The following is a 70,820-nucleotide window of genomic DNA, read 5'->3' on the forward strand; positions in this document are numbered from 1 at the left end:
AGCATGGGGATGAGCACAGCATAGAAGATGGAGGCCACCTTATCCAGGCTCCTGTGGCTAGGAGGAGGTTGTAGGTACATGAAGAATCCTGTCCCAAAGTACATGGAAACAGCCACCAAATGGGAGGCACAGGTGTGGAAGGCTCTGGCCCTGCTCTGTGCTGAGCACATCCTCAGCACAGTGCGGATGATAGAGATGTAGGAGAGCAAAATGACCACACTTGCACACACCGCATTGATGGTGATGAAGCCAAAGATGACCATCTCACTGCTGTGAGTGTCACAGCACACAAGCTTCAGCACAGGAACTTCGTCGCAGAAGAAGTGGTCAATGCTGTTGGGACCACAGAAGGAACCTCCAAACACGCACCATGTGTAGATGATGGCACTGAGGAAGGCAAATAGGTAGGATGATGCTATCAGTTGCCAGTAAACGTGGCTGGAGATGATGGTCACATAAAGCAGGGGCTGGCAGATAGCAATGTGCCAGTCGTAGGCCATGGCCAGCAGGTGACACTCAATAGCTGCAAAGAAAGCAAAGGTGAGGAACTGCGTCATGCAGCCAGTGAAAGAAATGGTTTTGTCCTCTGATAACAGGTCTGCCAGCATCCTGGGGGAGATGACTGTGGAATAGCAGATGTCAGTGAAGGCAAAATGGGTGAGGAAGAAGTACATGGGGGTGTGGAGGCTGGGAGAAACCCGAACCAAGATGATAATCCCAACATTCCCCACCTGAGTGACAATGTAAATCAATAGAAACAAGACAAAAAGAGGGGTCTGCAGACATGGGCTGTCTGTAATTCCCAAGAGAATGAATTCAATCTGGGTGTGATTTCCTCTCATGACCAGGTGGTCCCTGCTGAGGCAAAAGGAAGAGAAACATCAAACTGATCAAAAATGGAGATTCAGATCTGGACCACATCTATCTCCATTCAATGACCACTATACCTGCCACACATTAGATTATTCTAATATATTTTCTAACCAAAATTATATCATATATTATGTTTTTCAGATGAGGTAATCAGAAAAGAACAGGTAGTTCATTGAAGCAGTAAATGGCATTTTTATTTTTCTATGCTGGGACAATTAACACTGGCTTTAGTCAAGCAGGTGTGTTTTCAGGTTTCAGCAAAGAATCAGATCTTTATTCACTTTCAGTTTGAAGGAAATTTGTGTCAGAAGACACCTCAGAGGATCCTCATAGGATTGCATGTAAACGTGAAGCAAGAGAATTTCTCAGTCTCAGTGAAAGCCCAGCTTACACATGCATGACTTCCAGACACTTTTCTTTGGCTTTTGATTGTCATTCCAGTCACCAAATCACATTTAACAAACTATTTGAGATCATTAACAACAAATAACATTGACTTTGTTAAACTCATGATTTATACCTTCCTGAGCTCCAGCATGATAAAGCATCCTAAACCTATGGGCATTCAGTTTCTTGCTTTAAAAAACAGTTGCTGTTATAACAAGCTGATTCTAAAGGCTGATTTGTTAGTGACTATATTCTGCCGACAGTCTGAACTGTTGCATTTCTGTATAACAGAATAAGATTCATCCTCATTTAACTCTTGAATAAATCAATGTATCTGGCTTAAGCTGCCTTTGTAAAAGAAACACAACCTGCATCAGACGTTGCTCCATATTATTATAAAGAAAACCCACATTGGTAAGGTTGCTTTCTGACACAGCTTTACCACAGATTACAAGAGGACATGCTGAAGCAAGCCCACTGCCTAAGTGCAGGTGAGGCTCTGCTTTGTGTTGGTGTTACCTCCTGTGACTTCCTTCTGCCACCGAGTGATGGGTGCCAAGGATTTATCCCCAACGCAGCAGAGAACTTCTATGTGTCGGCATCAGCTCTGTTGCACCTGATGTGAAGGGAGGTGAGCTCCTGCCAGACTCCAAGAGCCCAGCTCGTGGTGTTGGTGCTGTAAATACAGTTGCATGTGCTCTCCTGGGAGGAAGCCTCCAGGGTGCTCATGCTTTCCCAGAGGAAAAGAAAGAGAAGGAAAAGCAAAGGGTATGAAATCAGCTCTGAAAGGCATTGTGGTGCTTGAGCATCTGAGAGTCATGGAGTGGGTGAGCCATGCCTGAGCACAGCTGCACAGCAGCAGTAATGAGTAGCTCATAGGATGCTTCCAACATACTAGTGGACCATGCAAATGTTTTGGTCTGAACATACTGACACAATGAAAATGGGTTTAGAGACATTCCAGATCTTGCACACGGTCCTCAAATGGGACATGAAGAAGTGACTCCATCTCTGAAGCTGCTGATGTCCCTCTGTGGAGGGACAGTTTTCCAGCCCAAATGGGGTTACCCACATGTAGTGCCTGGATGTCCAACAGCTGAGCTGGTGCCTCTGGACTTCCACTGTATTCAAGGGTGAAAAACAGGCATTTTGAGGCAGGGAAGAATTGTCCCAGGCTGAACTAATAGGCCTTTATCCCCCTGACCAGCCTCAGCTGGGGCTCCATCCCCACTCTCTTCCTGTTGTTTCCCCCATCTCTATTTAAACTCAGAACAGGCAGATTGAGCTTTACTAGAGGAGTTCTGGTTTCCAGTTTAGTAGGAGTTCAGCACACCTATGCAATCTTTTGGTGGTCACCTAGGATTTCTCATATATCTTCCTCGCAATTTTTTCACCTGATCCTGAACAAGGGATTGACTTGACCTGACTTGGCTTGGTCTTGAATCTGCCTCCTCATCACCAGCTTTCCTGATGCTATGGAGCTGTGGTTGAACTTGGCCCAGTTCTCTGTTCCTGCCCTGCTTCTCTTGCTCAGGTACCGTGAGATGGTCCCTGCACACCAGGGTGTTCTCTCTTGGTTCCGTTTAGACAGATAAAGGAGACAAACCCCTGTGGCAGACCCCAGGCTCCTGCAGAGTAGAACCCATCACCCTCTGCACCTGACAGCCCAGCCAGTGCTCACTGCTCTGACAGTCATTTTCCATCCAGAACATGTCCCTACAGGAACAAATTAGGAGGAAGTTTTTCAGTGATGAAAAGTAGAGTAACAAGTTGATCCTTACATTCAAGCATTGTTATCTTTTCCTTAGTGCCTTTTCCTTTACCAAGTATAACATTAGACTTTCAGTCTTCAGCAGATCGGCAATACTTTGGTTTGGAAGTATCTTTCGGGCGATGTTTATCTGCTGGTTTTGTGACAGAGGACACCAGAGCTTCAGTGACACCAGGGACTTTGGTTTCCCCAACCTCTTCCTTAGGCTTGCAGGCTTGGTTTGGAACCATTTCTAGGTCTTGCTTTCTTCCTATGACTGGTTTGTGCAACAAGACCACAGATAATCTGATTTATCTACACTCTTTTATTGCCCTTAGTGGTTATTTTTTTTTCCCTGTGTCCTGGTCTTTTCTGATCTACACTTGACATTAGAACCTGGCTCCTTGCTAGCCCTGTCAAAAATATCTTTCAAAACTGTCAGCATCTCCAGGTGATAGCTTAAAATCTGCATTGTGACATCTTTCAAACTGCAAACTCCAGCACCTCACTGCACACCATGGGGCAGGATGAAGGATGCTGGGGCTCTGCAGGAAACAATGTACATTCTCATATGGATGCTGATGGCTTCTGCCCCTGGTGGTACTCTGGTGATGGAGGCACTGGGCAAGGGCTGAAATCCCTCCCTGCTCTGCATGGAGCTGCCTCCAAACTGGGATTCAGCTTTCACTTCTTTGGGATCAGTGCTTAAATCCTTCTTGTGTCCATCATAGCGGAGAGGAGAGCCTCTGCCCTCCATGTGCTGCAGGGTGGCCACAGGGGCTGTGTGAGCAGTGCGAGGATTTGGGACCAGGACTGATGCAAAGCAAGGAGGGACCATCTCCTCACATCTCCCCTGTATCCATCACTACACATTCATACACATACGCCATGCCCTGTGGAGAACTGACTCAGTCCCATTCATCTCCCACTGTCAGCCAGGCTGTGGCTGTGGGGCTGGTATTGAACAGGGAGATGAGGAGGTGAGAGATGCAGAGTTGACAACAGGAGGACGGTGGAGGGGGGTCATCCGCAGCATCGCACCGTGTCCTGCAGCTCCTGTGAATGGTTTTACTGCTGGAGAGAGAGAGAAAGGGGAGGATGTGGCTCTGGAAGGGGTTGGAACCCCAAATGATGCCCAGATTGTGTGGGTTTGCTCCCAGTGTGCACTGCCAGGGGATCTGGCCGATCTCTGGTGGGAATCCGTGTGACATGCACTTTCCTTTCATGTTTGGCTGTAGAAGGAGGTTCCCCATGACCCCCATGAAAGCTTTAACCTGTCAGAGGGGAGACTGAGATGAGCTCTTAGGCAGAAGCTCTTCCCTGTGAGGGTGCTGAGGTGCTGGCCAGGGTGCCCAGAGAAGCTGTGGCTGCCCCATCCCTGGCAGTGTTCAAGACCAGGTTGGACACAGGGGCTTGGAGCAAGCTGCTTTAGTAAAGGGTGTCCCTGCCTGTGGCAGAGGTTGGACCTGGAAGAGCTTTAAGGTCCTTTCCAACACAAAACAGCCTGGGATTCTGTGACAGGCTTGAGAGCATCCATCAGAGCCACCACCGACAAGGGCAACCCTAAAGCACCCTTCAGAAGGGCCCTTTTCCCCTGTTGCTGCCCATTTCAGTCCTTTACCACACTCCTCACTGTTCCTCCCCATCTCCTTCCTTTCACTTTTGGGCACCGCTCCCTCAGGCTCTCCTTTCTTTCTTGTGCCTGATGGGTGGAAGAAGGTGAATGTCATCATCAAGGAGAGCACAAGGACTGGGGCTGCCTCAGGCCCACTGTGATGAAGATCCAAATTCCCCAGGAAGCTTTCTCCAGGCAGAGGAAGGACAGGAGGGTGACCATGAGCAGCCAGCACAGAGGTACCAAGGCCAGTCACGCCTGACCAACCTGAATGCCTTGGGTGATGTGAGCATTGATGTTTGCTTGGACAAGAAGTAGTGGCCAATATTTACCTCGTCGTTAGCAAGGTCACCACGATCTTCTGTTGGCTCCTTTGCAGCCAAACTTGTGAGCTATGGTTTGAGTACAAGGAATTGAAGATGGGTGGAAAGCTGGTTCACTGCGCATGGTGCCTGGCATTGGTGAGGGACCCTGGTACCAGCTCCCACTGGCAAGGTTCCTCTCAGCTCCCTGCCATGATAATGTCAACCATGGCCCTTGTGAAGCTGTAACTGCCTCAGAAATGCTCCAAAAGTGGATGTCAAAGGTGGAGTTTTTCTCTGTTTTGCTCTAAGGGAGCCGAAAGCCCTGTTGCTCGCTCAAGCTCAGGTCATCTCCTCTGGGTACATTCTCCTTCTCCAAACTAATCAACACAGAGAGGAGATAATGACCTGCTTTGGGCTTTGTCACCCTCCTGGGGCACAAAGAGATTCACAGTCCCACATCCCCACATCACTTGAAATAGGAAGAGGGTTTGCTGATGCTGGCTCATTCCCAGGCTCCCTGCACAGCTCCAGGCACGTTCATCTTCACATCCATCTCCAGGAGCATCAGGAGGGCAGCAGAGACAGAGCTGAGATGTAAGTGAGGGGCAGCATCTTCCAGCCCATCATTCTCCTGTGATTCTCTCTTGCCAACAAGCAGCAGCTCCTGTCCTCATCTCCTGCCCTACTGCAGGGTCCTGGGCTTCTTGATGATGCTCTGGGCTTCCCAGGGAGCTGCTTGTGCTGTGTGCTCCCCACGTTGCTGCTGAGAAGGCAGGTTTGGAGATCACCCTGGTGGAGAACACCCTCAGGAGGCTTCCTCTCCTCAGTGACCACAGATGTTTCCTGGATGAGCACCAGAAGCTTTCCTGTACAGGACATTCAGGGTGCTCCCCATTGCTGAGATGAGGCAGCTCCAAAAGATTACTTTTTTTCCCCAAAACATGGGTTCAAGAAGAGTTTGCTGAGCTCTGGGGTTTGCCCATTTGTATTGGAGACTCAAGGAACAGGTTAAAGAACCATGAAAATGTTTTAGATCTGACAGAGTGTGTCAAGGGGGAGGGAAAACTGATACTAACCACTGTGTAAAGTTGCATAGGATCATAGTATGGTTTGTGTTGGAAGAGACCTTAAATCTCACCCACTTCCAAGCCCCTGTGATGGCCAGGGACACGTTCCACTAGAGCAGGTTGCCCTGTCCAACCTGCACTTTGGATAGGTCAGGAATTCATTCCAGTTAGGAAGAAACTCAAGCAGAGAGGGAAGAAGCGGGTGGTTGGGAAAAGCCCAAAAGAGGATGAGGGATCAGCTCTGCACTGCGAAAGCACCACGTTTCTCTGTGTTCCAGGTTGAGCCGGATGGTCTCCAAGCCCCAGGTTCAGCACTATCACAGGCGAGGAAGTGCAGCACTAAGGTAAAGCTACCTGGGTGTGCAACCTCCCCACTGCTTTCCAGAGTGGTCATTGCTCAACATCTCAAGGTGAGCCACAGGAGCACACACCACGTTGTGCCATGGTGTTCAACTGCTTGAGCACCCCTTTGTTCTACCTGTGCTGGCACACGACTTTCACCAACCTGTTCCCCACTGAGCTGTGCCTGAACTCTCCCTTTCCATCCTGCGGGACTGTCTCTGATCAGCTCCCACCACACAGTGGCTTTTCCACCTGGGACATCCCTGCCTCTTGGAGAAGAAAGCCCCAGCCAGGAGCTCACCCACAGAGCACCATCCAGCCCATGGCACAAAGCAATTGCACCCAAGCAACCGAGTTCAGTCTGGCAGGGTTCACAGAGGACCCGGTGACTCAGGTCTACTTGTTCCTGCTCTTCCTGCTCACCTACCTTGTCACCATTGTGGGCAACCTGGGCATCATCATCTTAATCAGGGCCAGCCACCTCCTCCACTCCCCCATGTATTATTTCCTGGGCAATCTGGCCTCTGTAGACCTCTGTTCTTCCACTGTCATCACCCCCAAGTTGCTGGTTGACTTGATGTCAGAGAAGAAGAGCATTGCTTATGCTGGGTGTGTGGCTCAGGTCTTCCTCTTTCAGCTTCTTGGGATAACTGAATGCTTCCTGCTGGTTTCGATGGTCTATGACCGTTACGTGGCCATTTGCCATCCCCTGCTGTACCCCCTTGTCATGTCCCCAAAGTGCTGTTTCCAGCTGGTGACTGCCTCGTACCTCATGGGGCTGACCAATGGCGTGGGACAGACCATCAGCATGTCCACCCTGTCCTTCTGCAGCTCCAGCACCATCGACCTCTTCTTCTGTGACATTTCCCCCCTCATCTCACTTTCCACCTCTGACACCACCCTCAGCCACACCATCCTGACCACTGCAGCATCTCTCTTTGGTGTGTCCAGCATCCTGGTTATCCTGCTCTCCTACGTGGCCATCATCGCCACCATCCTGAGCATCAATTCAGCCGAGGGCAAGCGCAAAGCCTTCTCCACCTGCACCTCCCATTTCACTACTGTCAGCATCTTCTATGGGGCATCCTTTTTTATGTGTTTATTCCCCAGCTCAGACAGTTCAAGGGCAGCAGATAAATGGGCTGTGGTGCTCTACACCGTGGTGACTCCCATGCTGAACCCCTTGATCTACAGCCTGAGGAATAAGGAGGTGAAGGAGGCATTGAGGAAGCTCACAAAAATAAGATGATCTTGAATGGTGCAAGTTTACGGCCAGACAGAATGGAGATGTGGGGTAGATGCTCGGGTATCAGTTAAGTATGGACAACATGTTGGGTGTCTTCTGAAACCAGACTTACATGATGCACTGGTTGATATGATTGAAAATACAAATAATTTCACTCTCTAAACTTTGATAATTATATTTAGTAGTTTATTTCACTTAATTAGTTAATTTGTACTTTATTTCACCTAACGAAGAAACAGGTAGACAACTACAAGCATGCTCTCCTCTTCATCTCAGGAAAAGGGGGGACTTGATGGCTGCCTACACCTGCCTGAAAGGAGGATGGAGCCAGGAGGGGGCTAGGCTCTGCTCCCACGGAACAAGGGATGGGACAACAGGAAATGGCCTCAGGCTGCACCAGGGCAGGTTTAGATGGAGCTGAGGAGCAATTCCTGCCTCAGAGGGTGCTCAGGCATTGGAACAGGCTGCCCAGGGCAGGGCTGCAGGCACCGGCCCTGCAAGTGCTCACAAACCCCTCAGTGCCATGGGTTAGGGGTGGCCTCGACAGGGCAAGGGAACACTTGGAGTGCATGAACTTAAAGATCTTTTCTTTTTTGCTCTCCCTTTTACTTGGCAAATGAGAATAAACTGTGAATTCTACCGTTCCAGTGGATCAAACTTCATTTCATAATGGTGTTGTTAAATCATTAAGGGCCTTAAGAAAAGGACAAAAACACCTTTAGCAAGAACACCAGAAATGATAGCAAATAAGTGTGATGCCATGCAGTCAGTATTATTAGGTTTTGATGGACAAAATGATTTCCAGCACCATTGACCTCATTTCATTTTAGACAGCAAAGAATTTAAGTGAAATATGGTACTTGTATTATGACTGAACGCGCTTTGAAAGCATTTTAAGACGTGATAGTGATGAATCCCCACCAAAGGGCAGAAACTATCAAGGAATCCCCATCCACTGCTCCACACCTTTGCTTTCCATTCCCCTGTTGGCAGCAATAGAAGCTGTTGCAGAATGGCTCTGAGAGCAAGGCCATGAATCCTTGGAGGTCTTCTGCGAGCAAAGCAAAGTGTAGGCCTCACATGTACGTGACTTAAGCTGAAGGACACACTGTCCTTGAGCTCTGGGGAAAGTACCGAGAACTGAATTGCAGCTGATGTAATGAGGAAGATCCTTGAAAACAGAAACCGGATGTGGGAGGAGAATGTAAATGAAACCGTTTAGAACTAACCAATGCTGTTGTGACTAGTAGGCATAATTAACACTATGAGGCTATAAGCGATGTGCGACATGAGTAAAGTAGAAGCTTGCTTATCACTCATATTGGGTTGTCGTGTCTTGCTTCTCCTCGCCGTCAGCAGAAGCCATGGTCTCCATGGCAGCCTGATCACAACAGAGACCAGGAGCTGTGGTGCTGTTCAGCAGCCTTCAGACCTCCTACGTGGCAGCCCCTGGCAGCCTGGAGCGATGGCATTGCCTGGCCTGATGTCTCTCCTGTTGATTTCCTGCTCAGAAAGCTGAATGGTGGTAGGCAAACACAGTATACATAAAACACCACAAAACACATCACTTTGTGCATTACCTCAGCCCATGGAGCTGCAGCCTCTGCCAGGACCGTGGTGAAACCTGGAGCCATGGCTGAGCCTTAGGACTATCCTAAGGACCCACATTAACCTAGGCTGGAGGGAGAAGGTCCATGGCTGGATTCAGTTAAGTCAGGATCTAAGTGGTTTTCTCATTTCTTAACAACACACAACTAACAGGCACCCAGGGTCAATCAGCTGAATCCTGCTTTGTTCCCAGAGCTTCCTGATAATTCCCTGGTTATTATTTAACCCAGCCAACGGTTGTTTTCCTCCTGAGCCTTGGGGACAAGCAGGGGCAGAGGTTTCACACCCTCCCTGGCCCCTATGTCAATGTTTGACTGCTCTTACAGCAGGGTTTTCTAACTCCCTCTGTTTCTAACTGGAATTTCCCATGCTGCATATTCACAATAGGAAATCTGAGATTTACCCTCATCTGCAAGATAACGCACATGGAGAACTTCCAGATGGCATCAAGTGAAAAAGAATGGGACACCATTAATTCTTGCATTAATCTTTTATCTGTCCCTGAAATCATAGAAGCATGGAATGGTTTGGGTTGGAAGGGACCTTAAAGCTCATCCAGCTCCAAACCCTGCCACGGGCAGGGACCCCTTCCACTGGAGCAGCTTGCTCCAAGCCCCTGTGTCCAACCTGGCCTTGAACACTGCCAGGGATGGGGCAGCCACTGCTTCTCTGGGCATCCTGTGCCAGTGCCTCAGCACCTTCACAGGGAAGAGCTTCTGCCTCAGAGCTCATCTCAGTCTCCCCTCTGGCAGGTTAAAGCCATTCCCCTTGGCCTCTCCCTAAAAGCCCTTTTTCAAAGCCCCTCTCCAGATTTCTTGTAGCCCCTCTTAAGGGATTCAAAGGCCACAATAAGGTCTCTCTAGTGCCTTCTGCAACAATATTCAATGACTTTATGTCCAGCTTCTCTCTCCTTCACCATCACCAAGTGTTTAAATAGGAACATGAGCTCTTAGTGTCTTAAAACACAAGTCTGTGGCTACAACCCTATCACTCTGCTCACTGTGGCTTCACATTGGAGCTGCTGCTATCAAACCCCAAAGATTTTTGCTCCTTGTTGTGTGTGTTTAAGGAAACCAGTGGTTTGCTGTGTCTAAGGGCTGCCACTGCCTTCAATGGTGTTATCATCTGACCAGGAGAGCAGAGCAAACACCAAGTGAGGTTCTAGGAAGCAGAAGCAGCAGCCAGCATTGCAATGCATCTTCCTGCTGGGTCATGATGAGCAGGCAATGAGGTGCCTGGCTTCTGGCATTCCTGCTGAGGAGCTCCTAATGGCTTTAGCTCCCCACTCTCAGGTGGAGCTGCTTTCATTGTAGTTAAATCTGGTTTAAAGGCAGCTGAGCAAATGCTGGGTAGGAGCTACCTCCCCTTCTTTGGGTACTTAGTGATTGGATTTAGGAATCATTTCCTATGCCCTTAGGGAAGCACTTATCCCTTAAATTGGAATGCACCATGTCATCTCTATGTGTTTACTGTGTCCATTAGCCCCCTTTATTGCTGAGGGAGATTTGGTGGGGTTCATTCCTCTCACTGCAAGGCAGACACCAGCATTGCTCCAGCTGAAGAGATCTGAATGAGCTCTGCTGATTGCATTGGCCTGAGTCTCCTTAGCTGTAATGGGACCTTGGCTCATAAACAGATAAGGAGAGACTTTCATGTTTGGCTTGTAATGTAAGTCATGTCTAAAAGAGGGTGAGTGCTGTCCTCTTTGGAGATGTCTGGTATGGCTCCCTTAGCTGTTGAGGTAAAAATGTCATGAAGCAAGGGGAACATTTTTTTTTCCATTTTGATTGGAAAGGATTTCAAGGCTTGGATTTTGAATGTGTGGATTCTACACTGAGGATGTGGTTCCTCTCCAGTGTCTGGTATCTAGATGTATAAGAAGAACCAGGAACACAGAGTACCAAGCTTTTCTCTCCAGGGTAGCTGGAAACTGAGCTAATTCCCTTCATTACAAGGGGTAATGGGTTAAAACTTAAACAGGGGAAGTTTAGGTTAGATATAAGAAGGAAATTCTTTCCTGTTAGGGTGGTGAGGCACTGGAATGGGTTGCCCAGGGAGGTTGTGAATGCTCCATCCCTGGCAGTGTTCAAGGCCAGGTTAGACAAGGCATTGGGTGATACGATTTAGCGTTAGGTGTCCCTGCCCACGGCAGGGGGGTTGGAACTAGATGGTCTTAAGGTCCTTTCCAACCCTAACGATTCTATGATTCTATGTAGAAATGAAAAGGTGAAATTCACTTTGGTTTTACTCCCTTTAAAACTGTTGGCCATGTTATCTTTATTTTCTTTTTGAAAAAGAATTGGGAGATATTAGAATGGCTTCTTTTAGACACTGTTATTACTTGGAGGAACCCTTCTGAGGTCCTGGTGGAAGAAACAAGGAGATTTTCGTCAAGTACTGGTGAGTTCATCTCTGTGTCTGCCTTTACCAGTATTGATGGTTTGATAAAGAGATGTTGGTGGCTTGAGATGAGCTCTTAGGCAGAAGCTCTTCCCTGTGAGGGTGCTGAGGCACTGCCACAGGGTGCCCAGAGAAGCTGTGGGCCAGTTTTAGGTCCAAAATGGGCAGGTGGAATCAGACAGACTTCAAAAAGAGAAAATGCTGAGTCCTGCCTATGAGGAGGACTTGCTCTAAGCACTAAGACAGGCTGGGGGGACCTTATCAGAGAGGGACAAGGCTCTTGTGGTGTCCACTGAGTTGAAACGAGCCATCAATGTGTCCTTGCAGCAAAGGCACCCACCAGCACCCTGAGAAGAGCATTGGTGGTGAGTCAAGGGACTTTGTGCAATGAACATCTGAGCACAGGCTGGGGAATGGGGATGTAAAAGCTGCTTTGGCAAGGGTGGAGGGAGAAGATGAATTGTGCTGAAGAAATGGTCATGTTGCTTGAAAAGGGGCTGATGGAAAGAGAGGAGTGGGAGGGGAAGGAGCAGGAATGCTCATTTCTCATCAGGCAATATGCTTATTTGAAGGTCATCTCATCTTTTTAAGGTCTGCATATTTCAGGTTAACATGAACAGCAGTCATCTTGTGTACATCTATACATACATACATGTTCTTTAAATAGAAGTAAGAACAGAGGAAGAAATATATGGAAGAATAATTCAGATGAGAAGGGGTTGGTTTTTCCCTTGAAGCTACAAGTACATGGAATTGCATTCAGGGATTCTGGTCTCATTTTAGTTGACTCAAACATCACTACAGAGTCAGAAAATCACTCCAATTTGATTTCTTATCTATTTAATGCAACACTAATTCTTGTGGCAGATTAAGGCATGATATTATTGTATTTACTTGTCCTTAAATAAGAACAACTCTCACAGACAGCAAAGAAATCATCCCAAACAAGCCTCCTTCTTAAAAAGAATTTGGATGCTCATGGGAAGATGCTTATGTTTTGCAGGACCAATTCTTTCCATAACAGGCCAGCCACAGCTTTAGGATTTAAGCTCTAAGATTATTTGTTTCCATATAGGAACTATTGCCTATTATTTTATCAAGGTATTATTTTTAATATATTATTTAGGACCTTCAACCATCATGGTTTTATCTCCCAGGAATTGGGTGCAGTCCTAAAGAAAACCCCAAATCCTGCATTAACCTCATGCCCTGTGTGTTCCTGTGAGCTGGGAGAAGTGATTCAACCTCTTCCCATGTTTCTTTGTCTCCTGCTGCCAAGAGAGTGGCTGGAGGAAAGCACTTGAGTGTGACCACGTTTGTCCTCTTGGGCTTCCCCAACGTGTAGAAGCTGCTCTTTGGAACTGTTTTACTCATCTCCAACACCATGGTGGTGGGGAACCTTATGACGACCAGCTCTCAGCTTCATGTGCCCATCTACTTCTTTCCTCATAGGAAACATACTTATTTCCTCCGTAGGATTTATCTGGGTGTCTTGCTTTCCTGGATTGGCCTGCTTCATGGAAAGCTGCCACCATGCTGACCTCGAAACAGAGTGTAACTTCATTCCCTGTGATAAGCAGTCACGCAACTTGGTTCGGGAACAACCTTTCAAGGCACTCTCTGAGCAGGGTTGGATTTTCCTTGGATGCCATCTGGTGCTGACGACACAGATGCTCCATGCTTCTGGCCATATGTTGTATGCAGACGTGCCCAACTTGTTTCATGGCTCGAAGATTCTCAGTGTGGTCTGGAACTACCTTATCACTTCTTCATTAACTTATATCTGTCCCTCCAGGCCAAGCTTATTTTCCATCCCAGCTGCAGCTTACTCATGATTTCTCATTCCAGGGTTTGGGGGTTGAGTCACATCAGTCCAAGGAGTCATCCTATCTAACTGTAGGCTTTCACATCTGAATTAGAAACAGAAGGTTCCTCTTATAGAGACAAGGATGCATCTGGGGCCTTTGATTCAGCTTGGATCTATTTTAAGCTTCCATATCAGGGAAGCTGGTCATTTTGCTCTTCTGGATTGGCCTGCACCATGGAAAGCTGCCAGCATGCTGACCTAGGAGCACAGCGGAACTTCATCCCCTGTGATAAGCAGTCACCCAACTTGGTGCAGGAACAGCCTTTCAAGGCACTGTCTAAGCAGGGTTGGATTTTCCTTGGATGCCATCTGGTGCTGATGACACAGATGCTCCATGCTTCTGGCCATATGTTGTATCCAGACATGTCCAACTTATTTCATGGCTCAAAGACTCTTAGTGTTGTCCGGAACTACCCTATCACTCCTTCATTTCCTTATGTCTGTCCATCTAGGCCAAGCTTATTTTCCATCCCAGCTGCAGCTTACTCATGATTTCTCATTCCAGGGTTTGATGGTTGAGTCACATTGGTCAAAGGAGCAATAGTATCTAATTGTAGGTTTCCACATCTGAATTAGTCACAGAAGGTTCCCCTTATGGAGACAAGGATGCATCTGGGGGCCTTGATTCAGCTTGGCTCTATTTTAAACATGCATATCAGGGATTTCTTCTGGAAAAAGTGGATGGTGCTCTGCATTTGCAGTGAAGAGTGATGCGCAGACACAACTACAATGTGGGTTGTGTTCAGAGCAGACAGAGGCCATCGCCTGAAGAGTAAGTTTAAGTCTTATGGGAAACATCAGCTCACTGTGCTGATGTGTTGAGGTCCTTCAGAAACCCCACTCAAAAGTGGGGAGGTGCAAGCAGCTTCTCATACAATAATAGAATGGTTTGGTTTGGAAGGCAGCTTAAAGCTCATGAAATTCCAGCTCCCTGCCACACCTTCCACTAGACCAAGTTGCTGCAATCACCATCCAACCTGTCCTCAATCATTTCTCTTGGTCAATAATGTCTAATGCAGTAGAGCCTCAAAGCTCAGCATGCATAAATCACTTCCTGGACAGAATAGGAAAGAAAAATGGATGTCGGCAGCATTCTGGCTGTGTGTTTGCTTTTATAAAGGTTGCTAATAGCAGATATTAAATTCCTGATGAGGGGTTTCTATTCTGCATGGATGGATAGGAAATTATTGCCTAGAAGATACTAGTGTTGGTTTGCTATTTTTAGAGCCATAAGAAAGGAACTTTTCCCCATAAACCTGTGCCTAAAAGGGGTTTCAGGAAACATGGAGAGGGGCTTAGGACAGGTGCCTGCAGGAAAAGGCCAGGGGGAATGGCTTTAACCTGTCAGAGGGGAGACTGAGATGAGCTCTTAGGCAGAAGCTCTTCCCTGTGAGGGTGCTGAGGTGCTGGCATAGGGTGCCCAGAGAAGCTGTGGCTGCCCCATCCCTGGCAGTGTTCAAGGCCAGGTTGGACACAGGGGCTTGGAGCAAGCTGCTCCAGTGGAAGGTGTCCCTGCCCGTGGCAGGGGTTGGAGCTGGAGGAGCTTTAAGGTCCCTTTCAACACAAACCAGGCTGGGATTCTATGATCCAGGCCCATGAAATTGTCCTTAATACACAAACATGCCTTACGCACTGACCCTCCAACTCACTGGCTTTGGGCATGAGCCATCTCTGTCAAGCAAGGCAGCTGTAGAAGTGAACTTTGTTGTTAACAAAGAAGAAAGTTTCTTTCTTGTTATCCCCAGCTAATTAATCTCTGATGGCTTGTTATGAAGAGTGAGGGAAGTCACATCCAAGTTTTCTGAGAAGCTTTTGTGGTGATGAGGAAACTTCCTTGGTAAACCCCAGAAGGTCTTGTTAAAGCTGATGACACCTGGAAGGGTGCTTGGTCCCCAGGACCACTTCTTGCTTTGGCAAAGTGAGCAGCATCACTTGTGATGGAAATAGCTGTGAGTGCTTGTATTGTGAAAGCCTGGATTTTGGGCCTGCTGGAGGGCTTTCTGTGCCCATACAAGCTTGGTCCTACTCTCTCTCTAAAGACACATCCCTGTCTTCATGACATGTGCAGATAATGTGGTTCTTGCTAATGGGGTGCTTTGTCCCTTCCTGCTTTTGACCCCTAATAAAGGGAGCTGGGGAAGCTCATTGCATTTCTCTTCACTTTTGGGCCTCCTCAAGGACACTTCATACATTGAATTTCTTGTTACTAGTTGTCTTGGGATGGATTTATTTGTGTCTCTCTTTAGTTCTTTACCTGTTAAAAATGTCCTTAAACTGTTATTCCTACCATTATGAATTTGGGATTGGAGAATAAACATGGGAATGGGGTCACCTGACTCAACATCTAAAATTCCTTGCCTAGTTATGAGATAGTCAGGACCCTTCTAGAACGGATGGGAATAAGAGGATGTTTTATTACATCCTAGGACAGCTGGTGAGGATGGATGTGGTCCAGAGCAGGTCTGAACATCAGAAGGATTTGTACCATGCACCCTCTCTCCATGGTATGTGCATCTCCGAATAGCTTTCTCTAGATTAAATGAATTCCAGTCAGGATGTGAAGGCCTCCTAGAGGTCAAACTGGATCAGCTGCCCCTCTCAAACCTATTTTCAGTTTGTTTTAATCCAAAAGACAGGACAAGAGGAAACAGCCTCAAGCTGCACCAGGGCAGGTTTAGATGGAGCTGAGGAACAATTCCTGCCCCAAAGGGTGCTCAGGCATTGGAACAGGCTGCCCAGGACACGGCTGCAGTCATCATCCCTACAAGTGTTCACACACTGTGTAGATGTGGCCCTCAGTGCCATGGGTCAGTGGTGGCCTTGGCAGTGCTGGGGTAAGGGTTGGACTGGGTGAGCCTGAAGGAATTTTCCAACCTGGTTGATTTAATGAGTCTAAAAGGAGGTACAGAAACACACCTTCACTGAGCACAGGTGGGGACACAAAACTCTGATTTAATGACTCAACTTTTATTTACCTAAATTTGAAGAAGATGAAACTACTCCAGATCTCCTAATCCCTCCTCCCAACAGTCTTGAAAGCTTTGTTTTAGTTTTCCTTTCAGTTGGACTAAAACTTTATAAAAGAAAAGGAAAAGATAATTGAAGAACTAAGAAACCCCTTTTTCTGCATGCTTTCCTGTAAGTGGTGGTGGAAACTACCAGTTAAGTTTCAGGGAAGGATACAGATGCAGTGAAATGCTCCAGGTCAGGTTTGGTTGCCCTCATATAGATATGTGGTGCTATTTGCTCTGTCCTGAAGGGCCCAGGACATTGCCATGCACTTGACATGTGCATCATGCCACTTTCAGAAGGGTTTGGCTGCTTTGGAGCAACATCTGAAAGCTCAGAGGGAGACCGAGGGGCCCCTCCATGGTGTTAATGGTCAATGTTCAGGCAACTGAGGTCAGTCCCAGTTGCCTTTCTGCTTCCTGACATGGGTTCATCTAATCTGACCTGCTCTACCTGTGCTCATGTGTATATTTCATTGGGATAATAGTCTAGGACTATGGAATTGTGTGTCTGTGGTGCTGGCATCATCGTGAAGAAATAACTTGGGCAGCTCAGGAACAGGCACACGTTACTTCATGACTTCTGGTTGCCCAAAGCAGTGGTAAGTGCTCCATTCCTGGCAGCGTTCAAGGGCAGGTTGGACACAGGGGCTTGGAGCAAGCTGCTGTAGTGGAAGGTGTCCCTGCCCGTCACTGGGGGTTGGGACTGGATGATCTTACTGTACTTTTGTGCCCAAAGCTGTCCATGATTCTCTGACACATGTAGCTCTCGCTGAGCTACTTTTTTGGGCATAAGTAATGAATGTTTAATTCAGATAAAGCACAGTGCAAAGGTGATGTGCAACAATCCCAACTGCTGCTAACATCCCATTTTGTAACAGATATATATTGCATATGGGGAGAGGTGGGAAGGAGAGGAGGTCTGTCTGCACAGTGCCATCTCCTGTCCCTCATGACGCACTTCAAGATCAGGAGAGCTTGTGCTCCTACATAGACTGTGATAAGTAACAAAGGAAGGCACAAGCAAGACAAGGTCTGTGCGCTTCTTGCTGTGTGCATCATTAGGGACATAACCCCTGGGTTTCTTCTGTTAGGAAGCTGTCTGTCTCTTCATCAGTGTCTTCAGTGCCTCCTTCACCTCCTGGCTCCTCAGGCTGTAGATGAAGGGGTTCAGCATGGGAGTCACCACCGTGTAAAGCACAGATACCACCTTGTCCCTCTCCAGCACATAGGAGGAACTGGGACGAGTGTAGAGGATGGAGCCATAGTAAAGGGTGATGGTGGTGAAGTGGGTGGCAGAGGTGGAGAAGGCTTTGCACTGCCCCTCAGTTGAGCACATCCTCAGGATAACAACCGAGATGGAGACATAGGACCTGAGGATGAGTGCAGAAGGGAGGATGGTGTTGAAGGTCAGGATGAAGTAGAGGAGGGACTGGTAGCTGTCTGTCACATCACAGGAGAGCTTCACCAGTGGGAGCAGGTCACAGAAGAAGTCATCGACGACGTTGGAGTCACAAAAGCTGGGGGTGAACGTGTGGCTGGCAATGAGGGTAGAGTTGGCAAAGCCACTGAGGTAGGAGGTGACCACCAGCCCTATGCAGAGCTTCTTGGTCATGGCTGCAGCATGGAGCAGTGGGTTGGAGATGGCCACGTACCTGTCATAGGCCATGGCTGCCAGCAGGTAGCACTCGGTGCAGGCCAAGCCACCGGAGACAAAGAACTGAGCAGCACACCCAGCAAATGAGGTGCTCTTGTCCTCAGAGATGCAGTTCAGAAGGATCTTGGGGGTGTAGACACAGGAATACCAGAGGTCCAGGAAGGACAAATTGCCAGTGAAAAAGTCCATTGGGATATGGAGGCGTGAGCTATGGCATATCACCACTATGAGGGTGATGTTGCTCATGAGGGTGTGTCCTGGGTTCAGCAGTAGCAGTCATTTTTCTCCTTCTTGGTAGCTGGTGCAGTGCTGTGTTTTGACTTTTGGCCTGGGAACAGAGCTGATAACAGTGATGTTTCGGTTTGGCCAAGGACTTTGTGAGCCTCATGCTCTGCCAGGGAGGAGGGGAAGCCAGGAGGAAGCAGAGACAGGACACCTGACCCAAGCTAGCCAAAGAGGTATTCCATACCGCAGCACCCCGGTTGCCTGCGCTGGGCTGGATGTTCAAAGGCAGGGTCTCCTCTACACATCATGCAACTGATGCTACATGGAGTAAATGGGCTGCGTTAATTACACAACGAACTCGAATAGGAAATCTCAGTAGTCCAGGCATTCTAGAAGTCATCATGGACTGGCCAGAGGGCAAAGATTTTGGAATGTCACCAAAGGAGGAGGTGGTGCGTGCTGAAGAGGCCCCACCAGATAATGAACTGTCAGCAAGTGAAAAGCAGTATGCCTTGTTTACTGATGGCTCTTGCCGTATTGTGGGAAAGCATCGGAGATGGAAGGCAGCTGTATGGAGTCCTGGACGACAAGTTGCAGAAACTGCTGACGGAGAGGGTGAATCGAGTCAATTTGCCGAGGTGAAAGCCATCCAGCTGGCCCTGGACATTGCTGAACGAGAAAAGTGGCCAGTACTTTATCTCTATACTGACTCATGGATGGTGGCAAATGCCCTGTGGGGGTGGTTGAAGCAATGGAAGCAGAGCAACTGGCAACGCAGACGTAAACCCATCTGGGCTGCTGCCCTGTGTCAAGATATTGCTGCCAGGGTGCAGAAACTGGTGGTGAAGGTACGTCATGTAGATGCCCATGTACCCAAGAGTCGGGCCACTGAGGAACACCAGAACAACCAACAAGTGGAGAAAGCGGCTAAGATTGAAGTGGCTCAGATGGACTTAGATTGGCAACATAAAGGTGAATTATTTTTGGCCCGGTGGGCCCATGACACTTCAGGCTGTCAGGGCAGAGATGCAACATATAGATGGGCCCGTGATCGAGGGGTGGACTTAACAATGGACACTATTGCCCAGGTTATTCATGAGTGTGAAACATGTGCTGCAATTAAACAAGCCAAGCAGTTAAAGCCTCTTTGGTATGGAGGACGATGGTTGAAGTATAAATATGGGGAGGCCTGGCAGATTGGCTATATCACACTGCCACCAACCCGCCAAGGCAAGCGCCATGTGCTTACCATGGTGGAAGCAACCACCGGGTGGCTGGAAACATACGCTGTGCCCCATGCCACTGCCCGGAACACTATCCTGGGCCTTGAGAAACAGATTTTGTGGCGACACGGCACCCCAGAGAGAATTGAGTCAGACAGTGGGACTCATTTCCAGAATAACCTTATAGATATTTGGGCCAAAGAGCATGGCATTGAGTGGGTATATCACATCCCCTACCATGCACCAGCCTCTGGGAAAATCAAACGGTACAATGGGCTGTTAAAAACTACACTGAGAGCAATGGGTGGGGGTACTTCCAAGCACTGGGATACACACCAAAGGCCACCTGGTTGGTCAACACCAGAGGATCTGCCAACAGGTCTGGCCCAGCCCAGTCAGAACTTTTACATCTTGTAGAGGGGGACAAAGTTCCCGTGGTGCATATGAAGAATTTGCTGGGCAAGACAGTCTGAGTTATTCTTGCTTCAGGTAAAGGCAAACCCACACGTGGGATTGCTTTTGCTCAGGGACCTGGATATACTTGGTGGGTAATGCAGGAAGATGGGGAAGTCCGATGTATACCTCAAGGGGATTTGATTTTAGGGGAAAACAGCCAGTGAACTCAATTGTATGCTGTTGCCTGCTGTGTAATACTTTTATAGCCCATCAACTAGATGTTTCCAGGTCACCAGCGACTGGCCCTGACTTCCCTCCAGCCATCATCCCAACAGAGAATGAACTTTGAACATCATGGGCCGAATGGACTCGGCAGCATTATAGGGATTGGCCCATGCACTAAGAAAATGATCTTTTCCTCTTGGTCTGTATGTATATGGATGTATATATGTGGGAGAGCGATGGTGTATTGAAAATGTGGGATCTGAGCACGACGTGAATGGTATGGAATAAGGGGTGGATAATGTCCTGGGTTCAGCAGTAGCAGTCATGTTTTTCCTTCGTGGTAGCTGGTGCAGTGCTGTGTTTTGACTTCCAGCCTGGGAACAGTGTTGGTGAAGCCGATGTTTTCAGTTGTTGCTAAGTGATGTTTACCCTGACCAAGGACTTTGTGAGGCTCATGCTCTGCTAGGGAGGAGGGGAAGCTGTGAGGAAGCAGAGATGGGGTGCCTGCCCCGGGCTAGCCAGGGAGCTATTCCATACCACAGCACGTCATGTCCAGGGTGGGGAGTACCTGGGAGTTAACCTGGAAGGACACGGGCTTCCGGGTGGGACTCGTTTTCTTGGCCAGTGGTATCGTATTCTCTTCCCTTGTTATTTTCCCTTATCATTGTTGTAGTTGATCGTAGTGGTGGTGATTTGTGTTGTACATTGGTTGCTGGACTGTTCTTGTCTCAGCCCATAGGAGTTGCACCCTTTTGATCCTCCTCCCCATTCCTCTGGGAGCGGGGAAGGGGAGAGCCCCAGTGGGGGGGGGAGGGACTGCCCTCGATTGTTGTCAGCTCGGCACCACTCACTGGGAGTAAGTGAATAAGTTACCTGACTGGGTTTAAACCATGACAGACGGGCAAAGACAGAGCAAACTGTCCTGGGCCTGTCTTCCTGGGTAGGTCTCTGCAGGAGAACTGGTCTTGGAGGTGTTGATGCAGCCAGAAGGAGTTTGGGGAGAGAGGAATTGAGAGGTTGTTTTGCTGATCAAGTCAAACTAATTATCCGATGGAGGAGGGTCCTTTGGGAGAACAGTTTGCACAGCACAAGCCTCTGAGGTAATGCCTCCTGTGAGATAAAACCCCTCCACCAGCCAGCCTGGAGCATCCTGCTCCCCAGCATCTCTCCTTCAACCTATCGCATGGTCTCCAGGAGGAGCTGCAGGCACTGCATCCACCACCACCTTCCTCTTTAACCAAGCAGGTACAAAAGGGTTTGATGGGTGGTGGGTCCAGTTTGACCCTGGTCATGCTTACTCTCCCATGCTTTGATGGCATGTTGAATTTCACTGTTCTTCAGGGACTGTAGTGATAGGGCAAGGGGTGATGGGTTTAAACTGAAACAGGGAAAATCAGGTTTGAAATAAGGAAGAAGTTCTTCCCTGTGAGGGTGCTGAGGCGTTGGCACAGGGTGCCCAGAGAAGCTGTGGCTGCCCCATCCCTGGCAGTGTTCAAGGCCAGGTCGGACACAGGGGCTTGGAGCAAGCTGCTCTAGTGGAAGGTGTCCCTTCCCATGGCAGGGTGTGGATGGGTGTTGATGCAGCCAGAAGGAGTTTGGGGAGCAAATGGTTTTCTTCAAACAGGGTCAGGTGATTTTAAGCGTGGACTGAGTCTTTGATAATTCATCCAAATAAGTATCAGTTATTTAATAACAGGACTGAGACAGCACCATGGTGGTTTGTGTTTAAATTGTGCTAAATGAAAGTAGTTCCCACAAAAAGGAGGCTCAGCCTTGAGGTAAGGCAGTGACCACTGTCTCCATTGCCTGGTTGATAATTGTTCATCCCAAGCGAGCTTGAAGATCTGAGGGAAGGACCAAAGGTTCAATACAGCTCTGGTATCCCCTGCAGTTCTGATACAGTTTTGGTGTCTATAGAATCCTAGAATCATAAAATAGTTAGGGTTGGAAAGGACCTTCAAATCATCCAGTTCCAACCCCCTGACATGGGCAGGGACACCTCACACTAAACCATGTCACCCAAGGCTCTGTCCAACCTGGCCTTGAACACCACCAGGGATGGAGCATTCACATCCTCCCTGGGCAACCCATTCCAGTGCCTCACCCCCCTCACATTAAAGAATTTCTTCCTTATATCCGATCTAAACTTCCCCTGTTTCAGTTTTAACCCGTTACCCTTCTCCTATCACTACAGTCCCTAATGAAGAGTCCCTCCCCAGCATCCCTATAGACCCCCTTCAGATACTGGAAGACTGCTATGAGGTCTCCACACAGTCTTCTCTTCTCCAGGTGAACAGCCCCAACTTTCTTAGCCTGTCTTCATACGGGAGGTGCTCCCGTCCCTGATGGCGCCAGGCTGAGAACACTGGGGCTGTTGAGCCTGGAGAAGAGAAGCTGCGTGGAGACCTCAGAGCAGCTTCCAGTGTCTGAAGGGGGCTACAAGGATGCAGGAGAGGGACTCTTCATCAGGGTCTGTAGGAAAAAACAAGGGGTGATGGGTTCAAACTGAAACAGGGGGGATCCAGATTGGATGTAAGGAAGGAATTCTTCACTATGAGGGTGCTGAGGCGCTGGCACAGGGTTTCCAGAGAAGCTGTGGCTGCCCCATCCATGGCAGTGTTCAAGGCCAGGTTGGACACAGGGGCTTGGAGCAAGCTGCTCCAGTGGAAGGTGTTGGGGTCGGAGCTGGATGAGCTTTAAGCTCCCTTCCAACACAAACCATTCTATGATTCCATGATTTTGCATAACTGAGGAGGGATGATTCTCATTAACACAATAAAGGAGCCCTTTGCTCCTTTCGGCTCCATTCTTTCATCCTCTGCACACAGGAATACATCAGAGGAGGCTGAATGCAGAGCTGCCGCTGTGTTTAGGGCATTGGGTGGTGGAAAACCCAGTTCCCCTCTCCTTGAGACATCAGGGAGTGCAGCCACAGTAATTGCCATGGCCAGCATCACCTGGGTCCTTCTCACACACCCTCTGACATAGGCTCAGGCTCTATTTAAGCTCAGTCCTGGCAGTGGGCCCACTTCCAGGGCTGTGCTTTAACTGGGCTTGCTCCTGGTCTGTAGCAACCATGAACCTGACTCTCAGTTTCCCCTGGGCTATAAGAGGAAGCTGCTGCTGTGCTCAGGCACACGGGGACTGTGCTCTGTTTTGTGGCCACTTTCAGCTCCCAGCTCGCCTTCCCATTGGGAATAACTGGTCCTGGCTGCTCCCTTGAGGCACCTTGCATCATGCAAACAGCACAAACAACTCTTATTGAGAGGCAAGATCCTCTGGTGTCCAAGCTAGGGACAAGGCAAGCTCTAATGGAAACTAAGTGTTATAAACATCTCCCCCTCCTTGTCTGTGTCTGTCTCTTAGGGAAAATGACCCCTGTTCAACTGGGTGCTCCAGATAGATTTTGTTTTACTCTACATCAGGCATTCAAATGCAAACTCCTACCTCTGAGGGGGAAAAAAGAAGTTAGAAGTCTAGGTATAGCATACAGTGGGTATGCTTAGTCATGTTTTCCATGTCCAACTAACAGAAAGTCATTACATTCAATCACACTAAAATCCTTGGCAATAGGGGAAAATCCTACTCTCAGCTGCTACTTCTCCTAAACCAGATATGAGATGAAGCCCACAGCAAGGAGGTTAGAAATAGGTGGGCTTTAAGCTCCCTCCAACCCACACAGTTCTGAGACCTCTTTGGCTGAGCTGGATGTTTGCAGTGGTAGGAAGGAAGGTGCAGGATGACAGACACAGCTGTGCTGCCTCCAGGCTGGGATGTTCTGGTCACACAGCAATTTAGCATCTTCCCAATGCTCAATCACAGCACCTACCATGCTCATCCTCTGGCAGCTCAGTGGCTCTGCTTCTCCTCCCATTTCCTTACTTTGCACTGCACATCCTTCTGGAAGCAAATGGGATTTTATGCATTTCCTTGCATTAGCCCAAAGTAAAGTGATGTATTTTGGATGTACCTCCTCAAAACCCTTCATCCCTCCTTGAACTTGCCTCTGGATGAATCACTGCTTGAATCAGTGCAACTTCTAAAGCTAAACTGAAGAGGGAAATTCCTCATGGGCTTATTTTTGCCACCTCCTATGATATCACATCTTTCCCCCCCCAAAAAAAAACAAAACCCAAGAGATGACAAGAGAATATTTATCAGAGACCTATATTGAGGGGATGCTTAACATCACTGAGCCTCTGCAGAGTTTAAAGCATGGTTAGGATGTGCTGTACCTGCTCCTGTAAAGACATTCAGTTCCTTCCTCCTCCAGACAGCTGACACAAAATGAGTTAAAAAGGGAAAGAGGAGGAGTTCTATCAACCGACTGGGACCAGGTTGGTCAATGAGCAGCTCGCAATGAGGTTATTTGCTGTTGCTTTTCTAAGGGCATCTTTAACATCCTTGTTCCTCAAGCTGTAGATCAGATGGTTGAGCATAGGGACAAGGAGGGTGTAAAACACAGCGGTGACTTTCTCTGTCTCCAGGGAGTGCTTGGAAGCTGATTGCATGTGGCTGAGCCCAGCAGGGACATAGTACAAGGTAACGGTCAGGAGGTGGGAGGCACAAGTAGAGAAGGCTTTGTGCCTTCCTTCAGCAGACCTAATCCTCAGGATGGACAAGAGGATGTATACATAGGAGGTGATGATGAGGACCAGCACAGATATGGAAATGCTCCCATGAAGAATTACAAGCAAAAGCTCGTTGAGGTGGCTGTTGGAGCAAGAGAGCTTCAGCAAAGGGTTAGTGTCACAGAAGTAATGGTTGATGGTGTTTGGACCGCAGAAAGGCAACAGCAGCAAGCAACAGGTTTGGATTAGGGAGTTCAAAATCCCCCCTCCCCCATGTATGATGCAGCCACCAGCTGAACATAGACCCCGTGGGGCATGGAAATCGTGTAGAGCAGTGGGTTGCAGATGGCTACATAGCGGTCATAAGATATCACAGCCAGCAAGAGCACCTCTGTGGTCACAAACATGAGGAAGAAGAAATGCTGCAGGAAGCAGGCAGGGTAAGAGATGGTTTTGTTTTCCACCAAGAAGGCAAGAAGCAGCTTTGGAGCAAAGACAGAGGAGTAGCAAAGATCGAGAACAGAGAGATTGCAGAGGAAGAAGTACATGGGGGTGTGCAGCCGGGGGCTTGTCTTGATCACTGCCATCAGCCCAAGGTTGCCCATGAGAGTGATGAGATAAATCATGAAGAAGATTACAGAGAGGAGTCTGCATCTTGGGCTTGCTTGTCAGGTCGAGGAGGATGAAGTGGGTCACTGCAGTGTGGTTGCCTTCAGCCCTGTTACTGTATTGCATGGCAGCATCCCTGCGGGAAGGAGGAAAGATGGAGTGAAATAGGGAAGAGCAATGCCATGTGGCTTGCATGTACTCCGTTAGGCTGGACACTAGAACAATAAAGATTTGATAGTTGAGGCAACATCTAACTGTGGTTCTTGGTGAATCTTCACAGGCAGAGAAACGCATTCAAAAGCCCTTCAGAAATCTCTTAATCATGAGGCTAAATCAGACCTTTTCTTTTAAAAACCCAAACCCAATCTTTGAAAACTGGAGAAGAAGTGAAGAACTTGCAAACTGGTCATCACATTTCATTAGGGAGGCAGAAAAAGGGACTGTGCATTCCATTTGCTCCATGAGAAAGACTAAACACATCTGAGTGTGATGCCCCAGGAGCCCTGAATCCATCACCCCAGCTCTGATACAGCATTGCTGGATCCCCAGCTGCCCACAACAACTCATTGAGTGAGATACTCGAGTCTCAGGAGGTTTCCCTAGCAGACTGGGGCAGAGAGTCCTGTCCTAGACAGCAAAAATAGGCTAAGCTGACACACTGCTGTCAATAGAATCGTAGAACAGTTAAGGTTGGAAAGGACCTTAAGATCATCCAGTTCCAACCCCCCTGCCATGGGCAGAGACACCTCACACTAAACCACCTCACCCAAGGCTCTGTCCAACCTGGCCTTGAACACTGCCAGGGATGGAGCATTCACAACCTCCCTGGGCAACCCATTCCAGTGCCTCACCACCCTTACAGTAAAGAACTTCTTCCTTAGATCCAACCTAAACTTCCCCTATTTAAGTTTTAACCCATTCTCCTTTGTCCTATCACTATTAGCAGTTTTGGTCAGGTTCCAGCACAGAGAGAACTATTCCCCTCAGTGTGGCAGATGAGTCTAACAGAGAGTCAGTGCACTTAACTTCTGTTACCTGCTCCAGCTCAGGTATTAAAAGGCTTTAAACTAGATGTGTTGGGGGAGGGGAGCATCATTCCATTCCAACACACCCAGTCAGTTGCCAGCACCTATAATAAATGCCTGGAGCAATGTAGAGATATCCCAGGCACTCCAGCCAATGAGCCGGCTTCAGTTGGAGCTCGGCTCAGATGCCTCTATACAAATGCCCGTAGCATGGGGAACAAACAAGAGGAATTAGAGATGCGGGCACGTCTACAGGGGTATGATATAATAGGCATCACAGAAACATGGTGGGATGGCTCCTATGACTGGAGTGTTGCGATAGAAGGTTACAGGCGCTTTGGGAAGGACAGGCCTGGCAGGCGGGGAGGGGGAGTTGCCCTTTATGTTAGGGATAGGCTAAAGAGTATGGAACTCTGTCTGGGGGCAGGTGAGCAGTCCACAGAGAGTTTGTGGGTCAGGGTTAAAGGGAATATAGCTCTGGGAGGCATTACTGTGGGGATCTGTTACAGACCGCCTGATCAAGGAGAACCTGTGGATGAAGCACTCTATAGACAGATAGGAAAAGCCTCATGCTCGCAGGCCCTTGTTCTTATGGGTGACTTCAACCACCCTGACATCTGTTGGAATGACGGTAAAGCCCACCACAAGCAATCCAGGAGGTTCCTCGATTGTGTAGAAGACAACTTCCTTCTGCAAGTAATAGAGGAGCCGACAAGGAGAGGTGCCATGCTTGACCTCGTGCTCACCAACAGGGAAGGGCTTGTTGGAAATGTGACGCTCCAGGGCAGCCTTGGATGCAGCGATCATGAGATGCTTGAATTTGAGATCCTCAGGACAGTGAGAAGAGTGTGCAGCAAGCTCACTGCCCTGGACTTCAAAAGAGCAGACTTTGGCCTCTTCAGGAACCTGCTTCGGAAGGTTCCATGGGATCCAGCCCTAGAGGGCAGGGGGGCCCAATACTCTTGGTTGATATTCAAGGATCACCTGCTACAAGCTCAGGAGTGTTGCATCCCAACCAGAAGGAAGTGCAGCAGGAGGGCCAGGAGACCTCCTTGGATGGATACGGAGCTCCTGAGGAAAATTCAAATGAAAAAAGAGGCTTATAATAGGTGGAAGCAAGGACAGGTGGCATGGGAAGAGTACAGGGATGTTGTCCGGGAAGCTAGGGACTAGGTTAGGAAAGCTAAGGGCCAGTTAGTATTAAACTTGGCTAGGGGTATTAAGGAAAACAGGAAGGGATTCTACAGGTACATAGCAAATAAAAAACAGACAAGGGAGAACGTAGGCTCCCTCAGGAAGCTGTCGGGAAAACTAGCGACACAGGACTTGGAGAAGGCTGAGGTTCTGAATGACTTCTTTGCCTCAGTCTTCACTGGCAAAGGCTCTGACCACACCACCCAAGTCTCGGAAAGCAGATGCAGGGACTGTGAGAATGAAGACCTTGGGCCCAATGTAGGAGAGGAACTGGTTCGAGACCATCTTAAAAATCTGAACGTGCACAAGTCCATGGGTCCTGATGAGATGCATCCACGGGTCCTGAAGGAGCTGGTGAATGAAGTTGCGAAGCTGCTGGCCATCATATTTGAGAAATCATGGAAGTCAGGTGAAGTTCCAATGACTGGAAAAAGGGAAATATAACCCCCATTTTCAAGAAGGGGAAAATGGATGACCCGGGGAATTACAGAGCAGTCAGTCTCACCTCTGTGCCTGGCAAAATCTTGGAGCAGGTTCTCCACGAAGGCATGCTAAGGCACACGAAAATCAACAAGGTGCTTGGTGACAGCCAGCATGGCTTCACTAAGGGGAAATCCTGCCTGAGCAATGTGGTGGCCTTCTATGATGGGGCTACAGAACTGATGGACAGGGGTAGAGCAGTTGATGGCATCTACCTGGACTTGTGCAACGCGTTCGACACTGTCCCACACGGCATCCTTGTCTCTAAACTGGAGAGACATCAATTTGATGGATGGACCACTCGGTGGATAAAGAACTGGCTGGATGGCCGCACACAAAGAGTTGTGGTCAATGGCTCAATGTCCGGCTGGAGACCAGTAACGAGTGGGGTCCCTCAGGGATCGTTGTTGGGACCAGTCTTGTTCAACATTTCGTTGCTGACATGGACAGTGGGATTGAGTGCGCCCTCAGCAAGTTTGCCGATGACACCGAGCTGTGTGGTTCGGTTGATATGCTGGAGGGAAGGAATGCCATCCAGAGGGACCTTGACACGCTTGTGAGGTGGGCTGATGGCAACCTCATGAGGTTTAACCATGCCAAGTGCAAGGTCCTACACCTGGGTCGGAGCAGTCCCAGGCACAGCTACAGGTTGGGCAGAGAAGAGATTCAGAGCAGCCCTGCAGAGAAGGACTTGGGGGTGTTGGCTGATGAGAAAATGAACATGAGCTGGCTTCAGTGTGTGCTTGCAGCCGAGAAAGCCAACAGTATCCTGGGCTGCATCAGAAGGAGCGTGACCAGCAGGTCGAAGGAAGTGATCCTGCCCCTCTACTCTGCTCTTCTGAGACCTCACCTGGAGTATTGTGCGCAGTTCTGGTGTCCTCAACATAAAAAGGACATGGAACTGTTGGAACAAGTCCAGAGGAGGGCACGAGGATGATCAGGGGACTGGAGCACCTCCTGTATGAAGACAGGCTGAGGAAGTTGGGGCTGTTCAGCCTGGAGAAGAGAAGCCTGTGTGGAGACCTCAAAGCAGCTTCCAGTATTTGAAGGGGGCCTATAGGGATGCTGTGGAGGGACTCTTCATTAGGGACTGTAATGATAGGACAAGGGCAACAGGTTAAACCTGAAAGAGGGGAAGTTTAGGTTGGATATACGGAAGAAATTCCTTCCTGTGAGGGTGGTGAGGCACTGGAATGGGTTGCCCAGGGAGGTTGTGAATGCTCCATCCCTGGCAGTGTTTAAGGCCAGGTTGGACGAGGCCTTGGGTGATATGGTTTAGTGTGAGGTGTCCCTGTCCATGGCAGGGGCTTCGGAACTTGATGATCTTAAGGTCCTTTCCAACCCTAACGATTCTATGATTCTATGAACTGAGGGTAGGACCAAAGGGTTTGATACATCTCTGGTGTCCCCAACACAGGGAGGACTTGGAGCTGCTGGAGCAAGTCCAGAGGAGGCAACGAGGATGGTCAAGGGCTGGAGCTCCTCCCATATGGAGCCAGACTGAGAACATTGGGTCTGTTCAGACTGGAGAAGAGAAGCTGTGTGGAGACCTCAGAGCATCTTCCAGTGTTTGACAGGGCCTACAGGAAACCTGAAGAAGGTCTTTGGCCAAGGGCCAGTAGGGACTGGCCAAGGGGAATGGCTTTAACCTGCCAGAGGGGAGACTGAGATGAGCTCTTAGGCAGAAGCTCTTCCCTGTGAGGGTGCTGAGGCGCTGGCATAGGGTGCGCAGAGAAGCTGTGGCTGCCCCATCCCTGGCAGTGTTCAAGGCCAGGTTGGACACAGGGGCTTGGAGCAAGCTGCTCTAGTGGAAGGTGTCCATGCCTGTGGCAAGGGTTGGAACTGGATGCCCTTTAAGCTCCCTTCCTACACAAAACAGGCTGTGATTCTAAGAAATAAAGCTCTGACAGTCTGTTGGTCAACAAAGCCCTTGTGCTAAATGGGGAGAAGTCATGTCTGAGCATCTGCTCTGCTGCAAATTTAAGTAGGGGTGTAAAGGGCCTGAGTGCTGTTAGGTGGGGGGATCTGAGGTCCTCCTTCCACCTGAACAGCCAGGGTGCTGCTGGCCTGGGTCCCCTGGAAAGGGCTCCCCAAGACCAGCACAAATCATCCACAGAGAGGATGCTTTGTTGTGCTTGTTTTCAGCTCCCTTCAATGCAATATTAGATGATCCCTGTGGATGTAAAGGGCTTCTTCAGGGAAACACTGAAAGGAAGAGGTATGTGATAGATGGGGAAATACAAAGCAAACTGTCCTGGGCCTGTCTTCCTGGGAAGAACTGGTCTTGGAGGTGTTGATGCAGCCAGAAGGAGTTTGGGGAGAGAGGAATTGAGAGGTTGTTTTGCTGATCAAGTCAAACTAATTATCCGATGGAGGAGGGTCCTTTGGGAGAACAGTTTGCACAACACAAGCCTCTGAGGTAATGCCTCCTGTGAGATAAAACCCCTCCACCAGCCAGCCTGGAGCATCCTGCTCGCAGGCATCTCTCCTTCAACCCATCGCATGAGCTCCAGGACGAGCTGCAGGCACTGCATCCACCACCACCTTCCTCTTTAACCAAGCAGGTAGAAAAGGGTTTGATGGGTGGTGGGTCCAGTTTGACCCTGGTCATGCTAACTCTCCCATGCTTTGATGGCATGTTGAATTTCACTCTTCTTCAGGGACTGTAGTGATAGGGCAAGGGGTGATGGGTTTAAACTGAAACAGGGAAAATCAGGTTTGAAATAAGGAAGAAGTTCTTCCCTGTGAGGGTGCTGAGGCGTTGGCACAGGGTGCCCAGAGAAGCTGTGGCTGCCCCATCCCTGGCAGTGTTCAAGGCCAGGTCGGACACAGGGGCTTGGAGCAAGCTGCTCTAGTGGAAGGTGTCCCTTCCCATGGCAGGGTGTGGAGCTGTCTGAGCTTTAATTTCCCTTCAACCCAAACCATTCTATGATAACCCATGGCGTGAATAAAAGTGCCCTAGTACGGGGTAAGTTTGCTTCAAAAACACCAATGTTCCTGACCCCATCTACAACTGATTTAGCAATATTTTAGCATGAGAATATCCAAGCTAAAGCCTTAAGATTTAGGTTTATATATGGCATATTTTGTGTTTTACACCCTTAGGTGGATATTTGGTTTGGTCATAGGAAGCTCACTGCAACCACAGCAAAGCTCTGCTGGAGCCAAGTCCACTGCTTTCCCTTAACATTATGCAGGGTGGGGGTTCTTCAAAAGGAGATAAACTTAGAACTTAGAACAAATTTCAAGTACATGGCTTTGTGTGGTGTTGAAAAGGATGCAGCACAAGTAATGAAGCTACAGAAGAGCACTGATCCACTCTGAAAAAAAAAAACAAAAAAGAGAGAAAAATAAACCTTAAAATTCCCAGAAATCAGTGAAGAAAATACAAAATCTTTTCTGTTTTCCACATTTTGAGATGCACTTCTTTGATTTTATTGTATTACGTTTGGATAGAGTGATGTTTTGCAGTGTTTCATTAGTGATGTGTGTATCAATCATGGTAAAATTATTCTCTTTTAATTTCAGGCTGTGTAATGAGCTCCTTCACCTCTTTGACTTCAGATCTTGGGCTACACACAGAAATACACGATTACAAATACACCATTTTCCATTGCATTGACTTTATGGATTAAACTCCAACTACACTTCCACATTATTTCTCTTGTAGTTATGTATTTCAGTGATTCCTTTCATTTCAATCCAAATCCATCAACTTGTTGAAATGACAGATACAGGAAACATCACGGTTCTAAACAGCTTCATCCTCTTGGGTTTCTCTGATGCCCCAGAGCTACGAACCACCATCTTCACAGTCTTCTTATCCCTCTATATTTTAATGGTGCTGGGGAACGTGACGATGATCCTGCTGATCAACACTGACCCCCACCTCAACATCCCCATGTACTTCTTCCTGAACCACTTATCTTGCATGGATGTTTGCCTTTCCTCTGCTATCATCCCAAAAGCCCTGGAGACCTTCCTGCTGGGGAGAAGCCACATCTCCTTTTGGGGTTGCTTTGCCCAGATGTATATTTTCGTGGCTCTGGCTGTCTGTGAGAGCTTTCTCTATGGGGTAATGGCTTACGACCGATACACGGCTGTGTGCAAGCCCCTGCTCTACACCACTACCATGACCAGGGCGCGTTGCTATGGCATGATGGTGCTGGTGTACACCATCGGGTTCCTCACCTCCCTGGTGCACATCACGCTGGCAGGGAGGTTGTCCTTCTGTCAGGCCAGGAGCATCAACCACTTCTTCTGTGAGCTGCCCACCCTCCTGCAGCTCTCCTGCTCAGACACCCACAGAAACAAGTTTGTGCTGGTGTCCAGTGTTACGTTTAACGGCATGGTCTCTCTCCTGATGATCCTGGTGTCCTACACCTACATCCTCCACACCGTCTTGCAGATCCCTTTGGCCACGAGGAGGCTGAAGGTCTTCTCTACCTGCGCCTCCCACTTGGCTGCCATCACCATCTTCTACGCACCTGCGATCCTCACCTATGTCCAGCCTCATGAGGCATCCTCATGGGATCAGGCAAAGCTGGTGTCGCTGTGTTACTGCATCCTCACCCCAACCCTCAACCCCCTCATCTACAGCTTGAGGAACAAGGAGGTGAAGGGGGCTCTGAGGAGGCTGTGGGAGCGAAAGCTGCTGCCACATCTATGCAGGGTTTGAAAGCACATTTGGAGCTCTTCAGTACTGTGGAGGTAAGGAAGGAATATGTGGAATATGTGATTACGGAATTGAGCATTACTGGCCATTATTGGTCATTATAGCTCACTACTGGTCATTATTACAGCAAGTGCAGGGTATGGAAGCCAACACAACGAATGGTTCTCTTCAAACAGCTTCAGGTGGTTTTAAGCGAGGCCTGAGCCTTCAGTAATTCATCCAAATAAGTATCAGGTATTTAATAGCAGGCCTGAGACAGCACCATTGTGTCTTGTGTTTAAATTGTGCTAAATGAAATTAGAGCCCACAAAAAGAGGCTCAGACTTCACATAAGGCACTGACCACTGTCTCCATTGCCTGATTTATAAGCATTTCCTCAATGATGAACTGCGGGAAGGGCAAGAGGATTTGATACAGCTCTGGTGTCCCCAACACAAGGTGGACATGAAGCTGCTGGAGCAAGTCCAGAGATGCAACAAGGATGCTCAGGGGCTGGAGCAGCTCCTGTATGGAGCCAAGCTGAGCACATTTGGGCTGTGCAGCCTGGAGAACAGAAGCTGTGTGGAGACGTCAGAGCAGCTCCCAGTGTCCAAAGAGGGCTACAAAAAACCTGCAGGAGGCAAAGGGGAATGGCTTGAACCTGCCAGAGGGGAGACTGAGATGAGCTCTCAGGCACAAGCTCTTCTCTCTGAGGTTGCTGAGACGCTGGCACAGGGTGCCCAGAGAAGCTGTGGCTGCCCCATCCCTGGCAGTGTTCAAGGCCAAGTTGGACACAGGGGCTTGGAGCAAGCTTCCCTAGTACAAGGTGTCCCTGCCCGTGGCAGGGGTTGGAGCTGGATGAGCTTTGAGGTCCCTTCCAACACAAACTAGGATGCGATTCTAAGAAATAAAGCTCTGACAGTCTGTTGGTCAACAAAGCCTTTGTGCTAAATGGGGACAAGTCATATCTGAGCCTCTGCTCAGCTGAGAATTTAAGTAGGGGTGTAAAGAGCCTGAGTGCAGGTGAGCGGGAGGATCAGGGGTCCTCCTCTCCCCTGAATACCCAAGGTGCTGCTTGCCTGGCTATCTTGACGAAGCTGATAGAGCAAGTGCAGTACTCAGCTGTCTGCTTCTGGGATTTCAAGCTGCATTATTCACCCTGCACAAGCACACCCAGGTATTCTCAGTGCCTCTTTCCGGATTCATGTAGTTCTTTTCAATAATCTTTTAATTAAATTATTCTTCTTTTCTAAATTAGGTTGAGGGTTATTTCTCCCTCTGTTACACTGATTTTCCCACTTCACAAGCCTTCGGTTTAGCCCAGTACTCAGTGGGGAAGAAAGACATTCAAAACCACACAGAAATCCTTTTCTACCCCCCTCCAGTGCATCTCCCCGACTGTCAGTCTGGTGCCTTCGAGCAGAAAAACAGGTTGACATTGTAAACATCTAAAGCCATCTACATTCTTCTCTTTCTTCCTTCCCCACACTTTCATAGCTCAATTTTCTCCTCTCATTGCCCCATCCTTTGACTTTTCTAAATGTCTGGGACAAGGTTTTAATTTAATATTTCTCCTAAGGGTTTTATCATGTCTCTTCATCTAGGAGAAGCATTCAGAACACACCGGCACTCGGGATTCTTCAGATGAAGACTGGGAAATATGACTTCATCCTGTTATATCCTCAAAGCAGCCACGTTTTGAGCCAATGCTTTTGACCAAAGTGTTGTACAATCATTAGTAAAGTGTCTGGAAATAAATGAATCTGATGGAAAGGACTCCCCATGACCAGCGCAAACCATCCACACAGAGGATGCTTTGTTGTGTTTGTTTTCAGCTCCCTTCAATGCAATATTAGATGATCCCTGTGGATGTAAAGGGCTTCCTCAGGGAAACACTGAAAGGAAGAGGTATGTGATAGATGGGCAAGGACAGAGCAAAGTGTCCTGGGCCTGTCTTCCTGGGTAGGTCTCTGCAGGAGAACTGGTCTTAGAGGTGTTGATGCAGCCAGAAGGAGTTTGGGAAACAAATGGTTTTCTTCAAACAGCTTCAGGTGATTTTAAGCATGGACTGAGTCTTTGATAATTCATCCAAGTAAGTATCAGTTATTTAATAGCAGGAGTGAGACAGCACCATGGTGTTTTGTGTCTAAATTGTGCTAAATGAAAGTAGTTCCCACAAAAAGGAGGCTCAGCCTTGAGGTAAGGCAGTGACCACTTTCTCCATTGCCTGGTTGATAACTGTTCATCCCAAGTGAGCTTGAAGATCTGAGGGAAGGACTAAAGGTTCAATACAGCTCTGGTATCCCCTGCAGTTCTGATACAGTTTTGGTGTCTGTAGAATCCTAGAATCATAAAATAGTTAGGGTTGGAAAGGACCTTAAGATCATCCAGTTCCAACCCCCTGATATGGGCAGGGACACCTCACACTAACCCATCTCACCCAAGGCTCTGTCCAACCTGGCCTTGAACACCACCAGGGATGGAGCATTCACAACCTCCCTGGGCAACCCATTCCAGTGCCTCACCCCCCTCACATTAAAGAATTTCTTCCTTATATCCGATCTAAACTTCCCCTGTTTCAGTTTTAACCCGTTACCCTTCTCCTATCACTACAGTCCCTAATGAAGAGTCCCTCCCCAGCATCCCTATAGACCCCCTTCAGATACTGGAAGACTGCTATGAGGTCTCCACACAGGCTTCTCTTCTCCAGGTGAACAGCCCCAACTTTCTTAGCCTGTCTTCATACGGGAGGTGCTCCAGTCCATGAGCATCCTCGTGGCCTCCTCTGGACTTGTTCCAACAGTTCCATGTCCTTTTTATGTTGAGGACACCAGAACTGCACACAATGCTCCAGGTGAGGTCTTACAAGAGCAGAGCAGAGGGGCAGGATCACCTCCTTTGACCTGCTGGTCACGCTCCTTTGGATGCAGCCCAGCATACGCTTGGCTTTCTGGGCTGCAAGCACACACTGCTGGCTCATGTTCATTTTCTCATCGACCAGCACCCCCAAGTCCTTCTCTGCAGGGAACATAAGAAGGCCATGGAGCTGCTGGAGGAAGTCCAGAGGAGGCCACGAGGATGCTTAGGGGCTGGAGCAGCTCCCGTATGGCGCCAGGCTGAGAACACTGGGGCTGTTGAGCCTGGAGAAGAGAAGCTGCGTGGAGACCTCAGAGCAGCTTCCAGTGTCTGAAGGGGGCTACAAGGATGCAGGAGAGGGACTCTTCATCAGGGTCTGTAGGAAAAGAACAAGGGGTGATGGGTTCAGACTGAAACAGGGGGGATCCAGATTGGATGTAAGGAAGGAATTCTTCACTATGAGGGTGCTGAGGTGCTGGCACAGGGTGCCCAGAGAAGCTGTGGCTGCCCCATCCCTGGCAGTGTTCAAGGCCAGGTTGGACACAGGGGCTTGGAGCAAGCTGCTCCAGTGGAAGGTGTTGGGGTCGGAGCTGGATGAGCTTTAAGCTCCCTTCCAACACAAACCATTCCATGATTCCATGATTTTGCATAACTGAGGAGGGGTGATTCTCATTAACACAATAAAGGAGCTCTTTGCTTCTTTCTGCTCCATTCTTTCATCCTCTGCGCACAGGAATACATCTGAGGAAGCTTAATGCAGAGCTGCTGCTGTGTTTAGGGCATTGGGTGGTGGAAAACCCAGTTCCCCTCTCCTTGAGACATCAGGGAGTGCAGCCACAGTAATTGCCATGGCCAGCATCACCTGGGTCCTTCTCACACACCCTCTGACATAGGCTCAGGCTCTATTTAAGCTCAGTCCTGGCAGTGGGCCCACTTCCAGGGCTGTGCTGTAACTGGGCTTGCTCCTGGTCTGTAGCAACCATGAACCTGACTCTCAGTTTCCCCTGGGCTATCAGTGGAAGCTGCTGCTGTGCTCAGGCACAAGGGGACAGTGCTCTGCTTTGTGGCCACTTTCAGCTCCCAGCTTGCCTTCCCATTGAGAATAATTGGTCCTGGCTGCTCCCTTGAGGCAACTTGCATCATGCAAACAGCACAAACAACTCTTCATGAGGGGCAAGACCCTCTGGTGTCCAAGCTAGGGACAAGGCAAGCTCTAATGGAAACTAAGTGTTATAAATATCTCCTCCTCCTTGTCTGTGTCTGTCTCTTAGGGAAAATGACCCCTATTCAACTGGGTGCTCCAGATAGATTTTGTTGCACTCTACATCAGGCATCCAAATGCAAACTCCTACATCCGAGGGGGAAAAAACAAGTTACAATTCTAGGTATAGCATACAGTGGGTATGCTTAGTCATATTTTACATGTCCAACTAACAGAAATGGTGCTGGGAGTCTCTCTTTTTATTTTTAGCTATGAAAAACACAACGTCAGGACTAACTTGGGTGCAGCCATGTGCAAAGTACCATGAAGTAACAGATGATCCCCCCTATCCTGCAATGCATCCAGGTCTCTATTTGCTACAGGAAGAGCTTATTGCTGAAGATCTCTAACAGGTTGCAGTTGGTTATTTCTGCTTTGCAGAGCATGAAGTTCTGCAGCATTCCTCAGTGGTACCTTCTCAGTTAACAGTTTGTGTTGGGGAAGAGTTGAGGGGGAGGAAATATCACTTACAGCAGCCCCACAACAAGAAAATAGGGGAAAAAAACATACTTCTCCCTAAAGTCATTACATTCAATCATACTAAAATCCTTGGCAATAGGGGAAAATCCTACTCTCAGCTGCTACTTCTCCTAAACCAGATATGAGATGAAGCCCACAGCAAGGAGGTTAGAAATGGGGGGCCTTTAAGCTCCCTCCAACGCACACAGTGCTGTGAAACCTCTTTGGCTGAGCTGGATGTTTGCAGTGGTAGGAAGGAAGGTGCAGGATGACAGACACAGCTGTGCTGCCTCCAGGCTGGGATGTTCTGGTCACACAGCAATTTAGCATCTTCCCAATGCTCAATCACAGCACCTACCATGCTCATCCTCTGGCAGCTCAGTGGCTCTGCTTCTCCTCCCATTTCCTTACTTTGCACTGCACATCCTTCTGGAAGCAAATGGGATTTTATGCATTTCCTTGCATTAGCCCAAAGTAAAGTGATGTTTTTCAGATATACCTCCTCAAAACCCTTCATCCCTCCTTGAACTTACCTCTGGATAAATGACTGCTTGAATCAGTGCAACTTCTAAAGCTAAACTGAAGAGGGAAATTCCTCATGGGCTTATTTTTGCCATCTCCTATGATATCACATCTATTTTCCCCAAAACAAAAACCCAAGAGATGACAAGAGAATATTTATCAGAGACCAATATTGAGGGGATGCTTAACATCACCGAGTCTCTGCAGAGTTTAAAGCATGGTTAGAATGTGCTGTACCTGCTCCTGTAAAGACATTCAGTTCCTTCCTCCTCCAGACAGCTGACACCAAATGAGTTAAAAAGGGAAAGATTAGGAGTTCTATCAACCAGCTGGGACTGGGTTGGTCAATGAGCAGCTCACAATGAAGTTACTTGCTTTTGCTTTTCTAAGGGCATCTTTAATATCCTTGTTCCTCAAGCTGTAGATCAGAGGGTTGAACATAGGGACAAGGAGGGTGTAAAACACAGCGGTGACTTTCTCTGTCTCCAGGGAGTACTTGGAAGCTGATTGCATGTGGCTGAGCCCAGCAGGGACGTAGAACAAGGTAAAGGTCAGGAGGTGGGAGGCACAAGTAGAGAAGGCTTTGTGCCTTCCTTCAGCAGACCTAATCCTCAGGATGGACAAGAGGATATATACATAGGAGGTGATGATGAGGACCAGCACAGACACGGAAATGCTCCCATGAAGAATTACAAGCAAAAGCTCATTGAGGTGGCTGTTGGAGCAAGAGAGCTTCAGCAAAGGGTTAGTGTCACAGAAGTAATGGTTGATGGTGTTTGGACCACAGAAAGGCAACAGCAGCAAGCAACAGGTTTGGATTAGGGAGTTCAAAATCTTCCCCCCCCCCATGTATGATGCAGCCACCAGCTGAACACAGACCCCTGGGGCATGGAAATCGTGTAGAGCAGTGGGTTGCAGATGGCTACATAGCAGTCATAAGCCATCACAGCCAGCAAGAGCACCTCTGTGGTCACAAACATGAGGAGGTAGAAATGCTGCAGGAAGCAGGCAGGGTAAGAGATGGTTTTGTTTTCCACCAAGAAGGCAAGAAGCAGCTTTGGAGCAAAGACAGAGGAGTAGCAAAGATCAACAACAGAGAGATTGCAGAGGAAGAAGTACATGGGGGTGTGCAGCCGGGGGCTTGTCTTGATCACTGCCATCAGCCCAAGGTTGCCCATGAGAGTGATGAGATAAATCATGAAGAAGATTACAGAGAGGAGTCTGCATCTTGGGCTTGCTTGTCAGGTCGAGGAGGATGAAGTGGGTCACTGCAGTGTGGTTGCCTTCAGCCCTGTTACTGTATTGCATGGCAGCATCCCTGTGGGAATGAGGAAAGATGGAGTGAAATAGGGAAGACCAATGCCATTTGGCTTGCATGTACTCCGTTAGGCTGGACACTAGAACAATAAAGATTTGATAGTTGAGGCAACATCTAACTGTGGTTCTTGGTGAATCTTCACAGGCAGAGAAACACATTCAAAAGCCCTTCAGAAATCCCTTAATCATGAGGCGAAATCAGACCTTTTCTTTTAAAAACCCAAACCCAATCTTGAACCATTTGAAAACTGGAGAAGAGGTGAAGAACTTGCAAACTGGTCATCACATTTCATTAGGGAGGCAGAAAAAGGGACTGTACATTCCATTTGCTCCATGAGAAAGACTAAACACATCTGAGTGTGATGCCCCAGGAGCCCTGAATCCATCACCCCAGCTCTGATACAGCATTGCTGGATCCCCAGCTGCCCACAACAACTCAATGAGTGAGATACCCCAGACCCAGGAGGTTTCCCTAGCAGCCTGGGGCAGAAAGTCCTGTCCTAGACAGCAAAAAATAGGCTGAGCTGGCACATTGCTGTCAGTAGAATTGTAGAACAGTTAAGGTTGGAAAGGACCTTAAGATCATCCAGTTCCAACCCCCCTGCCATGGGCAGAGACACCTAATGCTAAATCATATTACCCAAGGCCTCGTCCAACCTGGCCTTGAACACTGCCAGGGATGGAGCATTCACAACCTCCCTGGGCAACCCATTCCAGTGCCTCACCACCTCAACAGGAAAGAATTTCCTTCTTATATCCAACCTAAACTTCCCCTGTTTCAGTTTTAACCCTTTACCCCTTGTCCTGTCACTACAGTCCCTAATGAAGAGTCCCTACCCAGCATCCCTATAGGCCCCCTTCAGATACTGGAAGGCTGCTATGAGGTCTCCACGCAGCCTTCTCTTCTCCATGCTGAACAGCCCCAACTTTCTCAGCCTGTCTTCATACGGGAGGTGCTCCAGTCCCCTGCTCATCCTCGTGGCCCTTCTCTGGACTTGTTCCAACAGTTCCATGTCCTTTTTATGTTGAGGACACCAGAATTGCACACAATACTCCAGGTGAGGTCTCAGAAGAGCAGAGTACAGGGGCATTATCACCTCCTTCGACCTGTGTTAAATGTGTTAAATGTGTTAATGTGTTAAATGAGGAGGAATCTTACTTTGTTATAAAGAAATAAAAATTTCAGATTGCCAACAGAATATAATCACTAACAAATCAGAATTTGGAATCAGTGCATTTTAAATATCAACTCTGTTTTTAAGGAAGCAAATTAGTGCCCATGGGTTTAGGATGTTTTATTGTCCATTTAACCAATGTTAATGTTATCTGTTGTAAATGATCTGAAATAGTTTGATAAATGCAATTTGGTGACATGAATGATAGTTAAAAGTCAAGGCAATATATTTAGAGGACATTAATGTGTAAGATGGGATTACCCTGGGACTGGGGCTTTCTCTTGCTCCAGGTTTACATTCACTGCTATGAGGTCCCTGTGAGGTGTCTTCCAGCACAAATTGCTGCCAAACCGAAAGTGAATAAAAATCTGATTCTTTCAGCATACCTGAAAACACACGTGTTTGAATAAATCCATAGTTTTAGGTATCCCAGCAACAAGTGCCATTTGTTGCTTCTACGTGCTCCCTGTCCTATTGAAAGTACCGCAAGTGAAAAACATATATATAATGTGGGATAGAAAATACAGTAAACTATATTAATTGCACCAGAACATCAAAGTTAAACTAGTGACTGACTGTAGTTAGATCCACTCCTGAATATCTCTTTTTAATCAGTGTGATGTTTTAATTCCTTTTATCTCAGCAGGTAACACCTGGTCATGGGAGGAAATCACACACAGACTGAATTCATCCTGTTGGGAATTACAGACAACCCATATGCACAGACCCCACTTTTTGTCTTGTTTCTATTGATTTATATTGTCACTTTGGTGGGGAACTTTGGGATCACCGTCTTGGTTCGGGTTTCTCCCAGCCTCCACACCCCCATGTACTTCTTCCTCACCCATTTTGCCTTCACTGACATCTGCTGTTCCACAGTCATCTCCCCCAGGATGCTGGCAGACCTGTTATCAGAGGACAAAACCATTTCTTTCACTGGCTGCATGATGCAGTTCCTCACCTTTGTTTTCTTTGCTGCTATTGAGTGTCAGCTCCTGGCCATGATGGCCTACGACCGGCACGTTGCTATCTGTCACCCCCTGCTTTATGTGACCATCATCTCCAGCCGTGTCTGCTGGCAGCTGGTAGCATCATCCTACCTATTTGCCTTCCTCAGTGCCATCATCTGCACATGGTGCCTCTTTGGAGGTTCCTTCTGTGGTCCCAACCGCATTGACCACTTCTTCTGCGAGCTTTTCCCTGTGCTAAACTCGTGTGCTCTGACACCCACAGCAGTGAGATGCTCATCTTTGCCTTCGTCACCATCAATGCGGTGGGTGCAAGTGTGGTTATTTTTCTCTCCTACATGTCTATCATCCGCACTGTGCTGAGGATGTGCTCAGCACAGAGCAGGGCCAGAGCCTTCCACACCTGTGCCTCCCATTTGATGGCTGTTTCCATGTACTTTGGGACAGGATTCTTCATGTACCTACAACCTCCTTCTAGCCACAGGAGTCTGGATAAGGTGGCCTCCATCTTCTATGCTGTGCTCATCCCCATGCTCAACCCCTTCATCTACAGCCTGAGGAACAGGGAGGTGATGGGGTCTCTGGTGAAATGCGGGAGGAGGATTTTCAGCTGCTGGCAACACAAAAACTTTCTGTCATCCAGGACATGAAGAGTTCATCTCAAGTGAGAAAGCCTATGGGGCACTAAAACAATGGAATTTTTCCCAATAATCCCCATGATCCTTCCATGCTTCCTGCACAAAACTCAATTACAGTTTTTAATGAGATATAGATCCCCCAAATCCCAATTTCCTTCCTTGGAAGGAAACCAAAAGGAGAGGAACCTCATACTTCATTTCACTTCATAGTTAGCAGCCTGTAGGAAGAAATTACCCTCAATTATCCCAGGCCTCTTTTCCTCACAGAAAACACCAATCAGCTTTATTCAGTTATAGCTTTTGTCACTGATAAATATCTATTTTTCTTGCAAGATTCTTGACCTTGTCCCTCAGCTCCAATAAAATTCCTCCCTCTTACCTGTGAGCTCTTTATTAAAGCTGCTGGGGTGGGAGGGAAGGTGAAGTGTAGTTTTACATTTGCTTGTTGAAAAAGAGTCAGAGAAAAGGTTTCAAAAGATTCATTGCATTTGTTTGTGCCTTTCAAGGAACAGAAACTGGTGGGAATCAAGATCTCAAGCTGCGCCTTTGAATGTTAAAGGGAATCCCTCCCCAGGCTGCAGCTTCATAGGAGATTTCATTTAAAGGAAAAAGTTATAGACAATTTAATTCATAATGGAGGATGATGAACTGTGCTGAGACCACCCAGTGTTAGGGACATTTCGGGCACATCAAGACCTCCTCCCATTCATTGTAAGTGGTGTTTTACATTCATCTGAAATAACCTTTTACCTAAATGGTGAGAGAAATGAAATTCCACTTGGAGATAAGCACCCATATCCCATGTCCATGCCCTACTCATGCTCAAGCACACCGTGAAAACCAAATTGTCTATTTCACATTAGAATTAACTTTGTCGGAAGCTTCCATAAATGAAAGAACAAAGAATTGATGGTAAGTGAGAGCTGTCTGGGTCTCAATAAAGCCAAAACACACTGATGGGGGAAAGTATCTTTCCCTTACCTCCTGTGAGTGGCAATTAACTTCTATTGGGAAAGTATATGGATGGTGAACAGAATTTTTATGTGCTCAGAAAAACAACAGTATGAAAGCATACACTGTCATAGGTGTGGGGGCAACGTGGCTTTGACCTGCAGTCAATGAAGGAGCCAGAATCTGTATCATTAAATGCTAAAGGGCTTGGCACCTTGGATATCAGAGGGCTTCCTTCAAAATCTTCACCATATCTTGTTTTCTTCCATTTTGTTGGATATTTTGGCTTACACCATACATATAGAATCATAGAGCCACAGAAAGCCCAGGCTGGGCCTCAAAAGATCATCTGGTCTGAGCTTCTGTGAAAACAGGAGTCTAGATGAGCGGTGTCCTGTGTAGGGCTCATCGCTGCTTGATGAATTAGCCCACTCTGGTGTTCTTATTTCCTCTTGTGTTTAAGAAAGTTTCCATTTCAGAGACAACTGAAATGCTCAAACATTTACCCAGACTGGATGCTACTTCACTAATAGAGCTCTAGATTGCCTAGTCTTGTGTGGAGGAACCTGCTCAGTGAGCTGGCAATAGAAACCTCAGTTTAACATGCCGGGGAGGAAGCATGGTGAATTCCAGCAACACAAGAAACAGGCTTGAGGTTTTGGAAATACATTTCATACTGAGAGCATCATTGTACGAATTCTGTTTCAATCTTTGCAGAGAAGGGATCTATAAAATGCAGCCACCCCTGGCTCTAGAGACAAACTTCCCACATCAAATACATGACGGGGGTCCTCTCCATGAAAAGTTCTGATACCTCAAATAGCAAGCACCTTTTTGGTAGAAAGAGCTGGACATGGGTCTCTTTGTCCTGTGCTTCAGGTGCTGTTAGATCAGCCTAAATGTTTTGGAGAAGGATTTTGTTTTTTGTGGAGATGATTCAAAACCGGGCCTCTATTGACATGAACATTAAAGATGATATTCATATGACAGTCTTGTTAACCTAACAATTAGTTAGCAATTCTCATCTTTAGATACCATATGGTCCCTTCAGATCATCCAGTCCCAACCCCCTGCCACAGGCAGGGTCACCTTTCGCTAGAGCAGCTTGCTCCAAGCCCCTGTGTCCAACCTGCCCTTGAACACTGCCAGGGATGGAGCATTTACCACTCTTTTGGGCAACCAGAAGTCATGAAGTAACGTGTGTCTGTTCCTGAGCTGTCCCAGTTATTTCTTCACTATGAAGACTGCACCACACAGACATAATTCCATAGTCCTAGACCATTATCCCAGTGAAACATTCACATGAGCATGGGTAGGTGGATCAGATTGGATGAACCATGTCAGGAAGCATAAAGGCATCTGGGACAGAGTTCAGTTGCCTGAACATTGACTATTAACACCATGGAAATGCCCCTGGGTCTCCCTCTGAGCTTTCAGATGTGGCTCCAGAATGACCCAACCCTTCTGAAGGTTGCAGGATGTACATGTCAAGTGCTTGCCAAGGTCCTGGGCACTTCAGGACAGAGGAAATGGCACCACATTTCTATATAAGGGAGACCAAATCTGACCTGGGGCATTTCACTGCATCTGTCTCCTTCCCTTCAACTTAAATGATAGTTTTCCCCACCACTTCTAGGAAAACATGCAAAGAAAGTGGTTTCTTAGTCCTTCAATTATCTTATATGTTTTCCCCCTATATGAAGTTTTAGTCCAACTTAAAGGAAAACTAAAATACCTCTTTTAAGAGTGTTGGGAGGAGGGATTAGGAGATCTGAAGTAGTTTCACCTTCTTCGAATTTAGATAATTAAAAGCTGAGTCATTAAATCACAGTTTTGTGTCTCCATCTGTGCTCAGTGAAGGTGTGTTTCTGTATCTCTAGTATTTGTTCAGATAAAAAAAGCAGTTTCAAGAGTTCAAGTTGGAAGACACACACACAGAGTGTCCTCCACTCACTGTGTTTCCATCCCCATCAGAGGCTGGGGTCAGGCTGCATGAACTGGGCTCCTTTTAGACTCATTGAATGAACCAGGTTGGAAAAGCCCTTCAAGCTCATCCAGTCAAACCCTTACAACAGCACTGCCAAGGCCACCACTAACCCATGGCACTGAGGGCCTTGTCTATAGGGTTTGTGAACACTTGCAGGGCTGGTGCCTGCAGCCCTGCCCTGGGCAGCCTGTTCCAATGCCTGAGCACCTTCTGGGGCAGGAATTGCTCCTTAGCTCCATCTAAGCCTGCCCTGGTGCAGCTTGAGGCCGTTTCCTCTTGTCCTGTCTTTTGGATTAAAACAAACTGAAAATAGTTTTGAGGGGGCAACTGATGCAGTTTGACCTCCAGGAGACCTTCAGATCCTGACCGGAATTAGTTTAATCCAGAGAAAGCTATTCTGAGATGCATATACATGTCCTTCTGATGTTCAGACCTGCTCTGGACCACATGCATTCGCACCAGCTGTCCTAGGATGTGATAAAACATCCTTTTATTCCCAACCACCCAAGAAGGGACCTGACTATCTCATAACTAGACAATGAATTTCAGATGTTGAGTCAGGTGACCCCATTGCCATGCTTATTCTCCAATCCCAAATTCATAATGGTAGGAAAATCACATTTATGAAAGCCAGTCAGAAATGGAGGATGGATGTAGTGGACTACAACTTGCCTCAGTTTAACAGTTTAAGAACATTTTTAACAGGTAAAGAACTAAAGAGAGACACAAATAAATCCATCCCAAGGCAACTAATAACAAGAAATTCAATGTATGAAGTGTCCTTGAGGAGGCTGAAAAGTGAAGAGAAATGGAATGAGCCTCTCCAGCTCCCTTTATTAGGGGTCAAAAGCAGGAAGGGACAAAGCACCCCATTAGCAAGAACCACATGATCTGCACATGTCATGAAGACAGGGATGTGTCTTTAAAGAGAGAGTAGGACCAAGCTTGCATGGGAACAGAAAGCCCTCCAGCAGGCCCAAAATCCAGGCTTTCACAATACAAGCACTCACAGCTATTTCCATCACAAGTGATGCTGCTCACTTTGCCAAAGCAAGAAGTGGTCCCTGGGGACCAAGCACCCTTCCAGGAGTCATCAGCTTTAACAAGACCTTCTGGGGTTTACCAAGGAAGTTTCCTCATCACCACAAAAGCTTCTCAGAAAACTTGGATGTGACTTCCCTCACTCTTCATAACAAGCCATCAGAGATCAATTAGCTGGAGATAACAAGAAAGAAACTTTCTTCTTTGCTAACAACAAAGTTCACTTCTACAGCTGCCTTGCTTGACAGAGATGGTTCATGCCCAGAGCCAGTGAGTTGGAGGGTCAGTGTGTTGGCATGTTTGTGTATTAAGGACAATTTCATGGGCCTGGATCATAGAATCCCAGCCTGCTTTGCGTTGAAAGGGACCTTAAAGCTCCTCCAGCTCCAACCCCAACACCTTCCACTGGAGCAGCTTGCTCCAAGCCCCTGTGTCCAACCTGGCCTTGAACACTGCCAGGGATGGGGCAGCCACAGCTTCTCTGGGCACCCTGTGCCAGCACCTCAGCACCCTCCCAGGGAAGAGCTTCTGCCTAAGAGCTCATCTCAGTCTCCCCTCTGACAGGTTAAAGCCATTCCCCTTAGCCTGTTCCTACAGGCACCTGTCCTAAGCCCCTCTCCATGTTTCCTGAAACCCCTTTAGGCACAGGTTTATGGTGAAAAGTTCCTTTCTTATGGCTCTAAAAAGAGCAAACCAACACTAGTATCTTCTAGGCAATAATTTCGTATCCATCCATGCAGAATTTAAACCCCTCATCAGGAAGTTAATATCTGGTATTAGCAACCTTTATAAAAGCAAACACACAACCAGGACACTGCCTACCTCCATTTTGCTTTCCTATTCTATCCAGGAAGTGATTTATGCATGCTGAGCTTTGAGGCTCTACTGCATTAGACATTATTGACCAACAGAAATGATTGAGGACAGGTTGGATGGGGCTTGGAGCAACCTCCTCTACTGGAAGGTGTTTCTGCCTGTGGCAGGGGGCTGGAACTGGGTGAGCTTTAAGCTCCCTTCCAACCCAAACCATTCCATGGTTGTATGAAAAGCTGCTTGCACCTCCTCACCTTTGAGTGGGGTTCCTGAAGGACCCCAACACATCAGCACAGTGAGCTGATGTTTCCCATTACTTAAACTGACTCTTCAGGCTATGGCCTGTGTTTGCTCTGAACACAACCCACATTGTAGCTGTGTCTGCCCAGCACCCATCACTGCAAGTGGAGAGAACCATCCACTTTTTCCAGAAGAAATCCCTGATATGGATGTTTAAAATAGATCCAAGCTGAATCAAAGACCCCAGGTGCATCCTTGTCTCCATAAGGGGAACCTTCTGTGACTAATTCAGATGTGGAAACCTACAATTAGATACTACCACTCCTTTGACCAATGTGACTCAACCATCAAACCCTGGAATGAGAAATCATGAGTAAGCTGCAGCTGGGATGGAAAATAAGCTTGGCCTGGAGGGACAGATATAAGTTAATGAAGAAGTGATAGGGTAGTTCTGGACAACACAGAGTCTTTGAGCCATGAAATAGGTTGGACATGTCTGGATACAACATATGGCCAGAAGCATGAAGCATCTGTGTCGTCAGCTCCAGATGATATCCAAGGAAAAGACAAGCCTGCTCAGATAGTACCTTGAAAGGCTGTTCCCGAACCAAGTTGGGTGACTGCTTATCACAGGGGATGAAGTTCCGCTGTGCTCCTAGGTCAGCATGGTGGCAGCTTTCCACGGTGCAGGCCAATCCAGAAGAGCAAAATGCAGGGCAATCCAGAAGAGCAAAATGCCCAGCTACATCCTACGGAGGAAGTAAGTACATTTCCCATGAGGAAATAAGTAGATGGGCACATGAAGCTGAGAGCTGGTCTTCATAATGTTCCCCACCACCATGGGGATGGAGATGAGTAAAACACTCACAAAGAGCAGCTTCTACACGTTAGGGAAACCCAAGAAGACAAACGTGGTCACACTCAAGTGCTTTCCTCCAGCCGCTCTCTTGGCAGCAGGAGACAAAGAAACATGGGAAGAGGTTCAATCACTTCTCCCAGCTCACAGGAACACACAGTGCATGAGGTTAATGCAGGATTTGGGGTTTCCTTTAGGACTGCACCCAATTCCTGGGAGAGAAAACCATGATGGTTGAAGGTCCTAAATAATATACTGAAAAATAATACCTTGATAAAAGAATAGTCAATAGTTCCTATATGGAAAAAAATAATCTTGAAGCTTAAATCCTAAAGCTGTGGCTGGCCTGTTATGGAAAGAATTGGTCCTGCAAAACAAAAGCATCTTCCCATGGGCATCCAAATTCTTTTTAAGAAGGAGGCTTGTTTGGGATAATCTCTTTGCTGTCTGTGGGAGTTGTTCTTATTTAAGGACAAGTAAATAGAATAATATCATGCCTTAATCTGCCACAAGAATTAGTGTTGCATTAAATAGATAAGAAATCAAATTGGAGTGATTTTCTGACTCTGTAGTGATGTTTGAGTCGATTAAAGTGAGACCAGAATCCCTGAATGCAATTCCATGTACTTGTAGCTTCAAGGGAAAAACCAACCCCTTCTCATCTGAATTATTCTTCCATATATTTCTTCCTCTGTTCTTCCTTATATTTAGAGAACATGTGTGTATATATAGATGTACACGAGATGACTGCTGTTCATGTTAACTTGAAATATGGAGGCCTTAAAAAGATGAGATGACCTTCAAATAAACATGTTGCCTGTTGAGAAATGAGCATTCATCCTCCTTCCCCTACCACTCCCTCTTTCCATCAGCCCCTTTTCAAGCAAGATGGCCATTTCTTCAGCACAATTCATCTTCTCCCTCCACCCTTCCCAAAGCAGCTTTTACTTCTCCATTCCCCAGCCCGTGGTCAGATGTTCATTGCACATTGATGGCTCATTTCAACTCAGTGGACACCACAAGAGCCTCGTCCCTCTCTGATAAGGTGCCCCCCAGCCTGTCTTAGTGCTTAGAGCAAGTCCTCCTCATAGGCAGGACTCAGCATTTTCTCTTTTTGAAGTCTGTCTGATTCCACCTGCCCATTTTGGACCCAAAACTGGCCTTTGAAACAACATTTTGCATTATATGCCTCCAAATTTAAATAACCTCAGGGTGGCTTTTTACTGCTTGCAAAAGGAAGAGTGGGACTTGTTCCTTGTAGAAAAAAGCAGCTGACAGGAGCCAGGGCTTTAACACCTTCAAATGGGTTCAGAAGATCCAGCTGAAGTTGTCTACACCCACCTCAGGCAGGAGGAGAAGATAGTTGCTGTTTCCCATTGCTAATGGCTCACACACTCAATGGCCATCTCCTCATCCTCATTCTCCTCCTTCCCCTTGTGTAGTACTTACATAAGTAAGTTGCAGATACATAAAGAGTAGACATCTCAAACACACACCTTGCATCTAACACCACTGAAACCAGCCATTCTCAATACCACAGCTTGTCTAAACAAAGGGCAAAACATCACCCATCCCACATCAAATACCCACATCTTATCACACACAGAAGCATGCTTTTCTCTGTGGTCTCTGCTTTACACACACATGCTGACACTGCAGGTGGCTAAAGATTGATGACTTACATTAAAAGCCAAACACAAGAGTCTCTCCTTATCTATTTATGAGCCGAAGTCCAATTACAGCAGATGAGACTCAGGCCAATGCAATGAGCAGAGCTCATTCAGATCTCTTCAGCTGGAGCAATGGAGGTGTCTGCCTTGCAGTGAGAGGCATGAACCCCACCAAATCTCCCTCAACACTAAAGGGAGCTGATGGACCCAGTAAACACATAGGGGTGACATGGTGCATTCAAATGTAAGGAGATAAGTGCTTGCCCAAGGACATAGGAGATGATTCCGAAATCCAATCACTAAGTACCCAAAGAAGGGGAGGTAGCTCCTACCCAGCATTTGCTCAGTTGCTTTTAAACCAGTTTTAACTACAATGAAAGCAGCTCCAGCTGAGAGTGGGGAGCTAAAGCCATTAGGAGCTCCTCAGCAGGAATGCCAGAAGCCAGGCACCTCATTGCCTGCTCATCATGACCCAGCAGGAAGACGCATTGCAATGCTGGCTGCTGCTTCTGCTTCCTAGAACCTCACTTGGTGTTTCTTCTGCTCTCATGATCAGATGATAACACCATTGAAGGCAATGGCAGCTCTTAGCCACAGCAAACCACTGGTTTCATTAAACATACACAACAAGGAGCAAAAAGCTTTCGGTTTTGATAGCAGCAGCTCCAATGTGAAGCCACAATGAGCAGAGCGATAGGGTTGTAACCACAGACTTGTGTTTTCAAGCCATTAACTGTTCATGTTCCTATTTAAACACTTGGTGATGATGAAGGAGAGACCAGCTGGACATAAAGCCATTGATTATTCTTGTAGAAGGCACGTATTCTTAGTGCCTCTTTTTGCCTTCATGTTGTTCTTTTCAATAATCTTAAAATTATGTATTTTTCTTCTTTTCTAAATTTGATTGAGAGTTATTTCTCCCTCTGTTATATTGATATTCCCACTTCACAAGCCTTGGTTTTAGCCCAGTACTCAATGGGGAAGAAAGACATTCAAAACCACACAGAAATCCTTTTCTACCCTCCTCCAGTGCATCTCCCCGACTGTCAGTCTGGTGCCTTCCAGCAGAAAAACAGGTTGACATTGAAAACATTTAAAGCCACCTGTGTACTTCTCCTTCTTCCTTTCCCACACTTTCATAGCTTGGTTTTCTCGCCTGATTGCTCCATCCTTTGTCTTTTCTAAATGTCTGGGACAAGGTTATCAGTTAATATTTCCCCTAAGGGTTTTATAATGTCTCTTCATCTAGGAGAAGCATTCAGGACACACCAGCACTCAGGATTCTTCAGATGAAGACTGGGAAATATGACTTCATCCTGATATATCCACAAATCAGCAATGTAGAACAATGCTTTTGACCAAACTATTGTACAATCACTAGTCAAATGTATGGAAATAAATGCATGTGATGGAAAGGACTCCCCATGACCAGCACAAACCATCCACACAGAGGATACTTTGTTGTGCTTGTTTTCAGCTCCCTCCAATGCAATATTAGATGATCCCTGTGGAAGTAAAGGGCTTCCTCAGGGAAACACTGAAAGGAAGAGGTATGTGATAGATGGGGAAATACAGAGCAAACTGTCCTGGGCCTGTCTTCCTGGGTAGGTCTCTGCAGGAGAACTGGTCTTGGAGGTGTTGATGCAGCCAGAAGGAGTTTGGGGAGAGAGGAATTGAGAGGTTGTTTTGCTGATCAAGTCAAACTAATTATCCGATGGAGGAGGGTCCTTTGGGAGAACAGTTTGCACAGCACAAGCCTCTGAGGTAATGCCTCCTGTGAGATAAAACCCCTCCACCAGCCAGCCTGGAGCATCCTGCTCCCCAGCATCTCTCCTTCAACCTATCGCATGGTCTCCAGGAGGAGCTGCAGGCACTGCATCCACCACCACCTTCCTCTTTAACCAAGCAGGTACAAAAGGGTTTGATGGGTGGTGGGTCCAGTTTGACTCTGGGCGTGCTACCTCTCCCATGCTTTGATGGCATGTTGAATTTCACTGTTCTTCAGGGTCTGTATTGATAGGGCAAGGGGTGATGGGTTTAAACTGAAACAGGGAAATTCAGGTTGGAGATTAGGAAGATGTTCTTCTTTGTGAGGGTGCTGAGGCACTGGCACAGGGTGCCCAGAGAAACTGTGGCTGCCCCATCCCTGGCAGTGTTCATGGCCATGTTGGATAAAGGGGCTTGGGGGCTTGGGGCAAGCTGCTCTAGTGGAAGGGGTCCCTTCCCATGGCAGTGGGTTGGGGCTGGGTGAGCTTTAATTTCCCTTCAACCCAAAGAGCTCTATGATAGCCCATGGTGTGAATAAAAGTGCCCTAGTACATGGTAGCTTTGCTTCAAACCCAACCCCCCCTCCCCCCCGCCCCCATTCCTGACCCTATGCACAAGTGATTTAGGGTTATTTTAGTAGCTATGTAGCCATTCATAGACGGATATTCCATCAGATAATTCATATGCAGAGGTATTGAATGGCAGCGATGATAATATCCAAGCTAAAGCCTTAAAATTTTGGTTTATATGTCATATATTTAACACCTCCAGGTGGATATTTGGGTTGGTCATAGCACGCTCAATACAATCAAAGCAAAAGCTCTGCTGGAACCAAGACCACTGCTTTCCCTTAACCTTATGCAGGGTGGGGGTTCTTCAGAAGCAAATAAGCTTAGAACTTAAATGAAAGAAAATTTCAAGTACTTGTCTTTGTGTTGTGATGAAAAGGATCCACCCCAACTAATGAAGCTATGGAAGAGCACTCATCCAGTTGGAAATATACAAAAGAGAGAGAAAAGAATTCCTTAAAATTCCCAGAAATAAAGAAAATACAAAAAAAGAGAAAAGAAATTCCTTAAAATTCCCAGAAGTCAGTGAAGAAAATACAGCATCTTTTCTGTTTTCCACATTTTGTGATGTATTTATTTGATTTTACTGTATTATACTTTGATGGACATGATGATTCTCAGTGTATCAGTTGTGCAGTGTATATCAATCATGGTAGAATTATTCTCTTTTAATTTCAGGTTGTGTAATGAGCTCCTTCACTTCTTTGACTCCAGACCTTGAGCTACAGACAGAAATACACCATTACAAATACACCATTTTCCATTGCATTTACTTTATGGATTAAACTCCAACTAAACTTCCACATTATTTCTCTCATAGGGGTGTATTTCACTGATTCCTTTCATTTCAATCCAAATCCATCAACTTGTTGAAATGACAGATACAGGAAACCTCACGGTTCTCTCCAGCTTCATCCTCTTGGGTTTCTCTGATGCCCCAGCGCTACAAACCACCATCTTCACAGTCTTCTTATCCCTCTATGTTTTCATGGTGCTGGGGAACCTGACGATGATCCTGCTGATCAACACTGACCCTCACCTCCACATCCCCATGTACTTCTTCCTGACCCACTTATCTTGCATAGATTTTTGCCTTTCCTCCGCTATCATTCCAAAAGCTCTGGAGACCTTCCTGCTGGGGAGAAGCCACATCTCCTTTTGGGGTTGCTTTGCCCAGATGTATATTTTCGTGGCTCTGGCTGCCTGTGAGTGCTTCCTCTATGGGGTAATGGCTTACGACCGATACACGGCTGTGTGCAAGCCCCTGCTCTACACCACTACCATGACCAGGGCGCGTTGCTATGGCATGATGGTGCTGGTGTACACCATCGGGTTCCTCACCTCCCTGATGCACATCACGCTGGCAGGAAGGTTGTCATTCTGTCAGGCCAGGAGCATCAACCACTTCTTCTGTGAGCTGCCCACCCTCCTGCAGCTCTCCTGCTCAGACACAAGCACAAATGAGGTCTTGCTTTTTTACAACACTGTGTTTAACGTCATGGGCCCTCTCCTGATGATCCTGGTTTCCTACACCTACATCCTCCACACTGTCCTGCAGATCCCTTTGGCCACAAGGAGGCTGAAGGTCTTCTCTACCTGCACCTCCCACTTGGCTGCCATCACCATCTTCTACGCGCCCGGGATCCTCACCTACGTCCAGCCTCATGAGGCATCCTCATGGGATCAGGCAAAGCTGGTGTCACTGTGTTACTCCATCCTCACCCCAACTCTCAACCCCCTCATCTACAGCTTGAGGAACAAGGAGGTGAAGGGGGCTCTGAGAAGGCTGTGGGAGCAAAAACTGCTGCCACATCTATGCAGGGTTTGAAAGCACGTTTGGAGCCCTTCAGTACTGTGGAGGTAAGGAAGGAATATGTGGAATATGTGATTATGGAATTGAGCATTACTGGCCATTATTGGTCATTATTGCTCACTACTGGTCATTTTTTTATTAAAAAAAACCCATGTTTTTACTGGTGAGTTGAGGTGAGTGACACTGTACCTTTTCTGTTTTTGAGGAAGGATCCATGTAACGGTTAGATGGGAGAGGAGCAGTGTTCCATGTCAGCAGGTCTTTTCCATATATATATATATATGTATATATATATAAACAAGTCTGCAGATTTGTTGATGAAGGCTACTGGCTCACAATACTTCTCTAAATATCTTTGAAAATAGCATTGTACTGTAAGTCTAGTAGAGTACTGCCTACTGGTTGTGAGTTAAGACATAGACCTGTTGGAGAGGGTCCAGCGGAGGGCCACAAAAATTATTAGAGGGATGGAGCACCTCTGCTATGAGGAATGGCAGACACAGCTGGGGTTGTTCAGCCTGGAGAAGACAGGGGAGACCTTACTGCAGCCTTTCAGTTCTTAAAAGGGGCCTATAAGGAAGATGGGGAGAGACTTCTTAGCAGGACCTGTTGTGATGAGGAGTAATGGTTTAACCTAAAGGAGGGGCAATTCGGGCTGGGTAAGAGGAAAAAATTCTTAAGAAGGAGGGTGGTAAAGTACTGGCAAAGGTTGCCCAGAGAGGTGGTGGATGTGTCATCCCTGGAGACACTGAAGGCCAGGCTGGACGCAATTCTGGATAACCTGGTCTAGTTGAAGTTGTCCCAGCTCATTGAAGGAGGGTTGGACTAGATGACCTTTGAAGGTCCCTTCCAACCCAAACTATTCTATGATCCGATTACAGATAAGGAGATCACAAAGCAAGTGCAGGTTGTGGAGAACCAGCACAAGGAATGGTTCTCTTCAAACAGGTTCAGGTGGTTTTAAGCGAGGCCTGAGCCTTCAGTAATTCATCCAAATAAGTATCAGCTCTTCAATAGCAGGACTGAGACAGCACCATGTGTTTTGTGTTTAAATTGTGCTAAATGAAAGTAGTGCCCACAAACAGGAGGCTCAGCCTTGAGGTAAGGCAGTGACCATTGTCTCCATTGCCTACTTCATAAGCATGTTCTCGGTGATGAACTGAGGGTAGAACCAAAGGGTTTGATACAGCTGTGGTGTCCCCAGCACAAGGAGGACATGGAGCTGCTAGAGCAAGTCCAGAGGAGGCAATGAGGATGGGCAGGGGCTGGAGCTCCTCCCATATGGAGCCAGGCTGGGAACATTGGGGCTGTTAATCCTGGAGAAGAGAAGCTGCGTGGAGACCTCAGAGCAGCTCCCAGTGTCCGAAGGAGGCTACAAGAAACCTGCAGGAGGGGCTTTGGCCAAGGGCCTGTAGGGACAGGCCAAGGAGAATGGCTTTAACCTGCCAGAGGGGAGACTGAGATGAGTTCTTAGGCAGAACCTCTTCCCTGTGAGGGTGCTGAGGTGCTGGCACAGGGTGCCCAGAGAAGCTGTGTCTGCCCCATCCCTGGAAATGTTCAAGGCCAGGTTGGACACAGGGGCTTGGAGCAAGCTGCTCTAGTGGAAGGTGTCCCTGCTTGTGGCAGGGGTTGGAGCTGGATGAGCTTTAAGGTCCCTTTCAACACAAACCAAGCTGCAATTCTAAGAAATAAAGCTCTGACAGTCTGCTGGTCAACAAAGCCTTTGTGCTAAATGGGGACGAGTCATATCTGAGCCTCTGCTCTGCTGGGAATTTAAGTAGGGGTGCAAAGAGCCTGAGTGCTGTTAGGAGGGAGGATTTGGGGTCTTCCTCTCCCCTGAACACCCAAGGTGCTGCTGGCCTGGGTCCCTTGATGAAGCTTTGGAGCAAATGCAGTACCCAGCTGTCTGCATCTGGGACTTCAAGCTGGGACAGTAATGGAAGCATTTCTGATTGAAAAGTAAAGGCATTTGCATCAAAATGAAAAAGAAGTTGTGCTTTTATTTTTCCTTCTAAGTAACAGCATGAACTGAGATAAAGGAGAGCTGGATTTCACCTACACAGAGGGTTGAACACTTCCAAGAGTGCTTTTCAAGAGGTAATCTTGTTTTTGAATACGGATATGACACACTACATATTGCTATGTACTAAACCAGGTTTGGGGATTTTTGAAGGCTGGATAAAACTCTTAAAGGGGCTGATATTTTTCAAATAAGACCTTCTGGTGCCATTAATTTTAAAACTTGTTGGGTGTATCCTGACCTGGCTCTTGGGAGCCCTTTGGGCTGACCCTTGCCTGGTCTGACAGCTCCCTGGCGGTTAATGTGTAATCCCCTGACTTGTTTTACCCCTGGCTCTGTGAATACCACAGCTCCCTTCAATGCAATATTAGATGAACCCTGTGGATGTAAAGGGCTTCCTCAGGGAAACACTGAAAGGAAGAGGTATGTGATAGATGGGGAAATACAAAGCAAACTGTCCTGGGCCTGTCTTCCTGGGTAGGTCTCTGCAGGAGAACTGGTCTTGGAGGTGTTGATGCAGCCAGAAGGAGTCTGGGGAGAGAGGAATTGAGAGGTTGTTTTGCTGATCAAGTCAAACTAATTATCCGATGGAGGAGGGTCCTTTGGGAGAACAGTTTGCACAATACAAGCCTCTGAGGTAATGCCTCCTGTGAGATAAAACCCCTCCAGCAGCCAGCCTGGAGCATCCTGCTCCCAAGCATCTCTCCTTCAACCCATCGCATGGTCTCCAGGAGGAGCTGCAGGCACTGCATCCACCACTACCTTCCTCTTTAACCAAGCAGGTACAAAAGGGTTTGATGGGTGGTGGGTCCAGTTTGACCCTGGTCATGCTACCTCTCCCATGCTTTGATGGCATGTTGAATTTCACTGTTCTTCAGGGACTGTATTGATAGGGCAAGGGGTGATGGGTTTAAACTAAAACAGAGAAATTCAGGTTTGAGTTAAGGGAGTTCTTCCCTGTGAGGGTGCTGAGGCACTGGCACAGGGTGCCCAGAGAAGCTGTGGCTGCCCCATCCTTGTCAGTGTTCATGGCCAGGTTGGACACAGCGGCTTGGAGCAAGTTGCTCCAGTGGAAGGCATCCCTGCCCATGGCAGGGCTTGGAGCTGGGTGAGCTTTAACCTGCCTTCAACCCAAAATATTGTCTTATATCCGATGATGTGAATAAAAGTGCCCTAGTATGGGGTAGGTTTGCTTCAAAAACACCAACCTTCCTGACCCCATCTACAACTGATTTAGCGATATTTTAGCATGAGAATATCCAAGCTAAAGCCTTAAAAATTTGATTTATATATGGTATATTTTGTATTTTACACTCTTAGATGGATATTTGGGTTGGTCATAGGAAGCTCACTGCAATCCCAGCAAAGCTCTGCTAGAGCTAAGACCACTGTATTCCCTTAACTTTATGCAGGGTGGGGGTTCTTGGCAGGAGGCTGGGACTGGATGAGTTTTAAGGTCCCTTCAACCCAAAGCATTCTATGATAGTATGTGGTTTGAATAAACGTGCGCTAGTACGGGGTAGCTTTGCTTCAAAAACCCACGTTCCTGACCCCATCTACAACAGATTTAGGGGTATTTTAGCACTGATGTAGCCATTCATAGATTGATATTCCATCAAGTAATTCATCTGCAGAGGAATTGAATTGTGGAGAATATCCAAGCTAAAGCCTTAAAATTTTGGTTTATATATGATATATTTTACACCCTTAGATGCATATTTGGGTTGGTCATAGGCAGCTCACTGCAATCACAGGAAAGCTCTGCTAGAGCTAAGACCACTGCTTTCCCTTAACATTATGCAGGGTGGGAGTCCCTCAAAAGCAGATAAACTTAGAACTTAAAGCAAATTTCAAGTACATGGCTTTGTGTTTTGATGAAAAGGATGCAGCACAAGTAATGAATCTACAGAAGAGCACTGATCCACTCTGAAAAATACAGAAAAAGAGAGAAAAAAAGGTCCTTAAAATTCCCAGAAATCAGAAAAGGCAAAATGTTTTCTGTTTTCCACATTTGTGGACGTACTAATTTGATTTTATTGCATTACATTTGGATAGACATGATGTTTCCCAGTGTTTCATTAGTGCAGTGTATATCAATCATCGTAGAATTATTCTCTTTTAATTTCAGGTTGTGTAATGAGCTCATTCACCTCTTTGACTTCAGATCTTGGGCTACACACAGAAATACACCATTACAAATACACCATTTGCCATTGCATTTACTTTGTGGATTAAACTCTAACTAAACTTCCACATTATTTATCTCTAAGGGATGTATTTCACTGATTCCTTTCATTTCAATCCAAATCCATCAACTTGTTGAAATGACAGATACAGGAAACATCACGGTTCTCTCCAGCTTCATCCTCTTGGGTTTCTCTGATGCCCCAGAGCTACAAACCACCATCTTCACAGTCTTCTTATCCCTCTATGTTTTAATGGTGCTGGGGAACCTGACGATGATCCTACTGATCAACACTGACCCCCACCTCCACATCCCCATGTACTTCTTCCTGAGCCACTTATCTTGCATGGATGTTTGCCTTTCCTCCGCTATCATCCCAAAAGCTCTGGAGACCTTCCTGCTGGGGAGAAGCCACATCTCCTTTTGGGGTTGCTTTGCCCAGATGTATGTTTTCATGGCTCTGGCTGTCTGTGAGTGCTTCCTGCTTGGGGTAATGGCTTATGACCGATACACGGCTGTGTGCAAGCCCCTGCTCTACACCACTACCATGACCAGGGCACGTTGCTATGGCATGATGGTGCTGGTGTACACCATCGGGTTCCTCACCTCCCTGGTGCACATCATGCTGGCAGGGAGGTTGTCCTTCTGTCAGGCCAGGAGCATCAACCACTTCTTCTGTGAGCTGCCCACCCTCCTGCAGCTCTCCTGCTCAGACACAAGCACAAATGAGGTCTTGCAGGTTTACAACACTGTGTTTATTGCCATGGTCTCTCTCCTGATGATCCTGGTGTCCTACACCTACATCCTCCACACTGTCCTGCAGATCCCTTTGGCCACGAGGAGGCTGAAGGTCTTCTCTACCTGTGCTTCCCACTTGGCTGCCATCACCATCTTCTACGCACCTGCGATCCTCGCCTATGTCCAGCCTCATGAGGCATCCTCATGGGATCAGGCAAAGCTGGTGTCGCTGTGTTACTCCATCCTCACCCCAACCCTTAACCCCCTCATCTACAGCCTGAGGAACAAGGAGGTGAAGGCGGCTCTGAGGAAGCTGTGGGAGCGAAAGCTGCTGCCACATCTATGCAGGGTTTGAAAGCACATTTGGAGCCCTTCAGTACTGTGGAGGTAAGGAAGGAATATGTGGAATATGTGATTATGGAATTGAGCATTACTGGCCATTATTGGTCATTATTGTTCACTACTGGTCATTATTACAGCAAGTGCAGGGTATGGAGAACCAGCACAACGAATGGTTCTCTTCAAACAGCTTCAGATTGTTTTAAGCGAGGCCTGAGCCTTCAGTAATCCGTCCAAATAAGTATCAGGTATTTAATAACAGGCCTGAGACAGCACCATGTGTTTTGTGTCTAAATTGTGCTAAATGAAAGTAGAGCCCACAAAAAGGAGGCTCAGGCTTGAGGTAAGCCACTGACCACTGTCTCCATTGCCTACTTTATAAGCATTTCCTCAATGATGAACTGGTGGAAGGTCAAGAGGATTTGATACAGCTCTGGTGTCCCCAACACAATGAGGACATGGAGCTTCTAGAGCAAGTCCAGAGATGCAACAAGGATGCTCAGGAGCTGGAGCACCTCCCATATGGGGCCAAGCTGAGAACATTGGGGCTGTGCAGCCTGGAGAAGAGAAGCTGCTTAGAGTCCACAGAGCAGCTTCCAGTGTCTGAAGGGGACTACAAGAAACCTGCAGGAGGGCTTTGGCCAAGGGCCTGTAGAGACAGGCCAAGGGGAATGGCTTGAACCTGCCCGAGGGGAGACTGAGATGAGCTCTTAGGCAGAACCTCTTCCCTGTGAGGGTGCTCAGGCACTGACACAGGGTGCCCAGAGAAGCTGTGGCTGCCCCATCCCTGCCAGTGTTCAAGGCCAGGTTGGACACAGGGGCTTGGAGCAAGCTGCTCCAGTGAAAGGTGTCCCTGCCTGTGGCAGAGGTTGGAGCTGGAGGAGCTTTAAGTTCCCTTCCAACACAAACCAGGCTGGGATTCTGTGAAATAAAGCTCTGACAGTCTGTTGGTCAACAAAGCCTTTGTGCTAAATGGGGACGAGTCATATCTGAGCCTCTGCTCTGCTGAGAATTGAAGTAAAGGTGTAAAGAGCCTGAGTGCAGATGAGAGGGAGGATCAGGGGTCTTCCTCTCCCCTGAACACCCAAAGTGCTGCTTGACTGGCTATCTTGACGAAGCTGATGGAGCAAGTGTTATACTCAGTTGTCCGCTTCTGGGACCTCAAGCTGCATTATTCACCCTGCACAAGCACACCCAGGTATTCTCAGTGCCTCTTTCTGGATTCATGTAGTTCTTTTCAATAATCTTTGAATTATATTATTCTTCTTTTCTAAATTAGGTTGAGGGTTATTTCTCCCTCTGCTATACTGATTTTCCCACTTCACAAGCCTTCGGTTTAGCCCAGTACCCAGTGTGGAAGAAAGACATTCAAAACCAGACAGAAATCCTTTTCTTCCCTCCTCCAGTGCATCTCCTGGACTGTCAGTCTGGTGCCTTCCAGCAGAAAAACAGGTTGACATTGAAGACATCTAAAGCCATCTACATTCTTCTCTTTCTTGCTTCCCCACATTTTCATACCTTGGTTTTCTCTTCTATCTGCCCCATCCTTTGACTTTTCTAAATGTCTGGGACAAGGTTATCATTCAATATTTCCACACAGAGGATGCTTTGTTATGCTTGTTTTCAGCTCCCTTCAATGCAATATTAGATGATCTCTGGTGATGTAAAGGGCTTCCTCAGGGAAACACTGAAAGTAAGAGGTATGTGATAGATGGGGAAATACAAAGCAAACTCTCCTGGGCCTGTCTTCCTGGGTAGGTCTCTGCAGGAGAACTGGTCTTGGAGGTTTTGATGCAGCCAGAAGGAGTTTGGGGAACAAATGGTTTTCTTCAAAAAGCTTCAGGTGATTTTAAACGTGGACTGAGTCTTCAATAATTCGTCCAAATAAGTATCAGTTATTTAATAGCAGGACTGAGACAGCACCATGGTGTTTTGTGTTTAAATTGTGCTAAATGAAAGTAGTTCCCACAAAAAGGAGGCTCAGCCTTGAGGTAAGGCAGTGACCACTGTCTCCATTTCCTGGTTCATAATTGTTCATCCCAAACAAGCTTGAAGTCCTGAGGGAAGGACCAAAGGTTCAATACAGCTCTGGTATCCCCTGCAGTTCTGATACAGTTTTGGTGTGTATAGAATCCTAGAATCATAAAATAGTTAGGGTTGGAATGGACCTTAAGATCATCCAGTTCCAACCCCCTGCCATGGGCAGGGACACCTTACGCTAAATCATATCACCCAAGGCTTTGTCCAACCTGGCCTTGAACACTGCCAGGGATGGAGCATTCACAGCTTCCTTGGGCAACCCATTCCAGTGCCTCACTACCCTCACAGTGAAGAACTTCTTCCTTAGATCCAATCTAAACTTCCCCTGTTACAGTTTTAAAACGTTACCCCTTGTCCTATCACTACAGTCCCCAATGAAGAGTCCCTCCCCAGCATCCCCATAGGCCCCCTTCAGATACTGGAAGGCTGCTCTGAGGTCTCCACGCAGCTTCTCTTCTCCAGGTTTAACAGCCACAACTTTCTCAGCCTGTCTTCATACAGGAGGTCCTCCAGCCTCTGAACATCCTCGTGGCCTCATCTGGACTTGTTCCAACAGTTCCATGTCCTTTTTATGTTGAGGACACAAGAACTGCACACAATGCTCCAGGTCAAGTCTCACAAGAGCCCATCCCTGGCGGTTTTCAAGGCCAGGATGGACACAGGGGCTTGGAGCAAACTGCTCTAGTGGAAGGGGTCCCTGCCCATGGCAGGGGTTGGAAGTTGAGAGCTTTTAGGTCCCTTCCAACATAAACCAGTCTGGGATTATATGATACCTGATATGAACATCCAATACATTTATCCCGTGTAAGTGAGCTGGAGCAGTGCTAAGGACTTGTGATAGGCACACATAGGTTAGCATGTGGCCAGAAGTGTGTCCCAACTAAAATCTTCCTGGGATGTGTGGTCCTTACATCTTTTCCTTTCTGGATGCTCAGTACCAGGTCTGTGCTTTGTGGATTTGACCATGTCACATCCCCTTCTGTATGTCATCACATTATTGAGGGGGAGGATGCTCTAAATGAAACAGTAGATGGAGGGGTTTTAACATTTAATCCAAACACACCATTTCTGTTTAATGAACTGTACAATTGCTGGAAGAACATGTACATGTATAATGACAAAATGAATAAATCTGTGGTATAAATAAGTACCTTTGGAAACCGTGGTCTTCCGCAAAGAACTGTGATGAATAATGAATGAATGCAATGGCAACCAGTCAAAATCTAATTTAAGTTGGTGTGAAGTGAAATGCTCACTTTATAAGCTTTTAATCAAAGTTTCTGATGGAGTTTTCATGAAAAATAAAGACATTTGGACAATTCCCTCAAGAAAAGAGAACACAACATGTGAAGCAACTTATTCAGATAGAATAAGAGAGGGACTCTTCATCAGGGCCTGTAGGGACAGGCCAAGGGGAATGGCTTTAACCTGCCCGAGGGGAGACTGAGATGAGCTCTTAGGCAGAAGCTCTTCCCTGGGAGGGTGCTGAGGCACTGGCACAGGGTGCCCAGAGAAGCTGTGGCTGCCCCATCCCTGGCAGTGTTCAAGGGCAGGTTGGACACAGGGGCTTGGAGCAAGCTGCTCCAGTGGAAGGTGTTGGGGTTGGAGCTGGAGGAGGAGCTTTAAGCTCCCTTCCAACACAAACCATTCCATGATTCCATGATTTTGCATAACTGAGGAGGGGTGATTCTCATTAACACAATAAAGGAGCCCTTTGCTCCTTTCTGCTCCATTCTTTCATCCTCTGCACACAGGAATACACCAGAGGAGGCTGAATGCAGAGCTGCCACTGTGTTTAGGGCATTGGGTGGTGGAAAACCCAGTTCCCCTCTCCTTGAGACATCAGGGAGTGCAGCCACAGTAATTGCCATGGCCAGCATCACTTGGATCCTTCTCACACATCCTCTGCCATAGGCTCAGGCTCTATTTAAGCTCAGTCCTGGCACTGGGCCCACTTCCAGGGCTGTGCTTTAACTGGGCTTGCTCCTGGTCTTTAACAACCATGAACATGACTCTCAGTTTCCCCTGGGCTATCAGTGGAAGTTGCTGCTGTGCTCAGGCACACGGGGACTGTGCTCTGCTTTGTGGCCACTTTCAGCTCCCAGCTTGCCTTCCCATTGGGAATAACTGGTCCTGGCTGCTCCCTTGAGGCACCTTGCATCATGCAAACAGCACAAACAGCTCTTAATGAGAGGCAAGACCCTCTGGTGTCCAAGCTAGGGACAAGGCAAGCTCTAATGGAAACTAAGCGTTATAAACATCTCCCTCTCCTTGTCTGTGTCTGTCTCTTAGGGAAAATGACCCCTGTTCAACTGCGTGCTCCAGATAGATTTTGGTTTACTCTACATCAGGCATCCAAATGCAAACTCCTACATCCGAGGGGGAAAAAAGAAGTTACAATTCTAGGTATAGCCTACAGTGGGTATGCTTAGTCATGTTTTCCATGTCCAACTAACAGAAAAGATGCTGGGAGTCTTTTTTATTTTTAGCTATGAAGAACACGTCAGCAGCTGCTCAAACTTCGACTGTAACGGACAGCGCGGTTACCCCAGCTCCAAGCACAGCAGCCACACCACCCCCAGCAACAAGTACAGTTGCTACTCAAACCACAGTGATAATTACTGCAGCCAAACCAGAGGACCAATTCGTACCAATATCGGTTGCCCCTGTACACAAGAGAACATCAAAAAGGAGGCAAGAAGGGTGAAGTGAGATGAAGAAACAATGAATTCACCACCCACTCTAGCATCTGATCAGGAGTCATCATCACATGACAAAGAAGAAGAAGAAGAGGTAACTTCTCGACCTCGAACCTCAACCGAGCTGCGGAATATGCGAAAAGATTTTACCCGTCAACCAGGGGAGCACATCATCACCTGGTTACTCCGATGCTGGGACAATGGGGCCGATGGTCAGGAACTAGAAGGTACAGAAGCCAAGCAGCTGGGATCACTTGCTAGAGAAGGGGGAATTGACAAAGCAATTGCAAGAGAGAAAAAGTCCCTCAGCCTTTGGAGGAGGCTCTTGGCAGCTGTGAAAGAAAGGTTTCCGTACAAGGACGATGTTACGAGTCGTTCGGCCAAGTGGACTACTATAGACAAAGGCATCCAGTCTCTGAGGGAATCGGCCATCGTAGAGATGATCTATCACATCAAGCCGAATAACGGGGATACACCTATAGATCCAGATGAAGTTGAATGTACACGACCCATGTGGCGAAAACTTACACGGAATGCACCGTCATCATATGCCCATTCATTGGCAACAGTGACCTGTAATGACATAGTACCACTAACAGTGGATGAAATGGTTCATAAACTCCGAGAGTTCGAAGACAATCTCACTCCTTCCATCATCTCAGCTGTGAAAAAACTGTCCCAGGACCTCGACAAATTGAGGGACGATGTATCTGATTTATCCAGCTCCTCACGTGTACCAACACACGTCTCAGCTATTAACAAAAGACGTCCTATTATTCAAGAGAGGAGATACAGAAGGTATACGCCACGGGGTACCCTATGGTTTTACCTGCTGGATCACGGAGAAGACATGACAAAGTGGGATGGAAAACCTACTTCAGCTTTGGAGGAACGGGTGAGTGAACTGAAGAGGGGAGCAAGGGCCAAGACTGATCGTCCCATGAGAGCTACGGCTTCAGTCTCTGGTGAGCAGTTTCCCAGATGGAGTGGAAGAGCTGATTTTACTCCAGCTCCTGTGATAACGAAGAATAATCCCTTTCAACACGACTTAAGTGTCCAATGTTGTGACGACCATTAGAGGGGCCCTGCCTCCAGCCAGGTGGAGGTAGGGGACAATCGGATTTGCTGGACTGTGTGGATCAGATGGCCTGGCACATCAGTCCCACACAAGTATAAGGCTCTAGTAGATACCGGTGCACAGTGTACCCTGATGCCATCAAGCTGTCAAGGGGTGGAACCCATCTATATTTCTGGAGTAACAGGAGGATCCCAAGACTTGACTGTGCTGGAGGCTGAAATCAGCCTGACTGGGAGGGAGTGGCAAAAGCACCCTATTGTGACTGGTCCAGAGGCTCCATGCATCCTCGGCATAGACTACCTCAAGAGAGGGTACTTCAAAGACCCAAAAGGGTACCGGTGGGCTTTTGGTATTGCTGCTTTGGAGACTGAGGAAATTGAGCAGCTGTCCACCTTGCCTGGTCTCTCAGAAGATCCCTCTGCTGTGGGGTTGCTGAAAGTTGAAGAACAACAAGTGCCAATTGCGACCACAACAGTGCACCGGCGGCAATATCGCACCAACCGAGACTCCCTGATTCCCATCCATCAGCTGATCCGTAGACTGGAGAGTCAGGGGGTGATCAGCAGGACCCGCTCACCCTTCAATAGCCCCATATGGCCAGTGCGAAAGTCTAATGGAGAATGGAGACTAACAGTAGACTATCGTGGCCTGAATGAAGTCACACCACCATTGAGTGCTGCCGTACCGGACATGCTAGAACTTCAGTATGAACTAGAGTCAAAGGCAGCCAAGTGGTATGCCACGATTGATATTGCCAATGCATTTTTCTCCATTCCTTTGGCAGCAGAGTGCAGGCCACAGTTTGCTTTTACTTGGAGGGGTGTCCAGTTCACTTGGAACCGACTGCCCCAGGGGTGGAAACACAGCCCTACCATTTGCCATGGACTGATCCAGACTGCACTGGAACAGGGGCAAGCTCCAGAACACCTGCAATACATTGATGACATTATTGTGTGGGGCGATACAGCGGAAGAAGTCTTTGAGAAAGGGAGGAAAATAATCCAAATCCTGCTGAAAGCCGGTTTTGCCATAAAACGGAGTAAGGTCAAGGGACCTGCACAGGAGATTCAGTTTTTGGGAATAAAATGGCAAGATGGACGTAGACAGATCCCCCCAGATGTGATCAACAAGATAACAGCAATGTCTCCACCAACTAATAAGAAAGAAACGCAAGCTTTCTTGGGTGCAGTGGGGTTCTGGAGAATGCACATCCCAAATTACAGTTCGATTGTAAGCCCTCTCTATCATGTGACCCGGAAGAAGAATGATTTTAAATGGGGCCCTGAGCAGCAACAAGCCTTTGAGCAAATTAAACGTGAGATAGTTCATGCAGTAGCCCTTGGACCAGTCCGGACTGGGCCAGATGTAAAAAATGTGCTGTACACTGCAGCTGGGGAGAACGGTCCTACCTGGAGCCTCTGGCAGAAAGCTCCAGGGGAGACTTGAGGTCGACCCCTCGGCTTTTGGAGTCGGGGATACAAAGGATCTGAGGCCAGCTATACCCCAACTGAGAAAGAGATACTGGCAGCGTATGAAGGGGTTCGAGCTGCTTCGGAAGTGATTGGCACTGAAGCACAGCTCCTCCTGGCACCCCGGCTGCCCGTGCTGGGCTGGATGTTCAAAGGCAGGGTCTCCTCTACACATCATGCAACTGATGCTACATGGAGTAAATGGGCTGCACTAATTACACAACGAACTCGAATAGGAAATCCCAGTCGTCCAGGCATTCTAGAAGTCATCATGGACTGGCCAGAGGGCAAAGATTTCAGAATGTCACCAGAGGAGGAGGTGGTGCGTGCTGAAGAGGCCCCACCATATAATAAACTGTCAGAAAGTGAAAAGCAGTATGCCTTGTTTACTGATGGCTCTTGCCGTATTGTGGGAAAGCATCGGAGATGGAAGGCAGCTGTATGGAGTCCTGGACGACAAGTTGCAGAAACTGCTGAAGGAGAGGGTGAATCGAGTCAATTTGCAGAGGTGAAAGCCATCCAGCTGGCCCTGGACATTGCTGAACGAGAAAAGTGGCCAGTACTTTATCTCTATACTGACTCATGGATGGTGGCAAATGCCCTGTGGGGGTGGTTGAAGCAATGGAAGCAGAACAACTGGCAACGCAGAGGTAAACCCATCTGGGCTGCTGCACTGTGGAAAGATATTGCTGCCAGGGTGCAGAACCTGGTGGTGAAGGTACGTCATGTAGATGTCCATGTACCCAAGAGTCGGGCCACTGAGGAACACCAGAACAACCAACAAGTGGAGAAAGCGGCTAAGATTGAAGTGGCTCAGATGGACTTAGATTGGCAACATAAAGGTGAATTATTTCTGGCCCGGTGGGCCCATGACACTTCAGGCCATCAGGGCAGAGATGCAACATATAGATGGGCCCGTGATCGAGGGGTGGACTTAACAATGGACACTATTGCCCAGGTTATTCATGAGTGTGAAACATGTGCTGCAATTAAACAAGCCAAGCGGTTAAAGCCTCTTTGGTATGGAGGACGATGGTTGAAGTATAAATATGGGGAGGCCTGGCAGATTGACTATATCACACTGCCACCAACCCGCCAAGGCAAGCGCCATGTGCTTACCATGGTGGAAGCAACCACCGGGTGGCTGGAAACATACGCTGTGCCCCATGCCACTGCCCGGAACACTATCCTGGGCCTTGAGAAACAGATTTTGTGGCGACACGGCACCCCAGAGAGAATTGAATCAGACAATGGGACTCATTTCCGGAATAACCTTATAGATATTTGGGCCAAAGAGCATGGCATTGAGTGGGTATATCACATCCCCTACCATGCACCAGCCTCTGGGAAAATCGAACGGTACAATGGGCTGTTAAAAACTACACTGAGAGCAATGGGTGGGGGAACTTTCAAGCATTGGGATACACATTTACCAAAGGCCACCTGGTTGGTCAACACCAGAGGATCTGCCAACAGGGCTGGCCCAGCCCAGTCAGAACTTTTACATCTTGTAGAGGGGGACAAAGTTCCTGTGGTGCATATGAAGAATTTGCTGGGGAAGACAGTCTGGGTTATTCCTGCTTCAGGTAAAGGCAAACCCACTCGTGGGATTGGTTTTGCTCAGGGACCTGGATATACTTGGTGGGTAATGCGGGAAGATGGGGAAGTCCGATGTATACCTCAAGGGGATTTGATTTTAGGGGAAAACAGCCAGTGAACTCAATTGTATGCTGTTGCCTGCTGTGTAATGCTTTTATAGCCCATCAACTAGATGTCTCCAGGTCACCAGCGACTGGCCCTGACTTCCCTCCAGCCATCATCCCAACAGAGAATGAACTTGGAACATCATGGACCGAATGGACTCGGCAGCATTATAGGGATTGGTCCATGCACTAAGAAAATGATTTTTTTCCTCTTGGTCTGTATGTATATGGATGTATATATGTGGGAGAGCGATGGTGTATTGAAAATGTGGGATCTGAGCACGACGTGAATGGTATGGAATAAGGGGTGGATAATGTCCTGGGTTCAGCAGTAGCAGTCATGTTTTTTCCTTTGTGTTAACTGGTGCAGTGCTGTGTTTTGACTTCTAGTTTGAGAGCAGCGTTGGTGAAGCCGATGTTTTCGGTTGTTGCTAAGTGACGTTTACCCTGACCAAGGACTCTGTGAGGCTCATGCTCTGCCAGGGAGGAGGGGAAGCTGTGAGGAGGCAGAGACGGGGCGCCTGACCCGGGCTAGCCGGGGAGGTATTCCATACCACAGCACGTCATGCCCGGGGTGGGGGGTAACTGGGAGTTACCCGGAAGGACAGGAGCTTCCGGGTGGAACTCGTTTTCTTGGCCGGTGGTATCGTATTCTCTTCCCTTGTTATTTTCCCTTATCATTGTTTTAGCTGATAGTAGCGGTGGTGATTTGTTGCTGGACTGTTCTTGTCTCAACCCGTAGGAGTTGCACTCTCTCGATCCTCCTCCCTGTTTCTCCGGGAATGGGGAAGGGGAGAGCCCCGGTGCAGGGGGGGGGGGGGGAAGACGGACACGGACCTTGATTGTTGTTAGCTCGGCACCACTCACTGGGAGTGAGTGAACAAGTTACCTGACTGGGTTTAAACCACGACAGGTATGCACAATAATAGCTCAGCCTGAAAGAGGCTGGGTCTTCAACAGGAAACCAGAAGTGTCATCTCAGGTACTTTTTTGGGGGATGGTGGTGGAACTAGATTTAAACTCCTCTCAAATGTCTCTGTTTGAGACACATGGTTATGTTATAAATCCTTTCTAAAAGGAAGTTTTACTTCCTGATCTTAATCTGGCAGGAAATCAGTTGCTTGAAAGTATTTGCTGTTTGCTTAAGATGTAAGTTGAATGATAGAAATTAAAGGGAAAAGCACATTTTTAACAAGTCACCAGTGAAGCTGGAAGTTACTGGAGAAGCAAAGATAAATGCATATGCCCTTCTCTCTCTTCTAGGTATTTATTCTTATGAGATGAGAGCAGTTATTAAAATGCAGTTTAGCCTCCAAAGTAGCCACTAACCTTGTTATTAATCAGTTGTTTTTAATGAAAACCAACATATCGCTTTTATTTCTGAGCACTTAGACTAAGGAGCAACAAATTCAGACTCTGAGCTACCTGGGGTAATGAAAAGAGTCTCTGGGACATCTTCAACCTGAAAAGCAGCACGAAAGTTAATATTCCTTTACTTTGTGTATTATCACAACAGTCAACCTTCCCTTAATGTGGGGAAAACTGCAGGCAGATGGAAACATAGTGAAGACCACGGTGATGTCCAAGGGAAAACTTGTTTTGTTGGCTTCAGACTTCCTTTGAAATCGGTGTGTGAAGATAGAAGATACATTCAAAGCTTGGTCTAAGAGCCTGAGTGGTAGATGTAGTCAGTGACTCCCTGCATGGGCAGGTGGTTGTGGACCATCTAAGCATCCTGCCAAGGTGCCTGGCTGTGTTTCATTAGAGAATGTCTTCATTATCTACAGAGTACAGGATTAAACCCCACTAATAGTTAAGCAAGGGATTAAGCCATCATAACCAAGCCCACGGAAACCACCCTGCTGCCTGGGAGCTGGGAGCCTCTTGGACACTGATGGCCTGGGAAAACTGGACTACGGTGACAGAGTTTGTTTTCAAGGGGTTCACAGATTGCCTCGACTTCCAGGTTACCCTTTTGTGCTTTTCCTGCTCATCTATGTCACCACCGTGATAGGAAACCTTGGCATCATTGCTGCAGTCTGGCTCGATTCCCAGCTTCAGAGCCCCATGTACTTCTTCCTCAGCCACTTGTCCTTCTTGGATCTGTGCTACTCCTCCGTGGTGACACTCAAAATCCTGCTGAACCTCTTGTCTGAAAGGAAGACTATTTCTTTTGCTGGCTGCTTCCTACAGCTCTATATCTATGCTGCTTTTGCAATCACAGAGTGCTACATCCTGGCTGGGATGGCATATGACCGCTATGTTGTCATCTGCAACCCTTTGCCTTACCCCATCCTCATGTCCAAGAAGGTCTGTGTTTCCCTCTTAGCTGGGTCCTATGCAGTTGGGCTTTTTAATTCAGCCGTCTTCACAGGCTTTGCATTGAGGGTGTCCTTCTGTGGCCCCAATGTCACTGACCACTTCTTCTGCGATGGGCCACCACTCTCAAAGTTGGCTTGCTCTGATACTTCCCTCAACCAAGTGTTGCTGTTTGCTTTGGGGGCTTCAGTAAGATCACCACAATATCAGTCATCCTCATCTCCTATGGCCACATCCTCTTCACCGTCATGAGGACAGGCTCTGTGCTGGGCAAAGCTTTTGGTACCTGTGCATCCCACCTAGTGGCTGTCACCATCTTCTATGAGACCCTTATCTTCGTGTACCTACGGCCCAGCTCCAGCTACAACGTGGGCAGGGACAAAATAGTTTCTGTCTTTTACACCACGGTGACCCAAATGTTGAACCCTTTCATCTACAGCCTGAGGAACAAGGAGGTTAAGAGTGCTCTGAAGAGAACAGTGGGGAGAACGATTATTTCCCTGCCAAAGTAGTAAATGGTTTGACACTTAGTGATGGGAGTGGGGTTGGTGTTTTTGAGTCTTTTTGAGGTTGGAGAGAAGCTGTGATAATACTTCTGTA

At 47.5% G+C, this 70,820-nt stretch overlaps 4 protein-coding genes and 4 pseudogenes across 4 annotated transcripts; 5 read left to right on the top strand and 3 right to left on the bottom strand.

The window, feature by feature from the left end:
- The first annotated feature begins 6,790 nt into the window (after positions 1-6,790).
- On the top strand, positions 6,791-12,938 carry LOC133282254 (olfactory receptor 5G25-like). Its single transcript, XM_061478300.1, has 2 exons — positions 6,791-7,501; positions 12,873-12,938. The coding sequence occupies exons 1-2, from the start codon at positions 6,836-6,838 to the stop codon at positions 12,936-12,938; spliced, it is 732 nt and encodes a 243-aa protein (XP_061334284.1). The 5' UTR covers positions 6,791-6,835.
- Positions 12,939-17,558: 4,620 nt separating this feature from the next.
- LOC133282255 (olfactory receptor 9G19-like) lies at positions 17,559-20,744 on the bottom strand. The gene is made up of 2 exons (XM_061478301.1): positions 20,732-20,744; positions 17,559-18,382 (listed from the first exon to the last, which is right to left on the bottom strand). The coding sequence occupies exons 1-2, from the start codon at positions 20,742-20,744 to the stop codon at positions 17,559-17,561; spliced, it is 837 nt and encodes a 278-aa protein (XP_061334285.1).
- Positions 20,745-24,513: 3,769 nt separating this feature from the next.
- LOC133282256 (olfactory receptor 5J3-like) lies at positions 24,514-25,500 on the bottom strand (annotated as a pseudogene).
- A 12,646-nt stretch (positions 25,501-38,146) lies between these two features.
- LOC133282258 (olfactory receptor-like protein COR8) lies at positions 38,147-39,100 on the bottom strand (annotated as a pseudogene).
- A 1,876-nt stretch (positions 39,101-40,976) lies between these two features.
- LOC133282259 (olfactory receptor 5AP2-like) lies at positions 40,977-41,935 on the top strand (annotated as a pseudogene).
- Positions 41,936-53,045: 11,110 nt separating this feature from the next.
- Positions 53,046-53,597, top strand: LOC133282260 (olfactory receptor 5AS1-like; the record flags this gene model as incomplete). The annotated part of the gene is made up of 1 exon (XM_061478302.1): positions 53,046-53,597. A coding segment is annotated over exon 1 (552 nt), but the record flags the coding sequence as incomplete, so codon positions are not given.
- A 4,377-nt stretch (positions 53,598-57,974) lies between these two features.
- On the top strand, positions 57,975-58,904 carry LOC133282155 (olfactory receptor 8I2-like; the record flags this gene model as incomplete). The annotated part of the gene is made up of 1 exon (XM_061478231.1): positions 57,975-58,904. A coding segment is annotated over exon 1 (930 nt), but the record flags the coding sequence as incomplete, so codon positions are not given.
- Positions 58,905-69,795: 10,891 nt separating this feature from the next.
- LOC133282261 (olfactory receptor 5F1-like) lies at positions 69,796-70,732 on the top strand (annotated as a pseudogene).
- Positions 70,733-70,820: the final 88 nt, after the last annotated feature.

This window comes from Pezoporus flaviventris, unplaced genomic scaffold (genome assembly GCF_033815535.1).
Source record: "Pezoporus flaviventris isolate CSIRO_AGI_PZ_B2104156 unplaced genomic scaffold, CSIRO_AGI_Pfla_v1 ptg000116l, whole genome shotgun sequence".
NCBI lineage: Eukaryota > Metazoa > Chordata > Aves > Psittaciformes > Psittacidae > Pezoporus > Pezoporus flaviventris.

Coding starts and splice junctions, on each gene's coding strand:
- LOC133282254 (XM_061478300.1), top strand. CDS start 6,836: ATGTATTATTTCCTGGGCAATCTGGCCTCTGTAGACCTCTGTTCTTCC. Junction 7,502..12,872: donor CTGTGGTGCTCTACACCGTG/GTGACTCCCATG, acceptor CCTGCTGCCAAG/AGAGTGGCTGGAGGAAAGCA.